This window comes from Bos grunniens, chromosome 13, assembly GCF_055505025.1.
Source record: "Bos grunniens cultivar Pamir isolate PY7600 chromosome 13, Bosgru_T2T1.0, whole genome shotgun sequence".
Taxonomy (NCBI): domain Eukaryota; kingdom Metazoa; phylum Chordata; class Mammalia; order Artiodactyla; family Bovidae; genus Bos; species Bos grunniens.
This window is the reverse complement of record NC_141177.1, coordinates 16,310,050-16,365,511: the sequence shown is the minus strand read 5'-3', so window position 1 is coordinate 16,365,511 and position 55,462 is coordinate 16,310,050. Positions and strand designations below refer to the sequence as shown.

The 55,462-nt window shown below is 45.7% G+C and overlaps 1 protein-coding gene across 1 annotated transcript; it reads left to right on the top strand.

The window, feature by feature from the left end:
* Positions 1–9,746: 9,746 nt before the first annotated feature.
* Positions 9,747–42,096, top strand: LOC147360264 (lipopolysaccharide-binding protein). The gene is made up of 15 exons (XM_086330864.1): positions 9,747–9,905; positions 12,730–12,844; positions 14,337–14,465; positions 20,780–20,935; positions 22,174–22,237; positions 25,763–25,826; positions 28,346–28,437; positions 29,575–29,751; positions 31,635–31,694; positions 33,635–33,802; positions 35,304–35,371; positions 35,892–35,934; positions 38,206–38,269; positions 39,285–39,361; positions 41,721–42,096. Exons 1-15 carry the CDS (start codon positions 9,782–9,784, stop codon positions 41,763–41,765), a joined length of 1,446 nt encoding a protein of 481 aa, XP_086186990.1. The 5' UTR covers positions 9,747–9,781; the 3' UTR covers positions 41,766–42,096.
* The last annotated feature ends 13,366 nt before the right edge of the window (positions 42,097–55,462 follow it).

Here is a 55,462-nt window from a genome sequence, read left to right as displayed (position 1 = left end):
AGAGGGTGGGAAGATTTGGGAGAATGGCATTGAAACATGTAAAATATCATGTATGAAACGAGTTGCCAGTCCAGGTTCGATGCACGATACTGGATGCTTGGGGCTCGTGCACTGGGACGACCCAGAGGGATGGTATGGGGAGGGAGGAGAGGGGAAGGTTCAGGATGGGGAACACATGTATACCTGTGGTGGATTCATTTTGATATTTGGCAAAACTAATACAATTATGTAAAGTTTAAAAATAAAATAAAATTAAAAAAAAAAAAAAGCTCAACATTCAGAAAACTAAGATCACGACATCCTGTCCCATCACTTCATGGCAAATAGATGGTGAAACAGTGGAAACAGTGTCAGACTTTATTTTTCTGGGTTCCAAAATCATTGCAGATGGTGATTGCAGCCATGAAATTAAAAGACACTTACTCCTTGGAAGGAAAGTTATGACCAACCTAGACAGCATATTAAAAAGCAGAGACATTACTTTGCCAACAAAGGTCCATCTAGTCAAGGTTATGGTTTTTCCAGTGGTCGTGTATGGATGTGAGAGTTGGACTATAAAGAAAGCTGAGCGCCTAAGAATTGATGCTTTTGAACTGTAGTTTTGGAGAAGACTCTTGAGAGTCCCTTGGACTGCAAGGAGATCCAACCTTGCAGTCCATCCTAAAAGAGATCAGTCCTAGGTGTTCATTGGAAGGACCGATGTTGAAGCTGAAACTCCAATACTTTGGCCACCTGATGTGAAGAGCTGACTCACTGGAAAAGACCCTAATGCTGGGAAAGATTGAGGGCAGGAGGAAAAGGGGACGACAGAGGATGAGATGGTTGGATGGCATCACTGACTCGATGGACATGGATTTGGGTAGACTCCGGGAGTTGGTGATGGACAGGCAGGCCTGGCATGCTGTGGTTCATGGGGTCGCAAAGAGTCGGACACGACTGAGCGACTGAACTGAACTGAAGTGAAGGGCTCTGAATTTTGTTCCAAAAAGTAAGGGAAGCCGTTGGAGAGTTCTGAGCAAGAGAAGGACACGCTCCATATCACATTTTTTAAAGACCCCTCTGCCTGGGGTGGGAGCACAGCTGCTAAGTAGGGGACATAACCCAGCCTCCCCTTACCCCCCACCAAAACCACCACTTCCTCTCCCATTACTCTCTGTGGAGATGGTCAGCCCGCTCCCATTCCTGCCCTCTGCTTTCCAAGACATTCAGGCAGCCCCTGTCCCCACTATCTATAGAAATAAGTGCAATTATCTCTTGTATCTAAACACTGTTGAGTGGAACTCAGTGTGCCCTGGGGAGGTCTCGCTACTGGCTGAGAAATAGGCAGTTGTTTGGGGGTCTGGTGTGAAGAGCATCCCCCAGGACACTCCCAATTATCTGCCACACTGCCTGAAAAACCACTGCTGGAGCAGCTTCTCCCTTCAGGCTGAGCACTGCTCGCTCCAAGTGGTGGCTAATGGGTACGGGGTTTCTTTGGGGGATGCTGAAAATCTTCTAAAATTAGATTGTGGTGGTGCTTGCACAACCCTGTGAATATGCTAAAAACCACTCAACTTACCCTTGAAATGGGTGAATGTTACGGAGTGTGAGATGCATGTCAACAAAGGTGTTGGAAAGGAAGGAAAAAAAAAAGAATTGCTCTCTCTGGACTGCCTGAAAGCTCATCATCAGAGCGGCTTCACTTCTGGTTAAGCATTGCCCTCTTGGGGTTCCTTCCAGCAATTCTGACTTAAATATGAAGCAGGGGTACCCAAGAGAAGGGGAGGTGTCAACCCAAGCCGTCCTGAGCTGCACAACTTTTCCAAATGGATCTCTCTGATCCTCTATTTCCTCCTCTGTAAAGTAGAGATAAAACCTTGCCCTCCTCTTTGGCGTGAGGTTGTTGGGAAGAATGATAAGCTCGTGATGTGGTGATTAAGAGCAGGGGCCGTGGTCCCAGACACCATGGGTTCAAGTCCCTGCTCCGCTATTTATCTGCTGTGTGACTTTGAGCAATTAAATCCCTGTCCTTCAGTCTTCTCATCTGTAAAATGAGGATCATAGTAATAATGGGAGATAGTGATGGACAGGGAAACCTGGCATGCTGCAGTCCACAGGGTCACAAAGAGTCAGAAGCGACTGAGCGACTGAACAACAACAAATAGTGCTAACCACCTCGGGGAGCTGTTATGAGAATCAGATCTGTGTGAAATCTGTATTATGGGATCTGACAAACGGTAATCAAAGTCAGCATTAAACATTAACAAACCACTAATTTTCACTCTACCGTAAGGACTATATCTGACTTGCCACAGTATATTCTCAATGCCTGCCATATGGTTGACACTCAATAAGCATTTATTTTTAAAATGTCCAGATCTGAATCCACCTCTGCGTGGCTCAAAGCCAGTTTGTGATGATTTTCAAATTATGAGCCAAGGCTGGCTGCCTGACCCCAAGAATCAGAACCACGGCCTGGTTGGAAATCTGGGTTCAGTGATGGATTCACTGTGTGGCCGGTCTTCCCTCTCTTGGTCTCAGCCTCCCCATCTGTAAAAGCAAGGGCCCTCTGGACTTCCACGAGAAGAATCCAATAAAGTGAGCTCCGGCAAATATTACAGAATTTTTTCTTGCTGAGACATTTTCACTTTAACAGAAGCTCCTTAGGGTCCCCAAAGCTATTAAGTCCTGGTGAAATGAGGCTAGATTGGATTTCAGATGCTGCCAATTGCAGAGGCAGAGAAGGAGTGGTGGGAGACACAGGAGGGTCTTTGAGTTCCTTATAGTTTCCTGGGGGGGAGTTGTGTGCCTTCATGCCTTCCTGCTCCAGAGGTGTCCTGACATCCTAAGTAGGGGACACAGTCTTGAACCAAACTGAACGTCACTGACTACTATTTATTTTCTTTTTTGGTAAATCCACATGCCTCGGGGCTCGTGTGTATGTGTGTAAGTGTGTGTGTGTGTGTTTCCATGCACACACACAGATTTGCAAGTAACCAGGTTGGAGGAGGAGGCTGCCATAAATATTAATATCAAACTCTGAAGTGCCCTACAGAGATCCAGAATGGCAGGTCTTCACAACATCCTTCTCTTCAGCTAGAGTCGATGTGCTCAGGAGTGCAGGCACCATCATAGAAAACTGCTCAGAAAATAAAGAATGAACAGAGATGTAGAATCCCTGAGCTTGGAGGGAACTTGGATCCCAGTTAGTCTCTTGTTTGCAAAGTACGGTTCAAGATGGGTGCCACCTGGGAGCTTGTTAGAAATACAAAGTCTCGGCTCCCAAAAGAAACTAATGAATCAGAATTTGCATTAACAAGACCCCTGGCGTATCTATGCATTCCACAACCTCCTTATCTGTTCAGCCGCTGACAGGCTCTTGGGTTGTTTCCATGTCCTGGCTATTGTGAATAATGGGGTAATAAACATGAGGGTGCAGATATCGCTTCAACATTCTGTTTTCATTTCCTTTGCATGTATATCCAGAAGTGGAATTGCCGGATCATATGGTAGGTCTACTTTTTTTTTTGGTAGGTCTTTTTAAAAATTTTTTGAGAGATATCCATATTCTTTCCCCAGTGGCTATACCAATTTGCATTCCCACCAACAGTCTATAAGCATTCCCTTATCTCTACATGCAGAAGTTTACATATATACACAATGATATATTATTCAGCTGTAAGAAAGGAGGCAATCCTGCCACTTGCAACAACATGGACCTTGAAGACATTATGCTAAGCAAAATATAAGTAAATAACTGTGTGATGCCATTTATATGTGGAATCTAAAAAGGTTAAGCTCGTAAAAGCAGAGTTGAATGGTGATTACCAGGAGCCAGGGGTGGGGGTAAATTAGGGAGACAGTGTTTGAGGCTCCAAACTTGGAACTCATAGAAAAATAAATCCTGTAGGTCTAACACACAGCATAGAATTACAGACAACAATGTTCTATCATAAACTTCAGAGTTGCTAAGAGACTAGATCTTAATTGTTCCCACTACAAAAAAGAAGTGATAATTGTATGCTTGGTAGAAGTGTCAGCTGATGTTACAGTGGCGATCCTATTACAGTATATAAATATGTCAGGTCAACACACTGTACACCTTAAATTTGTCAATTACATCTCAATGAAAATACATTTTAAAATAAGATAGATCAATAAACAAGATCCCCAGAATCTGAGAAATGCTGTCCTAGTCTAACACCTTTCCCTGCCTTCAGAGGCAAAGTGAGGATCAGAGAAGGCCGTGGTTTTCCCCTGTGTCACACAGACCATCAGGAGTAGGCAGGGATCCAGGCTTCCTAGCTGCCAGCCCATCACATGTTTTGGCTCTGTGTTTCTGCTGCATCCTTCTCCTGGACAGCTCTTGGCTCTCTCCTCTGCAAAACCTCATGTGACCTTCAAGGCCCAAAAGGATGTCAGCTCTCTGCAGAATGTGGCCCCCAGAGACATCCTTGGTGGCAGAGTAAAGTTGCTGTGTCCTCTTCTGTCTTTGACAGGCTACTGTCCCCACATGAGACCTGTGCTGACCTCGGAGAAGAATCCCCAGCTCTCCGCATTTGCTTGAAATACTCAGTGTCCCAACTGTGTCGATCAGGCTCCAGGCAGGAAACAGAATCCAGCTCAGACGGTTCTTAGGATTCGAATGAAGGGGCTATTTATAGAGCTGGGGGACAGGCTGAAAGAAACCCATGAAGGATGGGAAGCCTCCAGGAACTAGCCTCCCTAGGCTTGAAGCAGCAAAGAAAGGAGGTGAGGTGTCCCAGCGCGAGGGGGGATGCTGGAGTCGAGGGGGAGAGGATGTCAGGAATGATGCAGCCATAGCCAGACTGAGATCCAAAGCAAAGAAAGAGCAGGAAGAAGTGCCCTGACCCGCTTTCTTCCTGACCTCTGACCTCTTGCCCTGCTGTCCCATGGCTAAGCCCAACTACAGATAAGGAAACTGAGTCATCCCACCCAAGGTCACTTAGTGGGCGAGCCACAATTCAAACCCAGGCCACCTGGTCCCAGAGTTCATGCCCTTAACCCTTTACTTTTTCTCTTTATGTTCATTCACTCAATTATCTACTATGTGCAGCTCAGTATTCCAGGCACTGTGGTTTCCAAATTCTGAGTTTCCTGATTTCCTTTCGAGACTTCGGTCATCAGAACATAGTAAACACCATTGTGTTAAAAGGGAGAGGGTTTTCTCTTCCGAAGGGCTTGATGGTAGGGGGAGTGACAAGTGGGTTTGGCTTTTGTGGAGGAGGTGGTCAGCCTGGTAGAGGAAAAGTCCAAGGGTTCTGACCAGTGTGGGGCTCATGCTGCTCCGAGGGGCCTCTGCTGGTCCTGGGTCACTGGCAGGGACCTTGAGCTGGGAATCAGCACTGTGAAATGGGGTATTTCCTGCCGTATTGTTACCTAGTCCAAGCTCACTCTGCTTGCCACACAACAGGCCAATGAATCTGAGAGACGAAGTGTTGAGGCAAGGAAGAGGCTTTACATGGGACGCAAATGACCCAGAAGATGGCAGGCTAGTGCCTTAAAATAACCAACTTATTGGGGTTTGAGTGCCAGGTTATTTTATAGATCAGAGAGAAAGAAGTAATGAGGAACTAAAGTCAAAAGGCAGAATAGAAAGAGCGAGGCAGTGGGGAAGCAAAATGAAAGGGTCTTCAGTCTTGTAAAACATCTCCAAGGGAATGGTCAGCCTTTGGAAGGGGTGTGCTAATCTCTTGTAGTCACAGGTGGGCAGGGACAAGTTCAGTTCAGTTGTTCAGTCATTTCCAACTCTTTGTGACCTCATGAACTGCAGCATGCCAAGCTTCCCTGTCCATCACCAATTCCCAGAGCCTGCTCAAACTCCCATTCATCGAGTCGGTGATGCCATCCAACTATCTCATCCTCTGTCATCACCGTCTCCTCCTGCTTTCAATCTTTCCCAGCATCAGGGTCTTTTCCAATGAGTCAGCTCTTCACATCAGGTAGTCAAAATACTGGAGCTTCAGCTTCAGCATCAGTCTTTTCAATGAATATTCAGAGCTGATTTCCTTTAGGATGGACTGGTTGGATCTCCTTGCAGCCCAAGAGACGCTCAAGAGTCTTCAACATTATAGTTCAAAAGCATCAATTCTTTGTTGCTCAGCTTTCTTTTAGTCCAACTCTCATGTCAACACAGGACTACTGGAAAACCCATAGCTTTGACTAGACGGACTTTGGTGGCAAAATAATGTCTCTGCTTCTTAATATGCTGCCTAGGTTGGTCATAGCTTTTCTTCCAAGGAACAAGCATGTTTTAATTTCATGGCTGCAGTCACCATCTGCAGTGATTTTGGAGCCCAAGAAAATAAAGTCGGTCACTGTTTTCATTGTTTCTCCATCTATTTGCCATGAAGTGATGGGACCAGATGCCATGATCTTAGTTTTCTGAATGTTGAGTCTTAAGCCAGCTTTTCCACTCTCCTCTTTCACTTTCATCAAGAGGCTTCTCAGTTCTTCTTTGCTTTCTGCCATAAGAGTGGCATCATCTGCATATCTGAGGTTATGGATATTTCTCCCTGCAATCTTGATTCCAGCTTGTGCTTCATCCAGCCCAGCGTTTCTCATGATGTACTCTGCATGTAAGTTAAATAAGCAGGGTGAAAATATACAGCCTTGACGTACTCCTTTTCCTATTTGGAACCAGTCTCTTGTTCCATGTCCAGTTCTAACTGTTGCTTCCTGACCTGCGTACAGATTTCTCAGGAGGTAGGTCAGGTGGTCTGGTATTCCCATCTCTTGAAGAATTTTCCACAGTTTGTTGTGATCCACACAGTCAAAGGCTTTGGCGTAGTCAATAAAGCAGAAGTAGATGTATTTCTGGAACTCTCTTGCTTTTTCTATGATCCAGTGGATGTTGGCAATTTGATCTCTGGTTCCTCTGCCTTTTCTAAATCTAGCTTGAACATCTGGAAGTTCACAGTGGACTGTTGAGGCCTGGCTTAGAGAATTTTGAGCATTACTTTGCCAGCGTGTGAGATGAGTGCAATTGTGCAGTAGTTTGAACATTCTTTGGCATTGCCTTTCTTTGGCATTGCCCTTCTTTGGGATTGGAATGAAAACTAACCTTTTCCAGTCCTGTGGCCACTGCTGAGTTTTCCAAATTTGCTGGCATATTGAGTGCAGCACTTTAACAGCATCATCTTTTAGGAGTTGAAACAGCTCTGCAGGAATTCCATCACTTCAACTAGCTTTGTTTGTAGTGATGCTTCCTAAGGCCCACCTGACTTTGGACTCCAGGATATCTGGCTCTAGATGAGTGGTCACACCATCGTGGTTATCTGGGTTCTGAAGATCTTTTTTGTGTAATTCTAACAAAGGCACCTTAATTTACGTTCAAACAGAGGGGCAGGGTCCTCCAGGCAAGCTGGTAAGTATGATTATAATAACAAGAGCAATGAAAAGCAAGTCAAGGAAACAGTGTCCAACATAGAGTCAGAATTGGCTTCCTCCCTGCAACAATATGAATGAACAAAGACTACCTGTCATCTAGCAGCCATCAGACCGCAGTCACTCCTGAAGGTGAGCCCCAAGGAAACTCTGGATGTGAAAACACAGGATACTGGTCCCAGAGAGCTGAGGTGCATGTCAAATAAATGATTTCAGTGAGTCCAGACTCTTGTATCTTCCCATACATAGAAAAGAGCTAAATTCCTTAACTTGGGGTATCTGGTTTTCTTTAACAATAACCTTTTGATGTTCAGACTACCTGCCCTTTATTGCACAACTTCTGTATAACCTGGGTCCCTACCTCGCCTGCTTGGAGCAGTTCTCTCAGGGTTCCTTGAGATGCTTGAGGTCCAGGCTTGAAGTCCTAAAAATTCACATCAAATAAAACATAACTCTCAACTTTCAGGCTGTGAATATTTTTGAAGTCCACAACATCTGTGGGGGTAGAGGCCAGGCCTGGGGCCCTGGGGCAGGCTGTCAGGGTGGGGGAAGGTCTAAGGTCCAAAGCTCACTACTACAGGAACTCCCGCCCCTGCAAACAGCCCCCAATCTGGATATTCTGAGACTGATGCCAAAGGAAGGGCAATTTCTGTGTCCCCATGAGGTCCTCACTCTTTAGACTGTCTCCCCTCCCCACCATCTCCAAGCTGAAAAAGCCCTGGGAGTCACCTGCTTTATCCCCTTCATTTTACAAGGGAAACAGATGCACTCTAGGAGACAAGGTGTGCTGAGGGATCCACGGCCAGGTGGGGCAAGGTGGGAACCCTGGTTTACGGGTTCCCAGCCCAGAGCCCCCCACTCTGCCCTGGCAGGCTGAGTCCAAGGAGCAGAGGCCCCCAGGCACACTGCCACCAGGCCTTTGTCCTTGCTCTTTGCTGGCCTGGTATGGCTTTTCCTAAAGGCCACTCCTCCTCATCCTTAGGGTCCCTGCTCAGCACATCACCTCAGAGAAGGCTTCTCTAACCATAGTTCTGCAATGGCTCCCACAAAGCCAGGTTCAAATCCCTGATGGGTGATGATGGCTTAATCACTTCACCCCTCTGAGCCTGTTTCTTCAGCTCAAAAGGAGATTAAAATCCCATAAAGGGCTGGTGCAGGCTGAGAGGCGGCAATGTAGCATATGCAGCATGGTGCCCCCCATGTAGTAGGTGCTCAATAAATGCTGGTTTCCTGCCAGTTCTCACCCAATGCTCGAAGAAACACAGGACGCAAAAGGTTGAGCACTGCCCTCAGGACCACTTAGGTTACTTTCAGGGGTTGGGGTGAGGCCAGTGCAGTCCGAAATCCTCAGCCTGATAGATACAAACAACAGGGCACAGAGAAGCCCAGCATGGGCCTCCCTGTACTTAGTGTGGAAGTTCAGATCCCAAGCCCAATTCCAGTGTCTTTTATGACCCTGCCACGGTCAGGGTGTTGAGGCACTCCAAAGACCCATCCAATTTCAAGGAGCGGGCACAATTTCAATTTCAAGGAGACCTCAGCTTTTGATGGAAAGAGTATCAAAGAATTTGTGGACTTATTTTTGTGCTAAGTTGCTTTGGTAGTGTCCAACTGTTTGTGACCCCCATGGACTACAACCCGCCAAGCTCCTCGTCCACGGGATTTTCCAGACAAGAATACTGGAGTGGGCTGCCATTTCCTCCTCCAGAAGGACTTATTTTTAAAAGACCACAATTACAGAAAAGCAGAGAGTGGCTAGTGCTTCCCAGATGGCACTAGTGGTAAAGAACCCACCTGCCAATCCAGGAGACAGGAGATTCTCGTTCGATCCCTGGGGTGGGAAGATCCCCTGGAGGAGGGCAGGCAGGAGTTCAGGGATTGGCCAAGTTGCCTTCCAACAACTTTTACCATCAGCGGGGTTTGAGAAAACCTGTTTCCCAATAGGAGGCAGGGAGGGTGGGATGGGGCGGGGAAATTTTTTTACAGAAACAGAATTGAGTATAACTCAACTGGCTTTGATTCCCAGTTCTGCCACCTGCCAGGGTGTGTGAGCTTGAGCCGGTGACATGGCCTCTCGAAGCCTCAGCTTCCTTGTCTATAAAACCCAGGCCTTCCTGGAAATGAACGTGGGGCCTTTTTGTGGGAAGGGTGGACGGAGTGTCATCTGGACCCAGGCCAACCCACCCTCTCTCCCAGGCAGTGCCAACTGGGCTTTTAAATGACCCGTGACCCCAACAGTGTTGCAAGCAGGTTCCAGTCACTTGGCCTCCCCTTCCTGGTCCCAGGAACCCGCCCCACTCAGGAGCCGCCCCAGCCCTCAGGCCTTGGCTATTTAAGGGAGCTGGGCCCAGTCGGAGGCTGCGACAGATCCAGCCCAGCCCCCTGGGAATCCAGGATGGTGACCTCGACGGGCACCCTGCCCTCCCTCCTGCTGGGAACCCTGCTCACGTTCACCTCCGGGGCCCTGGGGGCCAATCCCGGCCTTGTCGTCAGGATCACCGACCAGGGCTTGGAGTACGGTAGGGAGCCGCGGCTGTCAGCTGGATTGGCTGACCTGCTTGGCCCCAGGCTGCTCTGGGGACAGCTGGGGACACAGAGGGGACTCTCTCCCTCAGGGTGGTGCAGGCTTCCCGGTCAGGCAGCCCTGGCTCGGGGTCTGGCCTTGTCACCCAAACATTGGACCACGTGGGCATGTTGCTTGTCTAGCCAAACAGAGATAAAGATTTGGGGGCGAATGTTTGGTTCGGGAGATGATTCCAGGAAACGCTGTAGCAGGATTGTCACATGAGATGGGGACAGAGGACAGCCAGGAGAGGCATGTCAGTGAGCCAGCTATTGCCCCTGTGATGGGAACAGTTTTGCTGGAAAATTCTTGCTCAAGTTCTAAAACACACGCCTTAGAACTAGAGGTTAGAATGGTGGTGACCACCCAGAAGGGGCACAGAGAGCCTGCAGGGGTGCTGAGAATGCCCTGTGTTTTGCTCAGGGTGTTGGCTACATGGGTGCATAAACATGTAAGAATTACCTCCCAGTAGGTTCCCTGGTGACTCAGATGGTAAAGAATCTGCCTGCAATGCAGGAGACCCCGAATGATCCCTGGGTTGGGAAGATTCCCTGGAGAAGGGCATGGCAACCCACTCCAGTATTCTTGCCTGGAAAATTCCATGAACAGAGGAGCCTGGTGGGCTACAGTCCATGGGGTCACAAAGAGTCAGACAGGACTGAGTGACTAACACTTTTAATAAGACAAGTGCCTTTTAGGTTGTATTTCTACAGATGTTATATTTCAATTTTAAAGAATGAGCAAAAGTAAAACTGTATTTTATTTTTTATTGATGTATAGTTGATTTACAGTAATGTATTAGTTTCAGGTATACAGCAAAATGATTCGGTTCTTTGCAGATTATATTCCATTATAGATTATTACAAGACATTAAATATAATTCCCTGTGCTATACAGTAAATCCTTTTTGCTTATTTATTTTATATATAGTTCATATCTGCTAATCACATACTCCTAATTTGTCCCACCATCCACATTCCATAATCATGTCTGTTTTCGATGTCTGTGAGCTTGTTTCTGTTTTGTATAATAATTCATTTGTAATTTTTTTTAAGATGCTAAAACAAAGCCTCAGAAATCATCTGTCCAAAGGGCAAGGGATTGGTGGTATTTATATAACCCTCTCCACAGTACTTGATGGAGAGCTGCTCCTCACATATATGGAGCCTCAATTGCCTTATCAGTTCAAATGGGATAATAACATTCCCTCAGGAAGAGTTGTTGGGAGCCCAGATTGGCTGGAGACAGACAGAAGGCAATCAAGGAAGCCTTCTTGGAGGAGGTGAGGTAGAAATGATACGTGAGAGTTAGCCAGGGACAAGGGATAGCGTTTTGGGTGAGTACCAGTTCCTGTGTGTGCGGGAGGGAGAGCTGCAAAGTGGTAAGAGGCAGAGTGGGGGAGCTCAGTGGTCATCTGTGTACACACATCCACTCCAAAGGTGTGGTACAATCCAGGGTCTCTCATACCTGCAAATAAACAGAAAGTCCTAGTGTGAATACTGTTTATATTGAAACTCTAGATCAGGCAAAATTTGCCTCTTGTTCCTTTCCGCTGTGTAAGTGTAACCAGTCCTCCAGAGCTGGACATTTTGGTTCCTTTCCATATTTTTAAACAAGATCCACCCTGCTTTGACCTCCTGGGTGTTTACTGAGTGCTTCGTGTGTGCCGGGCACCATGCAAGAGTGCTTTTTATCCTGCCAGACTCCTTTTGGCTTTGCAAAGATCTCTCTCTCTCTCTTTTTTTAAACGTTTTTCTTTTCTTAGATTTTTTTTTTTTTGGTTTAACAATTTTATTTATTCATTTATTTAGGCTTTGCTGAGTCTTCACTGCTGTGCGGGCTTTCTCTCGTTCTGGCAAGCGGGGCCTACTCTCTCGTTGTGGCACATGGGCTTCTGACTGTGGTGGCTTCTCTCGTGGACCATAGGCTCTAAAGTGCACGGGCTCGGTAGTTGTTGCACATGGGACCCTCGGCAGGTGGAATCTTCCCAGACTAGGGATTGAACCCATGTCCCCTGCATTGGCAGGAGGACTTAACCACTGGACCACCACGGCAGTCCTGCAGTGATCTCTTTTAATCCTCATGCCACCCCAGTGAGCAAAGTATTGCTGTCATTGCTTTTGGACAGACAGAGAATGCCAAGGTTGAGGACTTGCTCAAGGTCACCCAGCTAGAAAGACACAAATGCCAGGATCCTAGCCCTAAAATCCTTGCAGTCTGTTCTACACAGGCAGACAATGTGAAGGAAAGGAAAGAGGCCCAGCCACCAAGCACACAGCACTCCTCTCTCGTGGAGCTGCTGACAAAGACAGACCTGTTTTCTCATTCATAAAATGGGCATGAACATAACCACCCCACCTGCAATGCCGAGATGCTCCTGAATATCTCTCCTGCCACTTGGTGCTCTTGGGCATGCGTGTGTGTTCAGTCACTTCAGCCGTGTCCAACTCTTGCAACCCCGTGGATTGCAGCCTGCCAGGCTCGTCCATCCATGGGGATTCTCCAGGCAAGAATCCTGAAGTGGGTTGTCCTCCTCCAGGGGATCTTCCTGACCCAGGGATCAAACCTATGGCTCCTGCCACTCCTGCATTGCAGGCAGATTGCTTACCCATGGAGTTCCCCTCTAGTCCCCTGCTCTAGAGGGGCTCAATAACCTGCAACCATAATAATGCTAAACAGAAAGTTGACCTCTTTCCCCAGGACAGGTAGGAGCCACTGAAGGGTTTAGAGGGAGGGAGGCAGGCCAATCAAGCTGACTCCCAGCCTTTTTGTGTCCTCAGTGGCCCAAGAGGAGCTGTTGGCTCTGCAGAGTAAGCTGCACAGAGTCACACTGCCCAACTTCGACGGGGACGTCAGGATCAAACATTTTGGCAGTGTGGACTATAGATTCCACAGGTGAGGCTCCGAGGTGGCTGAGCAGGGCCTGTGGGTGGTGTCCAGACAGGAAGGGAGAGAGAGCCCCAGGATGGCTTAAGACCTCTCTGGGGCAGGCAGTGGTGGGATGGCTCCTCAAAGAGTTCAGAGGGAAGTTCTGGAAGGAACTTGGGCCCTTCATTTGCTCATACAACAAATATTAATGAAGAGCCACTAGCTATGTGACCTGAGCCTTTGTTTCCTTATCTGTAAAATGGGGATAACTTTCTGCCTCTTTGGAGTGATAATCCAGGCTCTGGCCTGACACTGGATATAGTCTGGAAGGGAAGATAGACCTTAAGTTTTTTTTGTAAATAAACCTTTAAATTTAGATATAGTAACCCAACTCTTGAAGCTGAGGTTGGCACATCTGGAGGAGTCAAGGAAGGCTTCCTGAAGGGAGTGGCATTTCACCTGAGTCTTCAAAGGATATTTAGACCAGAGCAGCTGATGCTTTAAAAAGAAAGGCATCAGGCTTTCCAGGTATCTCAGTGGTAAAGAGTCCACCTGCAAAGCAAGAGACACGGGTTCAATCTCTGATCCTGGAAGATCTCACATGCCTCGGAGCAACAAAACCTGCGTGCCATAACTGTTGAGGCTGTGCTCTAGAGCCCGGGAGCCGCAACTACTGAGCTCGTGTGCTGCAACTGCTGAAGTCCGAGAGCGCTAGAGCCTGTGCTCTGCAACAAGAGAAGCCGCTGTGATGAGAAGCCCTCGCACCGCAACTAGGAAGTAACTCACCCTCACCGCAACCAGAGAAAAATTGTATGCAGCAGTGAAGACCCAACCCAGCCAAAAATAAATAAATAAATATCTTCTAAAAAGACATCAGTCACTTTTTGAAGGCTTGACAACGGAGCAGGGACAACTGAGCCCATGACTCATCACACCCCTCTCTGCTCACCACCGATGGCTTCTTCCAGTCCTTCTTTTATTCAGTCCGTCACTAAACATCTATCAAGCACCCACTGTGCACCAGGCAAAGAAAAGGGAACTTGACCATTCCTTTCCCACCGACAGCCCGAGGATGCGTATGGTCTGGGTTTGCTTCTCCCAGGCCTTTCGTGTCTCTTCTTGAGCCTTCCCTCAGCCTTCTCTGAATGAGGTCCCCCCCTGCATGTGGAGAGGAAAGCAATAATGGGCTGCATCTCGCACCTTACTTGGAGTCCCAGCCAGGGTCGTGAGATCTGTGGGCTCTGATCCTGACTGTGTGACTCTGGGCAAATGCATGCCTTCCAAGAAATTCTCTTTCCCCCTGTGTGAAAAGGGAACCTGAACAGTTTTGACCCCCTCTGTGAGACCAAGTGATGCAGTGCATGCAAAGTACTTGGCAAGGCTGCATGGTTAGCTCAGGGCACACAGCAGGTAAGTAGGAGTTGGGTACCAGGTCCCAGGGTGAGAGCAAGACCCCTGCAGAGACTAGACCTGCCTCTGCCTCCACGCTGATGCCTCTTCTGTGGGTCTCTCTCCCCAGCCTGAACATTCAGAGCTGTAAGCTGCTCGGCTCCGCTCTGAAGCTCCTCCCCAATCAGGGCCTGCATTTCTCTATCTCCGACTCCTTCATCCAGGTCACGGGCGACTGGAAGGTGCGCAAGAGGATACTGTAAGTTGGCTGTGCTCCCAGGCCCTCGGAACCTTGACCTTGGCTTTCATTCCATCTTTCTTGGGTCCAGGGTGTTCCTAGCTTTCCCCACAGCAGACCCCCAAGGCAAGAATTCAAGTGCAAGTACTTTATCTGGTGAGTGATTCAGGGAAACATCCAAGGACTGTACAGAAGTGAGGTGGGGAAGAAAGGAGTCGGCTTGGCAGCCACTGGAGCTCAACCCTCCCAGGGACAACCGTCTTGGGGACATTGTAGGCAGAGCGCACCTCTGAGTTACCCCAGTCTCCTGTTTGCCGTTGGTCAAGGGTGGGATGACCTCTTCAGCATTTTGAACTGTTCTCTGACTTCTGAGGTCGTTGGATGGAAGGTGGGTTAGTCTCCTCAGGCTGCCATAATGGAATGTCACAGACTGGGCCAGAGCAGGGGTGGTTAAACAATGGGAATTTTTTTTTTTCTCACACTTCTGGAGGCTAGGAGTTCAAGATCAAGATGTGGGCAGATTGAGTTTGCTCTGAGGCTTCTCTCCTGGGCTTGCAGATGGCTGCTGTCACCATGTCCTCACATGGCCATCCCTCTGTGAGCCTGCACCCCTGGTGGTTCTCTGTGTGTCCAGATCTCCTCTTCTTAGGAGGACAGACTGGACTCTAGGCCACCCTAATGGCCTCATTTTAACTGGATCACTTCTTTAAAGGCTCTATCTCAAATACGGTCAAATTCCGGGAACTAAGTGGCCTTTAACATACAAATTCAGGGGACACAATTCAACCCGTAACAGGAGGGCAAATACGGGTGACCTGGCCATGCTGACACTGTAGACCTGCTCTGTCCAATATAGTAGCCTTTGCCCCCACGTCCTTACTGAGTACATGAAAAGTGGCCGGAACAGATGGAGATCAATTGTAAGTGTAAAACACTAGATTTGAAGACTTAGTACAAAAAAGAACATAAGAAATCGCATTAATAATGTGTATGTTGATCACATTTTGAAATGATAATCATATACTATTCAAATTATTCTCACTCCTTTAATTTTGCTTTTTTTAAATGTGGCTACTAGAAAATTTTAAATTTACCCATGTAGTTCACATTGTATTTCTGTTGGACAACACTGCTTTAGAAAGATGCTCAATATGTAGATCAGTATATTGGGCTTCCTTGGTTGCTCAAATGGTAATGAATCTGCCTGCAAGGTGGGAGATCTGGGTTCGATCCCTCAGTCAGGAAGATCCCCTGGAGAAGGAAATGGCAACCCACTCCAGTATTCTTGCCTGGAGAATCTCAATGGCAGAGGAGCCTGATGGGCTACAGTCCATGGGGTCATGAAGGGTCAGACACGACTGAGCAACTAACACTTTCATATAGGTCATCAATTGTTGTTGTTCAGTAGTTAAGTCCTGTCCAACTCTTTGTGACCCCATGGACTACAGCATGCCAGGCTCCTCTGTCCTCCACTTCTCTTGGAGTTTGCTCAGATTTGTGCCCATTGAGTCAGTGATACTATCTAACCACTTTTTTCTCTATCAACCCTTTCTCCTTTTGCCTTAAATTTTTACCAGGGTCAGAGTCTTTTCCAGTGAGTCAGCTCTTCACATCAGGTAGCCAAAGTATTAGAGTTTCAGCTTCAGCAACAGTCCTTCCAATGAATATTCAAGGTTGATTTCCTTTAGGATTGACTGATTGGATCTCCTTGCAGTCCAAGGAACTCTCAAGAGTCTTCTCCAACACCACAGTTCAAAAGCATCAGTTTTTTGGCGCTCAGCCTTCCTTCTTCATGATCCAACTCACATCCAAACCTGACTACTGAAAAGCCATAGCTTTGACTACATGAACCTTTGTCAGCAGTCATTAATATTTGCATATTAATTCAATTTCCTTGACAGGAATCAGGCCATACTCTTCAAGATCTCTTCATATGACCATATGAATATCTAGCTCATTCTTTTTTTAAACTTCTTTTAATGTAATATTTTTACCGAGGTGAAATTCACATGACATTTCAAAGTACCCAATTCAGTGGCATCTATTACATTTACAGTGTTGTGCGACCGCCACCTCTGCCTAATTCCACAATATTTCCATCTCCCCAAAAGATGCTCCATACCCATTAAGCACTCACTCCCCATTTGCCCCTCCCCCAACCCTGGGCCACTGCCAGTCAGCCTCTGTCTCTATAGATTTGCCGATCTGGGACCTTTCATATACATGACATCATACAGCACACGTATTTTTCTGGCTTTTGTCATGCAGCATAATATTTTTTAAAAATATTGGTTAATTAATTTGGCTGCACCAGGTCTCAGTTATGGTACACAGTATCTTCAGCCACGTCATGTAGTAAACTCTACTCCCTGACCAGGGATCAAACCCACACCCCCTACATTAGGAGTGCAGAGTCTGAGCCGCTGAACCACCAGGGAAGTCCCTTATGCAGCATAATATTTTTGAGGTTCATCCACACTACAGCACATATCGGTGCTTTATTCCTTTGTATGAATGAGTAATATTTCACTGTATAACTGGACCACATTTGACCTCATTCTTTGTAAAGGCTTCATCACATAGATGCCCACGACTTATTGAACCTGTTCTGACTAGTTGACATTTAAGCTTAATTCCTCATTTCTTGCTATTCCGCATGATGCTTCAGTGAACTTCCCCACACAAATATCTTGACAGGATAAGCCACAGACTAAAGACTTAGAAGTAAAATTACTGAACCAAAGCTATGTAGTTACAATCAGGATCAGTTCAGCTCATTTCAGTCACTCAGTCGTGTCTGACTCTTTGCAACCCCATGGACTGAAGCACACCAGGCTTCCCTGTCCATCACCAACTCCTGGAGCCTGCTCAAACTCATGTCCATCGAGTCGGTGATGCCATCCAACCATCTCATCCTCTGTCGTCCCCTTCTCCTCCCGCCTTCAATCTTTCCCAGCATCAGGGTCTTTTCCAATGAGTCAGTTCTTCCCATCAGGTGGCCAAAGTATTGACGTTTCAGCTTCAGCATCAGTCCTTCCAATGAATGTTCAGGACTGATTTCCTTGAGGATTGACAGGTTTCATCTCCTTACAGTCCAAGGGACTCTCAAGAGTCTTCTCCAAACCCACAGTTCAAAAGTATCAATTCTTTGGCGCTAAGCTTTCTTTATAGTCCAACTCTCACATCCATACTTGACTACTGGAAAAACCATAGCTTTAACTAGATGGACTTTTGTTTCTGTTTTTTAATATGCTGCCTAGGTTGGTCATAGCTTTTCTTTCAAGGAGAAAGTGTCTTTTAATTTCATGGCTGCAGTCACCATCTGCAGTGATTTTGGAGCCCCAAAATATAAAGTCTCTCACTGTTTCCACTGTTTCCCCATCTATTTGCCATGAAGTGATGGGACCTGATGCCATGATCTTAGTTTTCTGAATGTTGAGTTTTAAGCCAACTTTTTGACTCTCCTCTTTCACGTTCATCAAAAAGCTCTTTAGTTCCTCTTCACTTTCTGCCATAAGGGTGGTATCATCCACACATCTGAGGTTATTGATATTTCTCCTGGCAGTCTTGATTCCAGCTTGTGCTTCCTCCAGCCCAGCGTTTCTCATGATGTACTCTGCATAGAAGTTAAATAAGCAGGGTACAATATACAGCCTTGGTGTACTCCTTTCCCAGTTTGGAACCAGTCTGTTGTTTCATGTCCAGTTCTAACTGATGCTTCTTGACCAGCATACAGTTTTATCAGGAGGCAGGTCAGGTGGTCTGGTATTCCCATCTCTTGAAGAATTTTCCAGTTTGTTGTGATTCACACAGTCAAAGACTTTGGTGTAGTCAATAAAGCAGAATAGACGTTTTTCTGGAACTCTCCTGCTTTTTTGATGATCCAATGGATGTTGGCAATTAGATCTTTGGTTCTTTTGCCTTTTCTAAATCCAGATTGAACATCTGGAAATTCTCAGTACTTTGAAGAATTTTGCTTGGAGAATTTTGAGCATTACTTTACTAGTGTGTGAGATGAGTGCAATTGTGCAATAGTTTGAACATTCTTTGATATTGCCTTTCTTTGGGACTGGAATGAAAACTGACATTTTCCAGTCCTGTGGCCACTGCTGAGTTTTCCAAATTTGCTGGCATATTGAGTGCAGCACTTTCACAGCATCATCTTTTAGGATTTGAAATAGCTCAACTGGAATTCTATCACCTCCACTAGCTTTGTTCGTAGTGATACTTCCTAAGGCCCACTTGCCTTCACATTCCAGGATATCTGGCTCTAGGTGAGTGATCACACCATCGTGGTTATCTGGGCCCCGAAGATCTTTTTTGTATAGTTCTTCTGTGTATTCTTGCCACCTCTTCTTAATATCTTCTGCTTCTGTTAGGTCCATACCATTTCTGTCCTTTATTGTGCCCAATTTTGTATGAAATGTTCCCTTAGACATCTCTAGTCTTTCCCATTCTATTGTTTTCCTCTATTTCTTTGCATCGATCACTGAGGAAAGCTTTTGTATTTCTCCTTGCTATTCTTTGGAACTCTGCATTCGAATGGGTATATCTTTCCTTTTTTCCTTTGCCTTTAGCTTCTCTTCTTTTCTCAGCTATTTATAAGGTCTCCTCAGACAACTATTTTGCCTTTTTCCATTTCTTTTCTTGGGGATGGTCTTGATCACTGCCTCCTGTACAATGTCATGAACCTCCATCCATAGTTCATCAGGCACTCTATCAGATCTAATCCCTTGAATCTATTTCTCACTTCCACTGTGTAATCATAAGGGATTTGATTTAGGCCCTACCTGAATGGTTTAGTGGTTTTCCCTACTTTCTTCAATTTAAGTCTGAATTTTGCAATAAGGAGTTGATGATCTGAGCCACAGTGAGCTCCTGGTCTTGTTTTTGCTGACTGTATAGAGCTTCTCCATCTTTGGCTGCAAAGAATATAGTCAATCTGATTTCGGTATTGACCATCTGGTTATGTACATGTGTAGAGTCTTCTCTTCTGTTTTTGGAAGAGGGTGTTTGCTATGACCAGTGTGTTCTCTGGGCAGAACTCTATTAGCCTTTGCCTTGTTTCATTCTGTACTCCAAGGTCAAATTTGCCTGTTACTCCAGGTATCTCCTGACTTCCTACTTTTGCATTCCTGTCCCCTATAATGAAAAGGACATCTTTTTTGAGTGTTAGTTCTAGAAGCTCTTGTAGATCTTCTAGAACCATTCAGCTTCAGCTTCTTCAGCATTACTGGTTGGGGCACAGACTTGGATTACTGTGATATTGAATGATTTGCCTTGGAAATGAACAGAGATCATTCTGTCATTTTTGAAATTGCATCCAAGTACTGCATTTCAGACTCTTGTTGACTATGAGGACTCCTCCATTTCTTCTAAGGATAGACCCCACCAATCTGTGTTCCTGATGTGTTCTCTCAACCAGTGTTTGGTTTCCTCATATCTTCACAAGCACTGGGTATGAAAATCTGCTAAACTTTTTATCTCTCCAATAGATGAAAACTGGCATCGTTATTTTCATTTTTAATCACGTCTCATGTGCTTATGGAGAAGGCAATGGCACCCCACTCCAGTACTCTTGCCTGGAAAATCCCATGGGCGGAGGAGCCTGGTAGGCTGAAGTCCATGGGGTCGCTAAGAGTCAGACACGACTGAGCGACTTCACTTTCACTTTTCACTTTCATGCCTTGGAGAAGGAAATGGCAACCCACTCCAGTGTTCTTGCCTGGAGAATCCCAGGGACGGGGGAGCCTGGTGGGCTGCCTTCTATGGGGTCGCACAGAGTCCGACACGACTGACGTGACTTAGCAGCAGCAGCAGCATGTGCTTATTTGTAATTGAACTTTCTGTTAACATCTTGAACCTCTCTTTTTTTCCTCTTTTGTCCTTTCCTTGTTACTCTGTATAAGCTTGTTCTTTTTGTATTAAGGAAATTAACTCATATATTAGCTCATGTGTTAAGCAAATTAGATCTTTGGCTAGCTCACGATGCAATTGTTTTAATTTGCATATGCCATTGTTGTTCTCTAAAGTTTTAATTTTCAGTGCTGTTAAGCTCATAACCATTTCCTTTATGGCTTCTGAGACTTGGATTTGACCTAGAAAGGCTTTTGCCCATCCCTGACCATAAATAAATGGACCCAAGCTTTCTTCTTGATCTTTTATGGTCTTGTTTATAACAAATCTTTATCTTGTAATAACTATATTTGTAATAATTTCTGTAGTTAACTTCTTACTCTGGTTTCATTTAGTTGGAAATTGAGATTTATATTTTCCCTCAAATGGTGGCTGACCATAGTCTACGAATCACTTACTACTTCTCCTTTCTTCTCTAGGAGACTAGACGGCTCCTTTGACGTGAAGGTCAAGGGCATCACCATTTCAGTCAATCTTCTCTTGGACAGTGAGCCCTCTGGGAGACCCAAAGTGGCTGTCTCCAGCTGCAGTAGCCACATCCGCGATGTGGAAGTGCACATATCAGGAGATTTGGGGTAAGTCACTGTGGGGACACTGACCAGCTTGACCCCTGGCAGGAGCCAGAGGCCTATCCAACCCAAGGCCCAAGGCCTCTGATAAGCACGACGGTCCAGGGTACTGCATGGGCCCATCATGTGCACTTGGAGGTAATCCTTTGGGGGACCTGCTGAGATGAACAGAAGCAGATTTAAGCTCAGAGTATTGGTGGTGTGCCGGGCTTCCCCGGTGGCTCAATGGTAAAGAAAGAATACGCCTGCCAGTGCAGGAGCTGCAGGAGACACAGTTTTAATCCCTGGGTCTGGAAGAACCCCTGGAGGAAAGAAATGGCCACCTATTCGAGTATTCTCACCTGATAATCCCATGGGCATGGTGGGCCACAGACAAAGGGACCGCTAAGAGTCAGACACGACTGAGCAGGCATTGGTGTGCCATTTCCACCAAAAAATAAAGAGCTTCACCACCATCAGACAAGTGCAGTTTGGCTACGGAGAGAACACAAAGGCTTTTGGTCAAATGAGAGCTTGTGAAAAATACACAAACCTTTGAGCCAATCTCTTCAAGTCTCAGTTTCCTTGATTAGAAAAACATGAATTTGGGACTTCCCTGGTGGTCCAGTGCTTCAGACTCTGCGGTTCCACTGCAGGAGGGGCTGGTTTGATCCTGGTCGGGGAACTGAGATCCCAGCTGCTGTGAGGCACAGCCAAAAATTTTAAAAATAAGAATAAATAAAGATATATTCCCCCCAAAAAGGAAAAGAAAAACATGGATTCTCCAGGTGGTGGTGGTGGTGGTGTGTGTGTGCTCAGTCACGTCCAACTCTTTGCAACCCCATGGACTGTAGCCTACCAGGTTCCTCTGTCTGTGGAATTTTCCAGGCGATAATACTGGAATGGGTTGCCATTACCTACTCCAGGGGATCTTACTCATTCAGGGATCAAAACTGTGTCTCCCTGTCTCTCACATTAGCAGGTAGATTCTTTACCACTGAGCCACCTGGAAAGTCGCATGGGGTCTCCAATCCCTCCTCTAAATCTATTGAATTTGGGGCTGGGCTGTCAGATGCACTGAATCATGGGGTATGCTGGGAAATGGGAGTCTGCATGCTCATTCCATTCAGGATTCTGGAACACAGCAGGGGCCAGGATGGGGTGGGGAGCCCTCTCTTGGAAACTGGCCTGACTCTCCCTGCTGCCCCGCTTTCTCTGCATTCAGTGCCACCAAGCTGACCATCCACCGTTGCTTCCCTCCCCAGGTGGCTGCTGAATCTCTTCCATAACCAGATCGAGTCCAGGTTCCGAAGGGTCTTGGAGAGCAAGGTAAGCTTGTCCAAGCAGCTGGCATTGCTGAGCCTCTCAAGTGTTGGGTGCAAGTCCTCAGTGACCTCTGGACTTGAACAGCCCTAGGGGCTGGCCCAGGCATATTTGGGCTCAAGGCCCAGAGAGGACAAATCAAGGTCATGGAACTGGTGTGCAGCAAAGCTGAGGGCAAGATGTAGGTGTCTGGATGCCGAGTCTGTTCAGTTAGACAGCAAATGGTCAGATGTTTGGCCAAGGGTCAAAAAACAGGGAAAAAGTCGGCTTGGCCTTGCTCACTGCCCGCCCCAGGTCTGCAGTCCACAAAAGCCGAAAAGGAAATCAACACTTAGGTGCCTGTGGAGACCAAGCAGGAAGCTTTGGGAGTGTGTGGACCATGTAGGATCCCTTGGTTCCTACCTGGGTGAACTCATGAACACCTGCTTTGTATTGCTTTGTATAAACAGCAACAGTGTCAGTTTTCCCCATTTAAAAAATCCTGTGAAATCTCCAAATTTTGGAATCTCTAGCTAAAATAAAGAGGTTTATGTTAACTTTCAGTTCTCTTATTCACCTGCTGCTGCTGCTGCTGCTAAGTCGCTTCAGTTGTGTCCGACTCTGTGCGACCCCATAGAAGGCTTCCTACCAGGCTCCTCTGTCCCTGGGATTCTCCAGGCAAGAACACTGGAGTGGGTTGCCATTTCCTTCTCCAAGGCATGAAAGTGAAAAGTGAAAGTGAAGTAGCTCAGTCGTGTCCGACTCTTAGCGACCTCATGGACTGCAGCCTACCAGGCTCCTCCATCCATGGGATTTTCCAGGCAAGAGTATTGGAGTGGGGTGCCATTGCTCATTCACCTACTTCACCCTAAAATCCTGTCTCTGGTGTATCATCTACCTGGAGCTGCATTTGTAGTGATGACCGCTTGGGAAGAGAAAAAGTAAAGAAGAGGAAAGGGGAAACACAGGTACACACACCGCTCCTGATCCAAGTCTGGTTTGGCTTTGAGTGCCTCCTGGTGGTTAAAGTGAAAATAGCATGCAGACCCCAAGGATTGGACGTGGCAAGCCGTTCTTTCCTTTTCTTGTTCTGAGGTCCCAGGGTCTAAGTGAGCTTGGAAAACACGCCAGTCCTCTCCTCATGCGCCCCGTTGCCATGTTTCCATGCGTTTCTAGTAGGACCTAGTATTCTTCAGTGGTGTGGATTTATGCCGCCCTGTTGATGATGGAGACAATAATGATTAATAACAATATTATACAATAAAAGTTCTGTGAACCAAGGTCTCCTGCATGGCTGGCAGATTCTTTACCATCTGAGCTACAGCTTGCCCTGAAGATGTCACCTCCTCATAGGAGCCATCAGTGACCCTCTTACTAGGCCAGGACCACATGCATGCTCTAGGACACCTCCCCCCGCCATAAGTCCCTCTCCTCCACTATATCTGTGGAGGATAGGTGATAGCTAGTTAATAAAAAAAAAAGTTGTTTAAAATGAGGACTCGGACTTCCCTGGTAGTCCAGTGGTTAAGAGTTGGCCTGCCAGTGCAGGGGACATGGCTTCAATCCCTGGTCTGGGACGATACCACGTGCTGCAGAGCAGCTAAGCCCGTGGGCCACTACTGTTGAGCCTGTGCTCTAGAGCCTGGGAGCCGCGACTACTGAGCACAATGCCCTAGAGCCTGTGCTCCACGACAGGAGAAGCCAACACAATGAGAAGCCTGTGCACTGCAGCAAAGAGTAAGCCCGGCTCTCTGTGACTAGAGAAAGCCCGTGTGCAGCATGGAGACCCAGCACAGCCAAAAATAAAAATAAATAAATAAATGGGGGAACAAATGAGGAGAGGACTCACACAGCCTTGAACAAAGAAAATATTTACATACGGATCCAAATATTTTAAGATACAGTAAACGTACATTCCTTTGACCTAAGACGCAGGACCATTCTTTGTAAACAGTCTCTTGACTGGCCTAGCACTGTCCTTCCAACATTTAACATGCATCGGCTACAGGTTCCGGCTCAGATTTCTTTAACCACAGTGAGAATCTAGAGATGTTTGCAAAGCGTCCTCCATGCAGAATCCTTCCTTATTTTTATAATTGTTTTCCTGGGAAGCTTTTCTGGTCCACAGCAGTTTACTGACATTTTTTTTTTAAGCAACTCATCTTTCCAAAGCACTTACCTTAGGTTTTTCTGACAAACAATTCTTTTCTCAGTCATTATTTCATGGGTTTACATAAAAAATAACTTTTAATATTTATTTATTTATTTGGCTACATCGGGTCTTGGTTTCAGCAGGTGGGATCTTTCGTAGTGGTGCACAGATTCTCTGGTTGTGGCACACGGGCTCAGTAGTTGTGGTAGGCAGGCTTAGTTGCCCCACAGCATCTCAGTTCCCCAACCAGGGATCGAACCCACATCCCCTGCATTGCAAGATGGACTCTTAATCACTGGATTACCAGGGAAGTCCCTACATAAGAAATAATTTGAGTGATTGCAATAGCAAGGAAAGCAAACAGGTTTGAGAACATTTCTTGAGCATTTCCGTTTCTTGAGAAGCACACAGTTTAACTGGGGCAACAAATTCTGAGTGTTTACTATGAGTGGTAGCCTGTTGGATGGGAGGATTCAGTCTTCCACAAGCAGCTGGGGAAATAAGTGTTGCAGGGAAAAGCCAATTCTGACTCTGTGTTGGAACTGTTTCTTTGACTTGCTTTTCCTTGCTTTTGTTATTGTACATAATGGCCTGCCTCAGAGAATCCTGCCCCTCTGCCCGACTGTTAAATTAAAGTGCTTTTGTTCAGAACCCTAGTCCACTAGTAGATGGCATGAAGGAAGAAATTAACATATCCCCTTTCCAAGACTTGCCATTCTAGGAGATATTTGCAAGATCGATGGCCTTTTTACTTTGTTTCCTCATCTCCCCCATCTCTGATCTATAAAAGAACCCCACATCCAGACCCTGAGAAGACAGTTATTTTGAAGCATTAGTCTGCCATCTTCTAGCCAGCCATTCAGCTGGCTCTCCGAATAACATTTCCTTGTCTTACTACCTGTCTCCAATCCACTGGCCTGACGTTCAGCGTTCAGCAAGCAGAGCGAGTTTGGACTCGGTAACACAAGGACTATTGATCCATCCAGCTAATCTGTTAAGAAGTATCTGCATTAAGTGTACACTTATTTGTGTGGCTATTGCTACTTACTATCTAATTCTGCTGTCCAATTCTAGACCCTGAGAGACTAGGGCTTCCCAAAGGAATAGGTCTTTCATGACAGAGTTTCAGGCGGTACCTCCAGCCAAATTACCTAGCTCCGATCTCCAGTCCTGTGATGGACTTTAACAGGCCCAACTGGACCCTACTGGGGTCCACATGGGGGCAGACATGTTTTTGATCATTTCTATTTTCTCGGTACCTGCCATATCATAAGCACTTATAAATTTTTGTAGAATCAATGACCAACTAGCAAAGATGTGAAATGGGACCGAAGCAGTTAGCACAGGGCGAGACAAAAGCCAGCAAACTCACTCGGGCTTTCTTTTCCCATATTTTTTAGATTTGCGAAATTATTGAGGACTCGGTGACCTCTGAGCTACAGCCTTATCTTCAAACTCTGCCAGGTAAGGCACTCCACCCATCCTTGATTCTCATTAATTTTTATAAGTGCATACATTAATATGTATCTTATGAAACCTTACATGGAGCAGCAGTGTTAAAAGTAAAAATTAAAAGTCCCCTTTCCTCCCCAAATTTTCTTCCAAGAAGTAAACTCTGTTTTGAGTGTGTACTCTAAGATACTTCCTTTGCATGTACAAATATAAATAAATACATACATAAGCATATGAATATACATTCACATGGGCTTCCCTGGTGGCTCATCAGTAAAAGAATCCACCTGCAATGCAGGAGTTCAATCCCTGGTCTGGGAGGATCCCCTGGAGAAATAAATGGCAACTCCAGTATTCTTGCCTGGGAAATCTCCTGGATAGAGGAGCCTGGTGGGCTACAGTCCATGGGGTCACAAAGAGTCAGACACAACTTAGCAGCTAAACCACCACCACTACCATACATTCACATATGTAATTACTTTTGTTCGTGATTATATGTGAATATGCATAATTATGAATATATACATTAGTCTGTAATAGTAGAGACATTATTCTTTTGTAACCTGTATACCTTGGAGATCTTTCTTCTATCATCACATATAAACTGATCTCATTTTTAAAAACGTTTTTGTGGAAGTCAATACAGGGAGAAAAGTGCTCAAACTGTAAGTGGAGTTTTTACAATTTTTTCATAAACTGAGCACACACACTTACCAGCTTCCAGATCAATACACAGAACATGACTGGCCTTTCAGAGTCCACTCACATCTCCTTCGGGCACTACCCGTCCCTCAAGGGTGACCATCCTCCCTACTTCTTCCAGCAAAGATCAGCTCTGCACTTTGTACATGAATGGACCTATACAGTAATCACAGTCTTTTATCAAAAGCAGAAGGCTTTCTCTGTTCAACTTTAAAATATGAGGTCACTCCTTGCACCTCCCTGGTGGTCCAGTGATTACGACTTCACCTTCCAGTGCCGGGGGTGTGGGTTCAATCCCTGGGGAGCTAAGATCCCACATGACTTGCAGCCAAAAAACCAAAACATAAAACCAAAGTAGTATTGTAACAAATTCAATAAAGACTTTAAAAATGGTTCACATAAAGAAAATTTAAAAAAAATAATAAAATATGAGGTCAATCCTTATTGTTCCATATTGTGAGTTCATTCACTCTCCTGCTATGTCATCCACTGTGTCCATGTCTTTCCATTTTTTTTTAATTTGGAGGATAATTGTTTTACAATATTGTGTTGGTTTCTGCTGTACAACAACATGAATCAGCAATAACGTCTCTCCATTTATTTATCTATAGACCTGTTGAAGGCCATTTGACTAGTTTCAGTTCTAAACCATTGTGGGTAGTGCTGCTGTGAATATTCTAACTCATATGGACATGCATCTTGGGGTATATACGCAGGAGAGAAATTACAGGTTCCGGTGATGTGCCTAGGTTCAGCCTTACCAGATCCTGCCAAACAGTTTTCCAAAATGGTTATATAGACCTCATTTTTTTGGGGGGCGGGATGCCACTCAGCTTGCAGGATCTTAGTTCCCAATCAGTGACCGAACTTGTGCCCCCTGCAGTGGAAGCGTGGAGTAACCACTAACCACTGGACTTCCAAGGAAGTCCCTAGACTTCATTTGAATAACTGCACAGTATTCTACCTTACGGATGTGTCTCCATTTATTTAATGAGCCCCCAGCTGCTGGACAGGTAGGTTTGTTGTCATTCTTTCCTATTGCCAACAACGGGGCAGAGAGCATCTCATACTACCTCTTTGCCTGCACGTAAGTGTACCCGTAGAACAGTTTTCTACAAGCAGAGGCCCCAGAGCTAGGCTACACAGGTAAAGTTGGCAGGGACAGGCCCTGGACAATTGGAGGTGTTCCCTGATGCCGTGGCCCCCAGGCCTCCACACTCACTGCTAACCTTCCCTTCAGCAGAGACCCACATGGGCACAGAGCCCCAGTGCGTGGGACAGAGAGCTCCTGCTCCCTCAAGGCCTTGGAGGGGAGTCTCTGGGTCATCTGAACATGGCCCCGCCTTCCTGGTTATTTGATTGATATTGGTAGGAGGATGGTTTCCTTGAAGATCAAGGTCTTGGTTATAAAGTTGAAGAGCAATATCTTCGGTTGGAGAATTTTCCCTATCGTATGTCTTCCTCGGTGTGAAGTTCTGGGTATGGAGGGGCTGCCAGACCTGAGCTCCTCCTGTGCTCAGGCTGTGTGTGTGCATGTGTGTGTGTGTGTATGTATGTGTGTATGTGTGTGTAAGACTCTGGAAACTGCTCAGGCTCTGGGATAAGCACACCAGTCCCCTTGTGGCTAAATCATCAGTGGAACAGAAGAAACCACGTCGTCTCTTTCTTGGTGAAGGAGCTCTTTGCCCCAGCACTGGGCTGGGTGGAGGGTCTTAAGGTGGAGGGGTAGGGGGCTCTGGAGACCTCTCCAGAGGGAATGTGGGTCAGCCAGAGTCCTCATCGCTTCTGCATTGCCCACCTCCTAATTCTGTCCCTCCCCCGGTTCACAGTCACAACAGAGATTGATCATCTCGCTGGCCTTGATTACAGCTTAATGGGGGCCCCTCAAGCAACAGCCCAAATGCTGGATGTGATGTTCAAGGTAAGCGTCCTGGGTCAGGGGCTTGAGTGGGTCCAGCCCCGGTGTGGCATTCCCTCAGCTCAGCCCTTTCTTGGGGCCTCCTGTTCCCCAGTTTCAGATCTGTCCCTGTGTCCCCATGGTTCCCACTGTGTCAAGGGCAGGACAATATGGAGTTGTGGGGAGTATTCCCAGAGCCAGGATCCGCCCATGGTGTCTTACATCACTTAGGCCTTGAAACTTCCTTCCTCCCCAGCCCCGCGCTCCACTCCTTCACCTATCCCACCATGCAGGTGACGTTAACCAGAGCAGGCCCTCAATGGCATTGAAGAGCTGGCCAAGAGGTCCTATAGGTTAAAACATCAAAGCTTCTGGTGAGCGTTTCATTATGGGATTTTGGACATACACTTTGACCCGAAGGAAAGCATCTTTTTTTAAAAAAAATTTTTATTGGAGTATAGTTGATTTGAGCGTCCCAGGTAACTCTAGTGATAAAGAATCCACCTGTCAGTGCAGGAGACATGGGTTCAATCCCTGAGTCGGGAAGAGCCCCTGGAGGAGGAATATGGCAACGCACTCCAGTATTCCTGCCTGAAAAATTGCATGGACAAGAGGATCCTGACAGGCCCCAGTCCATGGGATCACAGAGAGTCAGACACGACTGAGTGACAGCACACACACATAGATGATTTACAATGCTGTGCTAGTTTCGGGTGTACAGCAAAGTGAATCAGTTATAGATATACATATATCCACTGCTTTTTTAAAGATTCTGTTCCCATATAGATCATTACAGAGTACAGAGTAGCGTTCCCTGTGCTATATGGCAGGTTCCCATTAGTTATCTATTTTATATATATATACATATAGTGCATATGTGTCAGTCCCAGTTTCCCAACTTATCCCTTCCCCTACCTTATCCCCTGGTAACCATAAGTTACCATAAGTTTGTTTCCTACATCTGTGATTCTACTTCCATTTTGTAAACCAGTTCATTTGCATCTTTTTTTTTAGATTCCAAGGAAAACATCTTTAATGGTGGAATTTCAGGCAGCATCTCTAGCCCGTGTTCCCTCAGCAGACTCTATAGGCTCCTAGCTCAGGTGTCTAGCCCTGGGATAGACTTAGAAAAGTTCAAATGGATTCTATCTCTCTCTCTAGGGTGAAATTTTTAGCCGAGATGACCGCTTCCCAGTTGCTTTCCTTGCTCCTGTCATGAACCTTCCTGAGGAACACAGCCGAATGGTCTACTTTGCCATCTCTGATTATGCCTTCAACACCGCCAGCCTAGTTTATCATAAAGCGGGATTCCTGAACTTTACTATCACGGATGACGTGGTGAGAATCATAGCAGAATAGCTCTCACAAATGACTTCGTCACTTGGTCTTCCTTCCTCTTCCCTTTCCACCCATTTACATCAGTGAAATAGTAAACTATAACTAAGAAAAAAGATCAAGAGCAGGAAAAATATGTTAGCACAATTTCACTTCTCACTTTGGCGGCCAGGAAGCTCAAAGTTCTTTCTCCATTATAACAATTGTGGAAGATCTTCTGGCTTGCTTATCCGTGTTTTACTTTTCCCTCCTGTCTAGATCCATTATCTTTGTCTGTGTGTGTGTGTGTGTGTGTGTGTGTGCTGTGTCTTCCTTGTGGCGCACAGGAGCTTCTCTAGTTGTGGAGCATAGGCTCTAGATCACATGGGCTCAGTATTTGCAGCACTCAGGCTTAGTTTTCCCATGGCATGTGGGATCTTAGTTCCCTGACCAGGAATTGAACCTGTGTCCCCTGCATTGGAAAGCAGGTTTTTAACCACTGGACCACCAGGGAAGTCCCTAGATCTGTTGTCCTCATGCATATTTTCTTTCATCCTGATGGTTTGTGGAGATTTTTAAGGTTTAAAGATTTTAGTGAATGAGACAGGATAATAGATAAATTCATGAACTGATAAACTCATAAGGTTTCATAGAATAGAAAATAAAGACCACGTTAAAAGTAAGGCACAATTATGAAGACACAGGACCCATAAATTGATTTTTTTTTAATCACAGATCTGTGTGGGTGCTTCCCATAGTCAAAATGGAAAGAGTGCAGTATTTAGGGATTCACAGTGAAAAGGAGAGAAAGCGTCACCCTAGCATTTACCTCTAAAACAACTGTCTCCAGTGCGGCTTTGTATAAAGCCTACTACATTTTATAGTGGATCACATCATGAAAATTTCTTTCAGTTTCTTTCATATTTCTGGGTTTTAGGCAGCTGTTTCTTGTAGCTCTTTGTAAAAGCTGAAGCCTCGTGTACCATGTCAGGGTGGTGGAGGAAACACAATGCAATCCAAACTGGATGGTCCAGCCAATCCTGGTAATAAATTGGAGACCAGAGTGAGGGATGGAGTGATATTTGTCCTTTGAATGATTTCTCATCCAAGCCAGGGTCATTTACTTCTATTGTCATATTTGAGTCACCCTTCCCACCTGTGGTACAGACGTTTCCTTTAGTGGAAGGGATCATAGTAGCTGTGTCTTACTGAACACCACTATGTGCTAGGCCTTGGACTAGATGCTTTATACTCACCGTTTCATTTAGCCCTCACAATAACCTGGTAAGTGGGAACTATAATTATCTCTGGGACCTCCAGGTGGCACTAGTGGTAAAGAACCCACTTGCCAATGCAGGAGACATAAGAGACCAGGTTCAATCCCTGGGTCAGGAAGATCCCTTGGAGGAGGGCCCAGCAACCCACTCCAGTATTCTTGCCTGGAGAATCCCATGGACAGAGGAGCCTGGTGGGCTACAGTCCATGGGGTCACAAAAAGTTGGACACAAATGAAGCAACTTAACACACACACATACACATACACGCACACATATAATTATCTCCATTTTATAGGTGAGGAAGTTGAGGCTCAGAGAGGGAAAGGGACTCAGCTGGGATTACATAGTAACAAAGCCTAGAGTCAAACCTAGTTCTGTGAGACTGCAAATCTCACTCTTGTGGATCCTCTGATTGAGTCCTGCATGTCACCTACACCCCAAGGAGAGCAGCCAGGACCCCAGGGATTCATGTGCTCACAGTGAATGCAGAACAAGCATCTCGTTGTTGCCATGGTAACCACAAGCAGTCAAGAAGCTACATTATTAAATACCCTCCCACTTCCCCATCTCTCTTCAGACCTTCAGCTCTGGCCAGAGCACCTAAAACCTCTTTGTGTCCCTTCATTGCAGATTCCGCCTGATTCTAGCATTCGACTGAACACCAAGTCCTTCCGCGCCTTCGTTCCCAGGGTAAGGCTTCCGTTAGCCCTCAGGGTGCAGGTTGAGCCCCCAAAGCCTTCAGGGGTATTCTTTAAAACCTCCACCCTCCTCTCAGCTTGATCAAGAACCAGAAGGCCCACAGTGGGGTCCCCAGTGAAGGCTGGGGTGCTACAGGTTTCCCTTCAAAGTCAAAATGACAGAGGCCCAAACCCTGTGTCTCCTGGGACCACAGGCCACCCAGTCTCTTACTGATGATCTCTGACAATCCCAAGGAATACTGACAAGCACCACAAAATGTCCCAATTAAGGACACCAAGCAATTACAGAGGGTGTAGTAGGGGTCAGGCCCTGTTCTTGGTGGATTACAAAAATTGTCTTTTGAATGGCTAATAAATTCTAATGGTTCAAGATTCAAAAGACCTAAAAGATTATAGAGTGAAAATTCCCATCCACTCCTATCCCCTAAACACCCAGTTCACACCCCAGGTCTGTCAATATTATTAGATTGCACACACCCTTCTGGGGAGATTCTGTGTATATACGAATAAATGTTATTTGTCTTTCCTCTGTTTTTTTACACAAATGGAGGTATATTTTACACACCAGTTTTCACCTTACTTTTTCCCCTACTGTACCAGAAGATGATTCTGTATAGGTAGGGAATCCAGTTTGCCATTGTATTATGGATTGACCATAGTTTGAGTATCCCGTCTCCCATGGAACATCTCGTACATGGAAGGACATGTATGTTTCTTTGCTTTGCTACATGAGTGACACAGTGAATAACCCTGTAGCTCTGTCATTGCCGGACTAAGCTCTTTACGTGCAACGTCTCATTTAATCCCATAGAAATCTACCTGTCTTCTCCTCCACCTTCCGAGTCCCCTCAAGACGCAGCTCAGATAGGCAGTAGTGTTTAAAGTTCCTTTCACAAGGCTTGATGATGGCTGAGAGGAATTATAATGGTGGGAAAATTGTTAAACTTCAAATACTGCAGTACCTGGCTCACCTCCTTCCGTAAGGCACCCCCACTGCAGGCCCGTTCTCTCCCCAGAACCCCGCAGCAGCCCAGCTTGCCTCCTACTGTTGGCATTAGCTTTGGAGGGACCTTGGCCACATCCTGGCTCCAACGGCCCTTTTTCCCCAGAAAGAGGAGGAAACTCCCCCTCCCCCTTCCTGCTCCCATCATAATCAACCTGACACAGAAGCAGCTCTGCTATCCTTCTGAGGTAAAGTGATTTACCTCCTCAACCTTCTAAACATTTCCCTTTTACAATAGAATGTAGATTTTATATTTGCATAGCTAAAAGGCTCATGGGACTGTTCCTCCACCAACTTCCCCCCTACACGGAACAGTCTTGACCCCAAATTAAATTTTAATTAAACAGAAAATTGCCAGAACTTTTTAAATGGTAGAATCTAGGTGTGTCATATCTCAAAAACATTGGCGTATGCAGTTATCAGAGTGGGGGGCGGGGGGAGCCAGGTGCGCAGGTTCTAGAGAAGCAATAGCTCTCACCGATTGCCCAGGGAAGGGTGTGAAAAGGAGTGAAAAAATTCAGTCCAACCTTTCTGGAGGAGTTTGGCAATACCTGGAAGAAGCTTTAAAAATATTCTTGCCTTTGGACTCCCCAGGGAATGTATCCCCCAAAATAATAGCCAAGGGCACACAGGGGAGTGGTCATTAAAAGGCAACACTTTGGAGACAACTTGATATCCAATAAGATTAGATCAATTGCAGTACCCACACTCAGTGGAATAGAACACAGTTCAGCCAGGAGATAAACGATGCAGCCTCTATATGTCTGACATGGAAAGATGTCCAGTGATACCTTTAAGAAAACAAGGCACAGAGCAGTTTGTGGAAATTAAACCAACAGGTGGTCTCAGCTGCTCTAGCTCCCTCCAGGTTGTCCCAGCAAACCTGTGTATTTTCTTCTCTTGACAAAATCTCTTCATTCCACCCTCAGATAGCCAGACTGTACCCCAACACGAACTTGGAGCTCCAGGGAGCAGTGATCTCTGCCCCGTGCCTGAACTTCAGCCCTGGAAATCTGTCTACAGCTGCCCAGATGGAGATCGAAGCCTTTGTGCTCCTGCCCAACTCTGTCAAGGAGCCTGTCTTCCGGCTCAGTGTGGTAAGGTTCAAAGCCTTTGCAAATGTTGTTGCCTTTTCCTGCTGGTTCTTCCTCGCACTGACCACCTGGTTATTTCCTTAAGATCAATCTCAACTTAAGGATCCTCAGATAGGCCTTTCTCTTCTTTTTTTCCTAAGTTTATTTATTTATTTATTTTTGGTTGCTATGGGTCTTTATTGCTACACGCAGGCTTTCTCTTGCTGCAGCGGCTGGAGGCTACTCTCTAGTTGCGCTGTACAAGCTTCTCATTGTGCTGGCTTTTCTTGTCATAGAGCACGGGTTACAGGGCATGCAGTCTTCAGTCGTTGTGATGCACAGGCCTAGTTGCCCAAAGCATGTGGGGTCTTAGTTCCCAGACCAGGGATCGAACCCATGTCTCCTATATTGGCAGGCAGAGTCTTAACCACTGGACCACCAGGGAAGTCCCAAGATTGGCCTTTCTTGATTGCCCTTATCCCTGATCTATCTTACAACCCTTGTCACTTTTTTCTAACGGCATCCTTTTATTTTTCTTCATAGAACTTATGTAAAGATACTTATGTAGCTCTTTGCAGGTTTACTTACTTAATGTATACTTGTTCCACTAAGTGAGTCCATAAGGAGAAGTCCAGATTTAGCGGCTAAACAGTAACAATTGCTCCCAGATGTTGTATGTGCAATTTAATGGTTGTCCTTGTTATCAAAATTGTCATCAGTATATTTAAATTAAAACGTAATTTATTATTAATACTGTTATTATTCCTTAGAGCTGAATCTTGGCCCTGAGATAGCTAGAAAGGATCCCTTTAGAGATCTCCAGAGATAAGCCTCTGTACCTTGGTGGCTCAGACAGTAAAGAATCCGCCTGCAATGCAGTAGACTCGGGTTCGATCCCTGGGTGGGGAAGATCCCCTGGAGGAGGGCATGGCAACCCACTCCAGTATTCTTGCCTGGAGAATCCCCACAGATGGAGGAGCCTGGTGGGCTGCAGTCCACGGGGTCGCAAAGGGTCAGACACGATGAAGCAACAAAGCACCGCACATCTTCTCTTGGTCGTCTGTTCAGAGTTTAATTGCTGTCGTAGTCAGCCACGCCATGCTTAAGTCACTTCAGTCATGTCCAGCTCTCTGTGACCCTGTGGACTGTAGCCCTCCAGGCGCCTCTGTCCATGGGATTCTCCAGTCAAGAATACTGGAATGGGTTGCCATGCGCTCCTCCCGGGGATCTTCCCAACCCAGGGATCGAACCTGGGTTTCCTGCATTGCAGGTGGATTCTTTACCACTAGTGCCACCTAGGAAGCCCATCATAGTGAGCAATTTCAAGTAAAAATGTTCAAGTCCAAGTTCAAACGTTTATTAGCACCTACGATGAGCTTCCTGGTAACCTACAGTCCAGTGGGCAAGTTCCTGCTTTAACTCAGTGAGGTACCATTTAGAGGAGACAGCCAGTTCTCGTAGTTATGCATCCTGTACACAACAACCTCCTTCACTCAGACCTGTTTCTTTTTACTGGAATTTCCAGGCCACTAATGTGTCTGCCATGTTGACCTTCAACACCAGCAAGATCACTGGATTCTTGGAGCCAGGAAAGTAAGTCAGCATGCTGCCCACGTGGGGGCGCTCAACTGGGCTCACTCCATCTGACGCTGCAGCTGATTCAGTGCAGCTGGAGGTGGGATGTAACTGGATCCCCCTTCAACGTTAGGGCCCACCAGTGGGTGGGGAAGCAAACTTAAATTTTAGCCCAACTGGACCAATTCTTTCCGCCCACTGGTCCTGTCTCCTAAAACTTCCTTTCCACCATTACTTCCAAACGTCTAAAGAATTTACTGTTTTTTCTTTATCTATGAATTTTAGATATCAGCAATATTGACTTCCTGAAATTACAGAGATTGAGTTCTTTTACACTACACACTTCCCCTCTGCAAGCCTTCCCAGTAAAGTCATATCCTTGTTTTTGGTTCCTCAATAATCTTTTTCACTTTCACTCTACCACACCCTTGGCCCTATGCCTTCTCCAGTTGGTGTTTCCTTCTTCTGGGGGATCCCCACATTAGGTTTCCCTTGAACATAATGCCCACATCTCTGAATCTTCTCTGATTTGTTATAGGATACAAGTGGAACTGAAAGAATCTAAAGTTGGACGATTCAATGTAAGTTATTATTGTTTTTATTTAAGAAATGATTAGGGTAGTAATTTAGAGTATTTACTTAGCAATGCTTTGGCAGCTGTAATAGAGAAGGAGAAGAGTTACTCTCGGCCCTAGAAATCATAGAAGTCCCTAAGGACATGAAACATAGGGCAGAAGAACAGTTACCTCCCAATATTAGATTAAATTAAATCATTTGGTGGACAGAATTCTTTTAATTGCAAGGGGAAAAAAGGCTAACTAAAAGTGTCTTAAGCAAAGAGGAGGAATGAATAGGATCATATACTAAAAAACAAAAATAAAAAAGCTAAGGATAGAGGTTTCAGGCACAGCTGGATCCAGGTGTTCAGATTAGTGCATCAATTTGAAAAGGCAGGGAAAGTTATTATAGGACTGTATGAAATCATGTGTGCAAAACTTCTGAAAACTGTAGCGCACTATAGAATTTAAAGAATCTTTCATGAATTTTTTAAGAAGAAAAAAGAATATATATTCTTTTTTCTTCTTAAAAAATTATATATATATATATAAAGAGAAGAATCTCTGTCTCTCCATTCTGCTTTCATCTGTTTGCTTCATTCTCAGGCAGGTTCTTCCCATTGGTGGAAAATTCCCAAATTTCCTGTAGTTTTATTAAAAAAAAAAAAAAACCTACCAAAAAAAAAAGATCGTGTGCTAGTCCTCATTGGGTTATTCTTAATCAAGTGCCCGTCTTTAGCCAAACATCTTGGCTGGAAACTGGACAAAGCCAATCAACCAGCATGGGTTTCATCTCCCCAGAACCGAGATTTGCAGTCCCAAACCACGTGGACTGAGATAGGAAAGGAGCATTCCCCTGAAGAAAATAGGAATTCTCTTATTTAAACAAAAGGAACTGATGGCTGGGCAGGCAAAACCAAGAGATGATTTCCACAAAGAGGAAAACGTGGCCGTGGTGAAACGGCCTCATATGAAAGGAGAACAGAGAATGGGAAGATTTGCGTGGGCTGAAACACTCAGGAGAGATTTCTGAAGAGGGAAATTGGGGTGATGTTCCTCCTCACAGGTCAAGGAGGAGATGGAAAGATTTTAACCTACAGTAGTTGGCTACCTTTTTACCATCCTATGGATACTGGTCCTCTCCGACCCCTCGCTACCTGCTCTCCACTGACCAGACTTTCCCTCAGGTACAAGAGGACATAAACACATAAGTGTGAGGAGAGACACTGCTCACAGAGACCCCGAAGGATGACTCCTTTCAGAGAATGAAGGATGAAGTGAATAATGGCACACTAATACTGTGTCCGTGCATGGCATGTAAAAATGTGCTGTGAAGTAAATTATTCGTATGTAAAGAGTCACAAAAAGTCATCCTGGGACTTCCCTGGTGCAACAGTGCATAAGAATCTGTCTGCCAATGCAGGGGACATGGGTTCGATCCCTGATCCTGGAAGATTCCACATGCCACGGAGCAACCAAGCCCAAGCACTGCAAGTACTGAAGCCCATGTGCCTGGAGCCCATGCTCACCACAATGAGAAGCCCGTGCAACACAACTAGAGAGGAGCCCCCACTCACCACAACTAGAGAAAGCCCACGCATAGCAACGAAGACCTAGCACAACCAAGAAAAGATATTTTAAACTAAATAAATATTTGTTTAAAGTCATCCTATCAGATTTTCCCAACATCGACTGTAAAAAAAAAGACCTGTAGACTCATATAAATCTGGATTCCATTTCTAGAAAGTCACTTTCATTCTGTGGGCCTTAGTTTTCTTATCTGTGAAATGGGGGCATTAATATTAACTTTGAAGACTTATAGTGAATCTTATATATATATATATGTCATGCTCTGAGTCCTATACCTGGCACACACTGAGTTAAAAGTTGGGTTTCATAATTTTTGTTTCAACTTTAAAATCATTTTTTGTTATATAAGTGATTTCAGAAAACATTTTCACTGCAAAAAGAAAAATTAAATACTAAATTTAAGGCTAAGCCAAACCTTGATGTTCTTCCTAGAGGAAAGATTGTGTAGGTGCGGTGGTTGTACAGTCTTCCAAAATTTTCTATCGCTTTGTACACATATGAACGCGCATCTCAAAATAGTTTTATTTTATAAAACAATAGCATGATGTTGGTATCTACCTGAAATTTGCTTTTTTTGTTTTTTCAAGGCTTTTGCCATGTCAGCATTTACAGAACCACCCTACCCCCAAGGGTGGCTCTTTGTAGGTTTGTTGGTGGGCAAGATAGTACACGTGGTTATGGTGTACCTCTCCTATTCTCCACTAGGTGGAGCTGTTGGAGGCACTGCTCAATTATTACCTTCTCAACAACTTTTACCCCAAGGTCAATGGTAAGAATCACTATGGACTTTTCTAAGTCAAGCGTGGACACTGCTCTTCGTGGGAAAGAAAGCTGGAACCAGGGCTCTCCTGCAGGCTGCGTGGTCTGGGCGAGTCACTTATCCTCTCAGTTTCAGTGGCCTGTCTGGGAGACGGGAGTGTTGAAGTCGGCCTCATCTTCTTCCACGGGTCTAAGGAGGGTTGGGGACACGGGCAGTTTTGGGAGCATAGGAAACCTCCTCCTAAGAGAGAAAGAAGGGCTCACAGAAGTGCCCACACACACCCTGAAGTGACAGATCAAAGACTGAGAACCAAGTTAACACGCAGAGCACAAGGCAAGGTGTGTGCGTGCTCAGGCGTGTCCGACTCTTGGTGACCCCATGGGTTGTAGCCCGCCAGGCTCCTCTGCCCAAGGGAATTCCCAGGCAAGAATTCTGGAGTGGGTTGCCCTTTTCTTCTCCAGGGGATCTTCCTAACTGAAGGATCAAACACATGTCTCCTGTGGCTCCTGCATTGGCAGGATTCTTTACCGCTTGAGCTACCTGTCCACCTCTAAATTTACATTTCCCAGTTAGTTGCCGATTCCGTTGTCAAAAACTAAAGCATAAAGACCTAAACCCTCTTTCCACGAGGCCGTGCTTCATTTGGCTGCAGCAGAAAGCAGGATACAGGTCGGGAGCCAAGAGCAAGTACCCACCAGCTCATTATCATGAGTGGACTCTGCCCCATCCTTGCCTCTACCTCCACAGAGCACCATGGCTGAGAGCTCAGGCTCCTGTGTCAGCCTGCCTGGCATCAAGCCTCAGTTCTTCCCCTTTCTAGCTGTGTGACCTAGCACAAGCTACTTGGCCATTCTGGGCTTCAGTTTCCTTCTCTGTAACGTGAGAATAGTAATCCCAATCTTCAGTTATAATTAAATAGGAATATACTATGTACGGAGTTTCCAGAGAGGAACTTTTTTTTGGTAAAATTTTCTCCATAATTATTTACTAACCAGTCTCTCAACATTCTGCCTCTACCCTCCAGATAAGTTGGCAGAAGGCTTCCCCCTCCCTCTGCTACGGAAAATTCAGCTCTACGACCCCATTCTCCAGATCCACAAGGTCAGTGGGTTCAGAGGGTCTCTGAGGATTTGAGGAGGGGGTTGGTGAGCTTTCCTGGTTGGCAGGCTATAACTCAGTGGGTGGGACCCAGCCCAACCCTGCAACTGGGAAAGCCTGGACGGTGTGTGGAACAATTTGGGGTCAGCTGGGATGTCATGAAGACATCCACATGTCCTTTATAAGTGGCACCTAATAAAGTGTCCTTTATTAGGGCAGGAAGGATTTGACACAATCTGTGTCACAATTTTTCCACACCCACGCCCCACCATGGGTGACCAAGAGGAACCTCAGGATGAGCTCATTTTGAAAATACAGCAGTCCTAAATACACCAACAGTTCAGGTTCTGAAAGGCATTTGTACGTTTTTGAAATTTCTCATTTCTTGGGATTTCCCTAGTGGTCCAGTGGTTAGGACTCAGCACTTTCACTGCCGAGGGCCCACGTTCAATCCCTGGTTAGGGTACTAAGATTCCACAAGCCTCACTGCATGGCCAAAACATAGATTGGAATAGAATGGAATGGAATAGAATAGAATTTCTTCTAATTACTTAAGTGGAAGAAGTTTGTCATGGATTCATGTTTGGTGTGCTGCCCCTCATAAACCCATCGCCCCACCACACCCACAGCCTGACTTACGTGTTCTTCCTTCCAGCCTGTTGTTTTCTCTAAGCACTTTTTGAAATTGTTTTGGATAGTTGCCTTGCTACCTCTCAGACTTGTTTTTCTTTCTTCTCTTTTTTTCTTTTTGTTGGCAGTTGAGTCTCCTCTCCACCTATGTTGAATACTGTCCCAACCATGCCATGAACCATCGTTTATAACTATTTGAATGTCAAGGAATATGTCTTATTCTTCATTAGACTCTCCACTATTCTAGCCGGGCATTTTATGCGCCATCTGTGCCCCACGGTTCAGGTTATCTTTCTAGAACAGCATCTGTGAGGTGGGATGACTGGGTTGGCAGCCTTGTGAGCATTTAAGGGCATACTGCTTTGTGCCTGATACATAGTCAACATCCAGCAAATAACAGCTACTGAAGAGAGTGACAGGCAGCAGAGTGATCAGAAACATTGAAACAGACATCACCTGTCACATTTGAAAAGCAAATGTCTGGAGCCCTTTTGGACCCAGAGATAGTCAACATCCAACTCTTATTGAGAGTTTGTAAGGAGTGAGACAGATCATTGTTGAAAGCAAGGACTGAGTGACAGCTCACTCAGCTGGCCTCAGTTTCCTCCTCTGTCAAATGAGATGTAGCCCAAACCTTACTGGGCTCTTGTGAAGATTAGAGCTTTTAGCTACTTGGCGTAATGGAAGTCATTAGAAGATTCGTTAGATTGACCCTTAAGCGACGAGTTTGAAAGTCCCCAGATTCGCTTATATGCAGATTTTTTTTCAATGAAAAGTGAAAGTCATTCAGTTGTATCCAACTCTTTGCAACCCCATGGACTATACAGTCCATGGAATTCTCTAGGCCAGAATATTGGAATGGGTAGCCTTTCCCTTCTCCAGGGGATCTTCCCAACCCAGGGATCAAACCCAAGTTTCCCTCATTGCTGGCGGATTCTTTAGCTGAGCCACAGCTGAGCCACAAGGGAAGCCCAAGAATAACGGGAGTGGGTAGCCTATTCCTTCTCCAGCGGATCTTCCTGACCCAGGAATTGAACTGGGGTTTCCTGCGTTGCAGGTGGATTCTTTACCAACTGAGCTATCAGGGAAGCCCTTTTTTTCCCATAGTAAATACTAAGTTATTACACCATCTGCACAGCTGGTTGAATCTGGGCATGCTGAACCACAGATGCGAGGAATCATGGATACAGAGAGCTGACTATAAGCTCTACATGGATTTTCCACCCATGGAGCGTCAACGCCCCTAGTCCTCATTTAACAACTGGTCAACTGTATATATAATCACATGCATTAGAATTTTGAGGTCAACTCTGCCAATGTGTTTTCGCCCCAAAAACCAGGGAAAGAATTGGATTTTGCTCTGCGTTCAGAATTCCCATGCCTTAGGTGATGGAAACTTATGAGGGGGTAGGAGAGTAAACCCCAGCAGCTCACAGTTTTGTGTTATTTGCCAAGGAGAGAGAATTTAGGTGACATGAAGGACATTTATGAGGTCTGCCAGAAAGCAGCAGCTTGGGAAATGACAGATAAATTGCCACCTTAGAGAAGGTAGCCGGCAAAAGCTGTGCTTTATGGAGACCTTGGGGACAGAGACACAGGCTCGATTTATGTGCTGACCTGGTTTCTGACAGAGCGTGTGCTTCCCCAGATGTGGGCCTCCCTTTAAATCAGAGATGCGTCTTTTTGGAGTAGAGGATGCTTTCACCATCCCATCCTGTCTTGTCTCTCCTAGGACTTCCTGTTTTTGGGGACCAACGTTCGGTACCTGAGAGTTTGAGGGCAAGGTGAAAGACAGGGCTTGGAGGCCACAGCTGGATCGCCAAGTTGCATTTCCAGATGTGCAGCACTTTCCTGGAGATTCTGGGAAGAAGAAGACGTCTCTGCTATCAGCTGTAGGGACTTGGCCTCTTCCCCCACCTTTTCAGCAGGTGCGCCCACACCCTCTCTGACTCCAGACTTTACCTTCCCACCAGAATAGACCATCCTCACCCACTAACCTGTCCTATCTTTAAGGGCAGGTACTGTCTTTTTTATTCACCACTGAATCTGTGCCTAGCAGAGTGCTGGCACTTGGTTGGTCCTCAATAAATATTTATTGAATGGCTCAATGAAGGAACCACCTGATACTTCAGCTGAACTGCCATACCACCCACCCTCCACTACCTAAGGGGTCTTTGGATGGTCAGTTCCTTCTGTGGTCTCCAAGGATGAGCCCTGACTGCATTCTCATTTCTCGGCAATGCTGTTGTGGAAACCTCCATGAGGGAACGTGGGATTTTGCTCCCTGCTCAGCCCTGGAGCTGGTGCTGATGCTGGCTCTCTCAGGCACTTGTCTGTCTCAGTTCATAGACAGTTCATGGGCTCCTTCAGTATGCCCCCCCCCTTCCTTCCCTCTCTGCCTGCTACAGACAGAGGAACCAGGGGATCTCCCAGAGCAAAAACTCAGCTTCCTGCTGCTTTCCCCACATTGAAACTGGTGTAAATTAGGAGGAAATGGATCCGTCTAGGTTTTGAGTCCAACCCAAATATAAAGCTCATCCCACTGATGTTTATGAGCTTCAAGCCTGGAGGAATAAGCCGTGATTTCTGATTACTGAACAACCTACCTTTGATCAGACTTTACCAAAGAGTCATTTCCAAGTTATGTGTTTGGGCCCCCAGGGACTGGGAATCAGAAAGCTTGTTGGATATTTTTTTAATTGTGTTATTGAGCACATGGATGGAGCTGCCGACTAGCAGATAATTCACAGGGAATAGACCCATTTACCCTGTGTGTGACAGAGATGAATTCCAAGTTGGGATGATGCACTGTCACCCAGCTAGCGGTGGGGTAAGCCACGGCTTCACCTCATCCCTTTTGTGCACTTGTTCACCACCATCATCCACCCCAGTGATGGACTGTGAAGGGCTTGACTTCATCCAGCATTGGCCATGTGGCCCTGGGCAGGTCCTTTTCCCCTTTCCCCCACTTTATGCTATAAAATAAGGACGTTAATAATAGTATCCATGACCCAGGACTATTATAATGAGGATTTTAGTTGATCCATGTAAAAGGATTTATTTAGCCCTACTGGGGATTCAGTGATTATCGCCTGGACATCCTTACTAAGCATCTCCTGTTTGTAGGCCCTGAGCTGATCAGCACAGGGAAAGGAGAAGCAGCACAGACCAGCTCCAGTGCCTGCTTTTCAGAACTTTGCCTTATGGTGGAAAGAGTCAGTCTTGATCCCAACACATTTGCTCTGGGCCCCAGGGCAAGGACTCTCTAAAGTCCTCATGTGTCAAATTTGCTGGGAACCCCTCCTTGCATGGTGACTAGGGATGCAATGGGTTCACATCCAGCTTCCAGGGATGGGGGAAAAATAGGCGTAACCAAGTCCTGGTAAACAGCTGATGCATTTATCACCTGCCTTCCTCTGGGCTCCATGGAAGCAGACTCTGAGACAAGGAGGTGGGGACAAGTAATTTATTGGGAAGAGGATCCCGGGAAGTAACCAGTGGAGGAGAGGAAGTGAGTGGAGAAGGAAAGGCAAGCTTTAAACTCTAAAGCTCAAAAGATTCATGACCAAACCAGTTTCCACCTTAATCCCACTGAGGGGACCCTGGGAGCCAGTGTTGGACCCTCTCCGAGGACCCACCCAAGGCCAAGACTGCCAGGATGCTGTACATCATCTCCCGTCTGTCACTGGTTGAGGGGATCTCCTGGAGGACATTAGTTCTCTGGTCTTCTAGTGTAGACAGAGTGGACTCTGGCACTCATAGAAACCTCTAGGGCAAAGAAACCTAAGTACCAGCAAGTAGAACTCAGGTTGGCATGACTGACTAGTAAGATAGGTGGGGCCTACCTACAGGCCCAAACTTCTGGATGTGGTATGAGACTGTTTGCCACGTTGCTTGTAAAGCCTGGGTTGGTCTCCTCTGCATATTTTAACTTTTTAATATTTATTTGTTTGGCTGCACCAGGTCTTAATTGTGGCATGTGAACTCTTAGTTGCAGTAGGTGGAATCTAGTTCTCCCAGCAAGGATCGAACCTAGGCCCCCTGCACTGGGAGGGAGGGATCTTAGTCACTGAACCACCAGGTATCCCTCCTCTGTGTATTTTTAAGAAACTCAGCCTGTTTTGCAAGCAAGTCCTCATTTCATAGCATTCTAGGTCATTCCAGGGCATTCCAAGGAATGGCTCCAAGAAAGGACTTGGGGAAGCCCAGTACTTGATGAGTATGGGACAACCAGGTTTGCTATGAGACAGGGGAAAAAAAGCACTTATTTATGAAAGTACAAAGTATTTCTCATTCACAAAGCAAGGAAAGGCCATTTCTACCCAGTGAGACTAAACATGTTCCCTCAGTAGCAGAGCCTCAAATTAGGCGGTCATCGTGTCTTGCTGGGGTGGCTCCAGGACCACCACTGCCAGTCCTGGGGTCCCCTAGCAGGTTCTGAGACCCTGAAGTCTGACTGTAGATGTGCACGTATCCTTAGCAGCTCAGCCTTGGGATAGCATATTCTAATATTAACAGTCAGAACTCAGGGCTATCAAAGAACCATCAAGAGACTGTACAAGAACCACTGATAGCCATTGTGCCATAGACTTCACCCCACACAAACTAAGATGCCACCCTGGAGATGCTCTTCCTAGCTACGAAGTGCCTCTCCCCCTCTTCACTAACTTCCCAAGAGCCCTCCTACAGCCTCACACTGTTCCATATTTGTGTACCCACACAGACAACTTCCCCTTTCTTAAAGATGCATTGGATTTTCTGGTGAGGGTGAAGCTCAATTTTTTTAACCAACCCACTATTAACTGGTCCTCAGGTTGTTTCCAATACTTAGATTTTATAAGTAAGAAGCCCAGCTCCTCATTTTAACTGAAGTCCAGACAACAGAGGATGAGATGGTTGGATGGCATCACTGACTCAATGGACATGAGTTTGAGTAAGCTCCAGGAGTTGGTGATGGACAGGGAAGCTTGGCATGCTGCAGTCCATGGGATCCAAAAGAGTCGGACATGACTGAGCGACTGAACTGGACTGAGCACTTACCCAAAAACTTACGTGAGATTTCTGAGGCCTTACTGTAGGCAATGACAAAGGCTTGACCTGACGGGCCATGTGGAGGAAAACTACCCTCCCCACACCAGTCTTGGCACCCAGTAAATTCACTGTGGTCCCCAAGGGGAGCTGCAGTCAGAGACTCAGACACCCTGGCTGGGCATGCTCCTTGCATATGTGCATTCCTAACCCAGAAGCCTTCATTCCTAAGTCTCTTTACCTGAAACCTCAGGCCAAGGTCTTTAGATGCCTCTGCCAAAGACCCTATCAGAGAGCGAAGCGGGGAACCTTGAAGACTTTTTCCCCACAATGATTCGTTGTTGTTGTTGCTCAGTTGCTAAGTCTCCTCTGACTCTTTTGCAACCCCATGGACTGTAGCCCGACAGGCTCCCCTGTCCATGGGACTTCCCAGGCAAGAATACTGGAGTGGGTTGCCCCTTCCTTCTCCAGGGGATCTTCCCAACCCAGGGACTGAACCCACATCTCCTGCATTGGCAGTTGGATTCTTTACCACTGAGCCACCAGGGAAACCCATAATGACTCAGGCTCAGTCCTCGTCCACTCCCAGCACCCTCCCCATCCCCACCCCCTTGGCTCAGGGTCCAGGAATCTGCCAGAGGCTTCTGTTTGGGAATCTCTATCAATGAGATGACCCCAATGTCTACACCAATCCCCCTGACCCACCTGCACGCTGTCCAATGGAGGAAATGCAACAGGGGCATCGGTGCTTTCTCTGGTTTGAGCCTCTTGCTTATATTTCGGGTTGAGTGACTAAAGGCTTTGCTGTGACTTGCATTTGGGCTTGTTGTTGCTTTAATCAACTACACCCACAGCCCAGGTGGCAGCCCAGCTCTCTCTCCAACTCAGCTGAACTCGTGACAATAAATAATGTTTCAGGGAATAACCTTATCCATACATCATTTCTTATTCATGCATCCGCACATGTACAGGAGCCAGCTCATCCATGAAATAAATGTCCAGAAATGGAATTCAGTCATTTAAAGAGACTTTTCCATCAATTTAGCAGCTGGGTATTTGCTCTCAGTCTCCTCTGTCACCCTCCCCGCTCCTCCTGAGTATACACAAGAAGGGGCTCCCTCAGAATCACAGCGTTGGCTTGAAGAAGTTTGCGTAGTAAAGAATTCAGCTTGGCTCAGAGAGGTCTGGGCTTTGTTCTTCTGGGGACTAGATCCCTCATGCCATGAGGCACCCAAGCCTAGACCACAGCTAGAGAAGCCTCCAGGTGCCACAACTAAGACCTGAGACAGCCAAATAAAGAAAGAAAAAGGTGGCTCTCTAAGAACTCCTCCTGACAAAATCCAAGTGTTGGCAAGAACGTGGAGTAACCGGAACACTCGTCTGCTGTTGGCGGGAGTGAAAGTTGGTGCAACCATTGGAATGACCCGCTACAGTTGAACATGGCTATGCCCCAGTGATCATACACCCAACTGAAATGCCCTCATACGTTCACCAAAGACACTTACTGGTGTGTTCATGTATGCTCGTCATCACAGCCTCCAATTGAAAATAACCCAAATGTCCATCAGCAGTGGATGGACACATGGTGAAATATTCACACAATGGAATATTAAGCAGCAATGAACACAAAGGAACTTCAACTGAACATTTATATGCCAACAACTCATTTAGCCATCCCATTTACAGTCCCTCTCTCAAGAAAGCTATGTAACTTCATTTTCTGGGGGTGGGGGTGGGGGTGTCTCACTGCACAGCTTGCATATTTTGGTTCCCCAACCAGGGATTGAATGGGGCCACAGCAGCAAAAGCACCAAGTCCTAACCAATGGACCCCAGGGAATTCCCAGTAGCTTCATATTTTTGGCTTCTCTGTTGGTCAATTTATAATTTCAGATACTACATCTGCACTTTTGTTTCCTGCTTCGTCAACTACACATAGATTGCATCTCTTAGTTTCTCTTTACTCACGGTGACCTAGGACCTCTCTGAGCCCAAGTTCCTTCAAGCTGAACGAGAGCAGATGAGAAACAGTCTGACTTGATAGCTAGTCATGAATCCATTTCTCCTTCTTCCTGGGCACATAACTGTTTCCCAGCCTCCCTTGCAGTTAGATGTGACCTTGTAACCAAGCTTTGGCAAATGGAATGTGAGCAGAAGTAATCTATGCCACTCCAGGTGTAGCCCATAAACACCCCCATATGAGTCTGACTCTCTCTCTCCCCGCCCCCCGCCCCCAGCCAAATGTTCACACCCAAGGTAACTTGAGATAAATGTCTTGAAGATGACAGAGCCTGCAGCAACCTGGGTCCCCGATTGATTGCTGTGTCATGAACTTCCAGTGCTATGTTGAATAGAAGTGGCAATAAGTGGACATCCTTGCCTTATTCCTAGAGGAAAAGCTTTCAGTGTTTCACCGCTGAGTATGATATCTGTGGTGAGCTTTTCATATATGGCCTTTATTAGGTTGAAGTAGTTTCCTTGTTTTCCTAGTTTGTCGAGTGTTTTATCATGAAAGGCAGTTGAATTTTGTCACATGCTTTTCCTGCATCTACTGAGATGACTGTGTGATTTTTATCCTTCATTCTGTCAGTATGGTGTATCATTGGCATCTGTAGAACCATCCTTGCCCCACACAGGTAAATCCCACTTGGTCATGTTGTATGATCATTTTAATGAGCTGTTGAATTTGGTTTGCTAGTATTTTGTTGAGGATTTTTGCATCTATAGTCATCGAAGATATTGGCCTGTAGTTTTCTTTTCTTGTACTGTCTTCGTTTGGCTTTGATATCTGGGTAACACTAGCCTCACAAAATGAGTTTGGGAGTGTTCCCTCTTCTTCAATATTTTGGAAAAGTTTGAGAAGTATTGGCACTGATTCTTCTTTAAATGTTTGGTAGAATTCTCAGTGAATCCATCTGGTCCTGGGCTTTTCTTTTGGGGGACATTTTTGATGATTGATTCAATCTCCTTATTGGTTGCAAGTCTGCTCAGATTTTCCATTTTTTCATGATTCAGTCTTGGTTGGGTATATGTTTCTAGGAATGTTTCCATTCCTTCTAGCTTACCCAATTTGCTGGCATATAATTGTTCACAGTGGTCTCTTATCTTTTCTTTATTTCTGTGTCATCAGTTGTAATGTCATCTCTTTCATTTCTGATTTCATTTACATCTCTCTCTCTCTCTCTTTTTTCTTTTTAGTCTAGTGAAAGCTCTATGAATTCCATTGATCTCTGTAAAAAGACATCTCTTAGGTTCATTGATTTGCCCTGCTTAGTTAACCCTTTTTTTCCCCCAGCAAGAAAATATGCACCTAATTAGACCACAAACAACCAAATAATCTCTCCTGGTACAGAGTTTTAAAAGCTTGTCATCGGCTTTACAGCTCATTTAGCAATCAATTGTGAGGCACTGTGAATTCCTATTTAAATATTTTGTTGTCCTATTTCTCCTGAGTTTTATGTCTGACCTCTGTAAGTAGATTATACTTTCCTTGAGGGCAGGAAACAGATATTATATGCCTTTGTATCACCCATGGCTCATTGAAATACTGAGTCGGGCACTTAATATGTATCTGGTGATTTGATTTGAAGTCTCTTGTCACTTAGCCTAATTTTCCGATCTTTTCCCCAGCTATGGGCCGCCCCAGGCCCTTTCCACATAGCTTTTCCAATTTTAGTCTGTTCTTAATTGTCTTTGTGCCTTTCTCTTTGCTATACCACACATGCTCAGTGGCCCTGTATTTCCCTTTTATATCACTCCTGTTCAGATCATAGAACTCTCCAAAGGATGTCTCACCTGATTCTCACTCTTTGCAATGGCTCTAAGCTCTCTGTTAATGCTCCAGAGAGTACTCAGGAGGCAGGTGAACCATGAAATGTTAACTCAGGAGGGTGGAAACCCCGGTCAGCAGGAAAAAAAAGAGAGGACCTAAAAGGTTGACACTTTAGAGGGTAATCAAGATTGCAGGGATTAGCATAGTTAATATTTTGGGAATTTCCTGATAACTTTCCATTTCAGGAGAGTCTAGGCATGGTTAAGTCATGCAGAGAGGGAGTATCCAGTAGGGTGGAAACTTTTCAACAGAAAAAGTCTCTTTTAGCTCTAACAAGGAGAGGAAACCAGTCAATCCTAAAGGAAATCAACTCTGAATATTCATTGGAAGAACTAATGCTGAAGCTGAAGCTCCAATACTTTGGCCACCTGATGTGAAAAGCTGACTGGAAAAGACCCTGATGCTGGGAAAGATTGAGGGCAGGAGGAGAAGCGGGCAACAGAGCATGAGACGGTTGGATGGCATTATCAACTCAATAGACATGAATTTGAGCCAACTCTGGGAGATAGTGAAGGATAGAGAAACCTGGTGAGCTTCAGTCCATGGGGTCACAAAGAGTCGGACATGACTTAAGAACTAAACAACAAGCTCTAATGTTCTTTGATTCAAACTTACCATTATGTATTGAATTGTATCCTCCAAAACAGATATGATGAAGTCCTAACCTCCAGCAACTCAAAATGTAATTTTATTTGGAAATAGGGTCTTGATGGAGATAATCAAGTTAAAATGAGATCATTTAAGGTGGTCCCTAATCCAATATAACTGAAAGTGAAAAGTGAAAGTGTTAGCTGCTCAGTTGTATATGACTCTTTGCCACCCCATGGACTGTAGCCCTCCAGGCTCTTCTGTCCAGGAAATTCTCCAGGCAAGAATACTGGAGTGGGTAGCCATTTCCTCCTCCAGGGGATCTTCCTGACCTAGGGATCGAACCCAGATCTCCTGCATTGTAGGCAGACTTTTTACTGCCTGAGCCCAAAGGAAGCCCCAATACAACTGGGGTCCTTATAAATTTGGACACAGAAACAGACACCCACAGAGAGAAAAGATGATGACAAAGGCAGAGAGCAGACATGTAGTTTCAAGCCAAAAAGTGTTTGGGGCTCCCAGAAGCTAAGAAGAGACAAAGAAGAATTCTACCCAGAGTCTCAGAGGAAGCTCGGTGCGGTGGATACCTTAATTTCAGACTTCTGGCCTCCAGAACTGTGAGACAATAAATTTCTATAGTTTTAAGCCACCCATTTTGTGGTCCTTTTTTTTAAATGTTTTTTTATTCTGGTAAAAGTCACATAATGTAAAATATATTATTTTAACCACATTTAACTGTCAGTTCAGTGGCACTAAGAATTTTCGCATCATTGTGCAACTCTCACCATCATCCGTCTCCTGAATTTTTCACCTTCCTAAACTGAAACTCTGTCCCCGTTAAACACTAATTCCCCATTCCCCGTCCCGACCTCACCCCACCTCCAGCCCCTGGCATCTCCTAATGTACTTTCTGACTCTAGGAATCTGACTATTCTAGGTCACAGCAGTCCTAGGAAACTAGCACACTTACCTTCTCCATGCTGCCTTCCCTTTACCCATAAAACAGGGTAAAACCCATAAACACCCGAATTTGATGTCAACTTCGGGCTTCCCTGATGGCTCAGCAGTAAAAAATCCACCTGCCAAGGCAGGAGATGCAAGTTCGATCCCTGGGTCAGGAAGATCCCCTGGAGAAGAAAATGGCAACCCACTCCAGTGCTCTTGCCTAGGAAATCCCCACGGACAGAGGAGCCTGGCAGGCTACGGTCCACAGGGTCACAAAAATCAGACACGACTTGGCGCTAAACAACAACGTCAGCCTCACAGGAGTGGGAGGGTTTTCACTGAGATAAAGACACCAATGGGTTTTTAATATCATGCATAAGTCAGCTTCTCACTGAGTTTGCAAAGTAAGCACAGCTGTTCCAAGGGTGCTTTTGAGAGGAAAATCTTCTAAAGTGTTCCTTGGGAGATAGCCTCCCAGTTTGCCACGTTCTTTTCTCAGAAGACCCCAGACAACTCAGCTCCCTCAGGACCAGGCCTGCCGGCCCCTGTGAGTCTCAGAGGTGCTGAGGAAGACAATCTGCTGGTGGTCGCTGCTGATGCTTAGTGTTCAATTCTTTGGAAAAACTCTCTTTGCTTCTTAGAAGATTCAGTTTCCCTAGTCTGTGTGCCAACATCTACAATATCCATAAACAACCAGAGCCCCCTCCCAAATCTCACTCTAAAGCTTATATTCAAGTGGGGAGACGAGGTAATAAAAAAACACACAATAAGTTAATTATACAGTAGGTTAAGACATGATAATGGTTTGGGGGGAAAACTGCTGCTGCTGCTGCTAAGTCGCTTCAGTCGTGTCGGACTCTGTGCAACCCCATAGATGGCAGCCCACCAGGCTCCCCCGTCCCTGGGATTCTCCAGGCAAGAACACTGGAGTGGGTTGCCATTTCCTTCTCCAATGCACGAAAGTGAAAAGTGAAAGTGAAGTCGCTCAGTCGTGTCTGACTCTTCGCGACCCCATGGACTGCAGCGTACCAGGCTCCTCCGTCCATGGGATTTCCCAGGCAAGAGTACTGGAGTGGGTTGCCATTGCCTTCTCTGGGGGAGAAAACTGAACAAGGTTATAATCCAGTCTTCATTTTGTTGCTCGAATAGTCCCAGCTTTAAACCATCAGGAATGACTTCAGATTGGTTCCTGGGTCCTTTCACTACAGCCCCATCATCTTCTGAGCACTTCCTTACTTGCTAACATCATAATATGTTCCAAGCTCATGGTTTACTTTTTCTGCCCAAGCTCTAGAATTAAATATTTCTCCAAGAAACCTTAGTATATATGTGTGTGTGTGTGTGTGTGTGTGGGCTTCCCTCATGGCTCAGACAGTAAACAATCTTCCTGCAATGCAGGAGACTCAGGTTTGATCCCTGGGTCGGGAAGATCCCCTGGAGAAGGGAATGGTTACCCACTCCAGTATTCTTGCCTGGAGAATTCCATAAACAGAGGAGCCTGGCAGGCTACAGTCCATGGGGTCGCAAAGAGTTGGAAATGACTGAGCGACTAACACATACAGAAACACACACACGTGTGTGTGTGTGTGTATATATATATATATATATATATGAGAATGGTATTTAGAAACCATGATCTGGGCACGACATCTCTAAACATGCTTATTGCTACTGGCTTGTCAGTGCCTTCTGAGAAGACAGAACTAGGAAATACACATGGGTAGGCTAACATTCATACATGTATTTGTATTTATTTCTATGTTTAGCAATCTATAAATATATGAAAACAGAAATTGGGCTTCCCTGGTGGCTCAGTGGTGAAGAATCTGACTGCCAGTACAGGGGCCACGGGTTTGATCCCTGGCCTGGGAAGATCCCATATGCCGAGGGACAACTCAGCCTGTGCGCCACAGCGACTGAGCCCACACACAGCAGCTACAGAAGCCCACACATGGCAGCTACTGAGCCCACTCACGGCAGCTACTGAAGCCCACACACGGCAGCCACTGAGCCCACACACAGCAGCTACTGAGCCCACTCACGGCAGCTACTGAGCCCACTCAACGGCAGCTACTGAGCCCACACACGGCAGCTACTGAGCCCACTCACAGCAGCTACTGAGCCCACACACAGCAGCTACTGAGCCCACTCGTGGCAGCTACTGAGCCCACTCACGGCAGCTACTGAGCCCACACACGGCAGCCACTGAGCCCACACACGGCAGCCACTGAGCCCACACACGGCAGCTACTGAAGCCCACACACGGCAGCTACTGAGGCCACACACGGCAGCCACTGAGCCCACTCACGGCAGCTACTGAGCCCACACACGGCAGCCACTGAGCCCACACACGGCAGCCACTGAGCCCACACACGGCAGCTACTGAGCCCACACACGGCAGCCACTGAGCCCACACACGGCAGCTACTGAAGCCCACTCACCCTAGAGCCCAGGCTCTGTCCCAAGAAGTCACTGCAATGAAAAGCCCACATGCCACAACTAGGGAAAGACCACGAGCAGCAGTGAAGACCCAGTGTAGCCAAATAAATAAATAAACATAATAAATAAATAAATAAAATTTTAAGAAGAATCCATTGATCAGGAATTCCCTCGTGGTCCAATGGTTAGGACTTTGCACTCTTACTGCCAAGGGCCTGGGTTCAATCCCTGGCCCCGCAAGACATGCCAAAAAAAAAAAAATCTGTTGATTAACTTGTGTGGGTTTATTTCTGGACTCTATTTTGTTCCCTTGATTTGCGTCTGTCCCAATGCCACTGTTTTGATTACTGCAGCTATATAGATAAGTAGTAAAATCAGGGACTGTGATTCATCTAAATTTATTCTTCATTTTCAAATGTTTTAACTATTCTATCTCCTTTGCCTTTAGGTATACGTTTTGAAATCGGCTTGTCTGTATTTACAAAAACCCCTGCTGGAACTTTGATAGGAATTATGTTAAACCTATAAGTAAATCTGGGGAGAAATGTCATCTCTGTTATATTGAATCATCCAATCTGTGAACACAGTCTATCTCTCCATCTATTGAAGCCTTTGATTTCATAACTTTTCATTGTTTTTATCATACAGATCCTGTACATATTTTATTAGATTTATATCTAAGTATTGCATTTATAGAGCTATAGTAGATGGTATTGTGTTTTTAATTTCCATTTCCAATTGTTCATTGGTAATATAGAGAAATAAGACTGATGTGACTGATTTCTGTGTGTCAGCCTCCCATCATTTGACTATAGGTTTTTTTATTCCGTAACAGCATTACTCGATTCCACCTCTTAATCTCTCATGAAGAAGTTCTGCTTCAATATTCATAGATTAAATTAGTCCGTGAATTTCCTTTTGCTGCTTTGTCAGGTTTTGATACTTGTCTTTGCTCAGGCTGCTATATGTAACAAAACACCACACATGGTGTGGCTTTAACAACAGAAACTTGTGTACCACCATTCTGGAGGCTGAGAAGTCTAAGATCAAGGCGCCAGTCAATTTGGTTCCTGGTTAGGGTCCAATTCTTGGCTTGCAGATGATCATCTTCTGGCTGTGTCTTAACACAGCAAGGAGAAAGGGCGATGTCTTATGACTCTTAATAAAGTTACTAAAGGAAATCAAGCCTGAATATTCATTGGAAGGACTGATGCTGAAGCTGACACTCCAATACTTTGGACACCTGATGTGAAGAGCTGACTCATTGGGAAAGACCCTGATGCTGTGAAAGATTGAAGGCAAGAGGAGAAGGGGATGACAGAGGATGAGATGGTTAGATAGCATCACCAACTCAGTGGATATGAGTTTGAGTAAACGCTGGGAGACAGTGAAGGACAGGCAAGTCTGGCGTGCTGCAGTCCGTGGAGGTTGCAAAGATTCGGACTGGATTTACCTAGTGAACAACAACAATCCCTTCACGAGGGCTCAGCTACTTCTATAGTTATTAGTCTTTTGGTTTTCAATATCTTCTTAAGCCAATCCTGGTAATTTTTATTTTTTTTAATTTATTTTGGTTTTAAATCATCTTGATTTTCAAGAGGACTAACACTGCATCATATTAAATAGGCTTTCATAATTTCCCCCCTTACCTTTATACTGCATAATATCATGCAACAATGGAAAAGGATAAGGTAAATCTATCTGTGCTGACATGGAAAGATCTACAAGACAAAATGGGAGGGAAAAAAAGCAAATCTCAGAAAAAGAGAGAATCTGTTTTTAAAAATAAACCTTTAGGGACTTCCCTAGTGGTCTGGTAGCTAAGACTCAGCACACCCAATACAGAGGGCCTAGGTTCAACCCCTGGTCAGGGAACGAGATCCCACAAGCCACAGCTAAGAGTTCGAATGCCACAAGTAAAGAGTCTGCACGCTGCAACAAACTTGAGAAGATCCCGCACACTGCAATTAAGACCCAAATAAATAAATATTTTTAAAGGTAATTTAAAAATAAAAACAAGCCTTTATTTTGGAATTAGGATCTCCTTTTTATATATAAAACGGATATAAAATGGTCTGAAAAGATACCCACTAACATCTAGTTGTGAGCAAGAGGGACTTTTCCTGTGGGCTTCTTTTTAGAGGGGCTGCTCATATTCCCTCCAGGTGCACCCCACCCACAGAGAACACACCCGTCTAGGGCCTGAGACTTCCTTCTAGTCCAGTCTTCCTATTCCTGGGACCCAGAAATTCCTTCCAGAGTCTGCGGGGGTTGGGGGGGTGGGGGTACTTCGCCCCAGGTACATCCTCCTGAGGATGGAGTGCAGCCTTGCTGTGACCACTGCTAAGCCCAATCAGTCACCAAAAGGCACTGTTGAGGGGTGTGGGATGTGCAAATTGGAGTCTCCATGTATGTATGCAAGAAGCTCTGGTGGTGTAGACAGAGCCGGCCACAGGAAGGGAAGGGAGGCCCTACAACTATGTTCTAGGAAGGAACTCTGGAGAGTCCAGAAATTTTAAATCCAAACCTGGTTTCCCAGATCAAAATGAAAGTATATTTGTCCAGGTAGGAGGATAGACCATTTTATTTAACTGTTTGGTGGCTGGATTTACAAAAAATATAGAGATCTATGGCAGGTGGGCC

Coding starts and splice junctions, on each gene's coding strand:
- LOC147360264 (XM_086330864.1), top strand. CDS start 9,782: ATGGTGACCTCGACGGGCACCCTGCCCTCCCTCCTGCTGGGAACCCTG. Junction 25,827..28,345: donor TTATCTTCAAACTCTGCCAG/GTAAGGCACTCC, acceptor CCCGGTTCACAG/TCACAACAGAGATTGATCAT. Junction 31,695..33,634: donor TCCGCGCCTTCGTTCCCAGG/GTAAGGCTTCCG, acceptor TTCCACCCTCAG/ATAGCCAGACTGTACCCCAA.